The sequence below is a fragment of the Quercus lobata genome, chromosome 11 (assembly GCF_001633185.2).
Source record: "Quercus lobata isolate SW786 chromosome 11, ValleyOak3.0 Primary Assembly, whole genome shotgun sequence".
In the NCBI taxonomy this organism is placed as follows: domain Eukaryota; kingdom Viridiplantae; phylum Streptophyta; class Magnoliopsida; order Fagales; family Fagaceae; genus Quercus; species Quercus lobata.
This window is the reverse complement of record NC_044914.1, coordinates 27,822,572-27,894,660: the sequence shown is the minus strand read 5'-3', so window position 1 is coordinate 27,894,660 and position 72,089 is coordinate 27,822,572. Positions and strand designations below refer to the sequence as shown.

Genomic DNA, 72,089 nt, shown 5'->3' with positions numbered 1-72,089 from the left:
AAAACATAATCTTTACTTTCAGGGCTTATTTATTTGTAGTGATTTGATTTGAGATTTAATAAAATAATTGTTCACAATAAATTTTTATTGGATTTGTGAATTATAACAAATTCATTATTGAATTATATTTTCTTCTTATACCTTATATGTTTGAATATTTTTTTAAAGGTAAATTATTGAAGAGTTGTTTAGGACTATTGATGCCCAAGAAAAGTGACTTTTTGACTCAATGGGAGATGGTCATGTCAATGCTTACCATAAATAGGTAGGATCCGATTATAGTAGTCTGGTTGAAACGACCATTCAAAATATGCAGGAACATGTACAGAGTAAAATGAAAAGCTAAGCGGAATTGCTAAACATCTGATGATCAAAGTTTTATATAGCAAAACATTTTTTTTTTTTTATTATTACGTGGTTAATTATTACATAGTAGACTAAACCACATGAAAATTCCCAATATGTACCCAGGGAGCGTGACAGAGAGACAACCAATTTGTCCCAGGAAATAATTCTCAGTAAAACAAACCAAAACAAAAGGCAAGAGAGGGACATAATATCTTGCTGTAACTAAAAAAGTACCAATAGGTTGCATAAAGCTTTGCGCACTTGGTACAACCTTTTATATATATATTTCTCTCTAAGACTAGGCCCGAGGCGCTGGTGAGCTTGGAGAAGGAGCTGTAGATGGAACGGAGGCTGCCGCATCACAATAGCCACTTAGAATATTGCCTTCCTCAGCTATGAAACCGAGTGAAGTGAGCATGGCAGGCCAGCAGTTATGTGTTATAATTGTAATGGCACGGCAACAGTCAGGACCAATATCAGCCTGGCCATTGAGGAAGAAAACAACAATCTCATTTGAACATGATTTGAGCTCCAATAGCGCATTCCAGCAAGGGACTAAGCCTTCACTGGTATCAAGCCTTGCTGCGAGCCTGTGTCCAGGCTTAATGTACAAGTCCCTTGTTGCTGTCACATTTGTCACTGCCAAGAGACATGCAAGAAAGAAAAACATAAACACATTTCCGCTAGCCATTGGAAAATGATTTGTGTGTATGTGTGTCTATATGAGAGTGGGAGATTGAGAGATATGAAAAAGTTGAGAAGTGGGAATCTATTTATAGAGCAAGTGATGAGGGAGAGGAAAGGATTTTGTGATGTTTAACCATTATATATAGTGGTAATGGGGTTTAATTGTATTAATCAAAAGGAGATAATAGGAGATGTCATGGGTTTCTGTAACTGTCATCTGATCAATCAAGATTTTAGCCTTAGGAAGCCGAAGGAGTACAGATTTATTTTATGGGATGACAAGAGGTGACCCACACTTGTGACAAGCCTGGGCAATTTTTTATTTTTATTTTTATGTTTTAATTTTTATAATCATTCAAGCCTGGGCAATCTGAAACTCAACTTTGTTCTATGTAACTTTCTTTCAAGTTTTTGTATTTTAAAATGTCTAACTCTAAGTAACATTTGATATAACTCTGAGGTTTTCTCTTTTTCTTTTTTTTTTTTTTTTTTTTTTTTTTTTTTTTTTTTTTTTTTTTTTGCTTCAAGATATAACTCTAAGTTATGTTGTATACAATTTAATATTTTTTATTGAATGTGAATTTTAACAAATCTATCAATCACTATTGAATTAGATTATCTTCTTATATTTTACATACTTACAAAAGTTGAAAATGATCTAAAACCAATAATTATGTCAACAATTAAAAATTTAAATTTAAAGTTTTTACATTTAAAAAGTGCACACAGTATTTGTTTTTCAACCTAATAGTAAATAACATCTAATTGAAATGAAACTTTGTATTAATGTTAAGAATATAAAAATCATATAATTCAAATAGGTTTAGTGGTTTATGCTATTTTAGTGGAAGAAATTACGTGAATGCTCTAAAGCCTAAACGAAATTGAGTTTGGCCTCAAAAAGTGATGTGAATTTAATTAATAACTATATGATATGGCACTATCACTTAAGTTGTCATATCAATTTATGGATTTTTTTTATTATAGAAATCAAAGTTATGATTTCCATTTCGTTCTGGCAGAAAATTTTCATTCCAGCCGCTTAACCATAATGGATCACGCCCTTCATTTCATTTTTTTTTTTTCCCTGATTTTCATCTCCAATTGTTTGGCTTGTTTCATTTTTATTTTTATTTTTATTTTTTATTTTTCTAGAAACAAAGCTTGTTTCATTTATTTTCTTTGTTTGTTTATTTCAGTTTTGTGAATCTAGGTGCGTGACTAAAGGTCTGTTTGTATTGCGCGTCCGCGTTTCAGGGCTTTTTTTTTTTTTTTTTAAGTCTAGCGCTTGGTGCATTGTTCATGGGACATAAGCAGTGCACCAAGGCAAATGCATAGTGTTCTCTCTAATGAATAGCAATTAAAAAAAATTATTTTATTGTTTTCAGTTTTCAGCAAAATAAGTTGTATCCAAACGCACACTAAATTTATCATTGAAAAGGATAAAGAAGGGAAAGTGTAGGCTTTTTGTTTTGACTTTTAATTAAGCGCCTCCACAATCCAAAGTCCACACACTACTAAGAAAATGTGAATGAAATTTACTTATTATTATCATTATTATTATTATTAAAAATAAATATATTGGGTTTGAGATTGATATATTAATTGAAATATGGACTAATAATTGTAAAATTCTTAGTGAATTATATGGGTTTTGACCAAAAATATGTAAAAAAAAATATATGTATATAACTAAAAAAGTAAAATAGACATAACCCCGAAATAATAAGTTGAAACAGTACGTAGTATTAACCTATGATGTTCACTCCATGATAATTGTTATTTATAATCAGACCAAGATATTAATCGATTTTTATTATATGCAAAGTTTGAATTTCAGATGTCTTATCCAAAGAAAAATATCCAATTAAACTAACTAGTACCCACTTAATTTATAGAATTTTAGTTGTATATGGCATATACCTCTAGCAATATTTGTTAAAAAATGTCAAAAAAATATTTTTAAAATATATTATTAATAATAAATTAATCATTTATCATTATCCACGTCATATCGTGCGTGTTAATTTCTTTTTTATTCTTTTTTGGTGAAATATAGCGTTAATTTCTTACTCCTTACCTTTCATGTCCCTTGGCTGGCTTAAATACCGCGTATACTACTATTCCAAGTCGGTTGGTTAGAACTTAGAAGTGGACCAGTGGTCATCAAACTCGTAATTGTTCGCTAAACTGGTAGACTCTTTCCAAACCTTTTTTTTTTTTTTTTTTTTTTTTTTTTTGAGAAAGACTCTTTCCAAACTTGGTTGAAAGAGATACCAACAATATTGTTTGACTCTAAAAGTCTTACACAAAACTTCGAGGAACATGTATCCCACGCGTAATATATTAATGAAAATTCCAACTAAATCGTTGCAGTAAAACTATACGAGAGATCATCAAAATCCAACTAAACAGCTGCAGAAATCAAATCCATCATGTCGATTATTGGCATTCAAGGCCAAATTCTTGAGGTCACTGGTAATTGTTTCTATGGCCCTTCAATCCCTTTCTTTTTATAGCTTTAAACTAATGAAGATTACAGCAAAAATGACAACAAAAATTAATACCCCAATCACATCTATCTCCATGTATATATGTCACTCTTGTTCAATGTCGTTTTTGGTTTGGTGCAGTTGTTGGGTGCAACAAGCTCAAAGACACCGAATGGATTTCAAAGCAGGACCCGTATGTGTGCCTCGAATATTCTAGTGCCAAGTATCGCACTAAAACTTGTACTGGTTTGTACCAAATTCTCTGTCGGATCTGAATTCAAACTCAGTTTTTTTTTTTTTTTTTTTTACTTTTTTTTGGTTTTATTTGTAAATAGATGGTGGTAAGAATCCGACATTCAACCACAAATTTAAGTTGGAGTTAATTGAAGGTTATGTAGAGATAAAAATCATGGTTTGGAACGAGAATAAAGTTACTTCACACAAATTCATCGGCAGTGGAAGGTAATTTGCTTTTGTAGTTTTTATGAAATGAAAATGCGTTCTTTTGAGACCCTTTTGGCTTAATTTTAATTGGGTGGTTTTGGTTATTGTTAGAGTTCTATTGCAAAAGGTTCTTTCTCAGGGATTCGACGACGACACCTGGCCTCTGCAGACTACTTCTGGGAGGTAAAAACTGTCCCTTTTAAGTTCTTAATCTGTTTTTAAAATGGAAAAAAGGTATTAAAAAAATATAATTTTTACTGCATAAAGTTACAGGTTGACATGATAATTAATGTAATTGTTACATTTTAATAAAATAATAAATAAATTTTTAAATTTTTTTATTATTAGTAATGCATAAGTTTATAAAAATTATGTGATAAAACTTATAATATTCTTCGTCACTGTTTTAAAAATTATATAGTAAAATCTATAATATCACTTGGAACTTGTCATGGAAGAGTTATGATTTGGTTTAATTTGCAGGTAGCCTTGATATATTCCATTTTCCAAATTATCTAAATGAGGTTTAATTTTATTTGGTACTATAGTAGTTAATCTGCACAGGTTTTGAGAATATTTATTGTAAAACATGTAATTAAATATTTATCTATAAATAAAAAATTCAATTACACAAAAAAAAAAAAAGTCAAATAAGAGATTTTTAAGAAAACATTCAATGCAATAAAATTAGGATTTATTCAAAAAATATCAAGTGTAATTTAATCTAAATCTGGTTACTTTATTCTAATAAAACAGTGAGTACTGATGTAGGTAACATGTAACAAATTGACCAAATTAAATTAGTAATATGCCTGTGTGGTATTAGAATTAATTAAAAATTAAATGCAAATTAAAGAGAAAATTTTACTAACATAATCAAAAGTTTATATATATATATATATATATATATATACAAAATAGAAATTCTACTCTAGCCTAATCTAAATATATGTGTATGTGAAGCTCCCTTCTGGAGGCTTGAACTGCTACCCTTACTCCCTACTCCCTATAAGCATTTATACTTGTAAAGTGATCATTGCACCAAGGGTGTGCGATAGTCTAACATAATCAAAAATTAATAGTTAGTGAACCATTTAAAACTTTAATAGAATTCCCATTGAATAAATTAAGTCTATGCTAGTTTAAAGTAATATAAGAGAAGATTCTTTTAGGAAAAAAAAAAAAAAAAGGTAATAGTGAGAAAAACTGAATTCAACTGCTCATATACGATGCACGAATTAATTGAAAAATATGTGTAAATTAAAGAAAACATTTTTGATATATAATCAAAACTATTTTTATTGGGCTTATTACCAAAGAAAGAAAAGTATGCATACATGCATTATTGGCAAAAATGGCCCATTACCATCAATTTTGGAAATAATTTGCTCAGAAACACTGTTTCCGAACTATATAGCAATCTACCACTTTTTCGGGCCTATAGCGGCGTTTTCCTGAAAAAATTTTTATAAGTCCCATAACAGGTTCAAGGGGCCCTATAGTGGCGTTTTTAAGCCCTATAGTGACGTTTTTGGGCCCTACAGCGGCGTTTTCCTGCAAAATTTTTTTTGTAAGTCCCATAACAGTTTCAAGGGGCCCTATAGTGGCGTTTTTAAGCCCTATAGTGACGTTTTTGGGCCATATAGCGGCGTTTTCCTGCAAAATTTTTTTGTAAGTCCCATAACAGTTTCAAGGGGCCCTATAGTGGCGTTTTTTAAGCCCTATAGTGACGTTTTCGGGCCCTATAGCGGCGTTTTCGAAAAAAGTGGTATTTCCCTAATTATTTCCGAAACAGTGCTCTGTTGCTAAATATTTCAAAAATTAATGCTAATGGGCCATTTTTGCCTGCATTATTTCTTGACGTACTAATGGAGTAAATGGGCCTTTAGCAACCCCAAAAAAAGAGAGTAAATGGGCCAAGTACTAAACCCAATATCACATTCATGAATGTTTGGCGCACACGATACCAAATACGTTCAATTTTTGAAATTCTTGATGGAACTTGGTGTTGATATATAGAGGGAAAGGTATAACATCCTATTTTATTTTTCTGAAATAGGACTTTCACTAAATCTTTCTCACAAACAATAAGTCCCTCATTAAAAAAGATAATAATATTAACAATTTTTTACTTATATTTGATTCATTCAGTACTTATTCTCCCAATTTATCTTTCACTTTGGAGTCGCAACAGTCCTACATTATGAATTTATATGATACTTTTTTTTTTTAAGGGAATTTATATGATACTTGACATGCAATAAGTGTTTATACGTCTCTCATAAAGAAATATCTCTGAAAATAGGTGGACTCACAAGATATTAAGTTGAATAACATTTTTTTTATTATACTTTTTATTATATATATCCCAACTCGAAAACCAAAAAATCACGCACATTTTTCCTTCTCATTGTTTGGCTCGGTTTTTAAAGTTATGGTGAACATATAAGCTTAAATGCAAGGTTGTTAACCTATTTTTCCAAAAACGTCCTTCAAAATAAATCATAAATATGAAATATGCCCCTTTATTTTTATGGAACCCAATCATATATTCTTGTTTTGCGCGCAGAGGGGGGGATAAATCATAAATATGCCCGTTTCATCTGATTGTGAAATATGAATTCCCTAATCATGAGAAACAAATTAGTATTTTCTTAAAACCTACTTGTTCTTTTTTGTAGTTTTGGTGTGCAAGACATAACATTGAGTCTTTTTTCGATTTAGTTAAATTAAGAGTGCGTTTGGATTGGGCGTTTTCTGCCCAATCCTGCGTTTGCGTTTTTTTTTTTTTTTTTCACGCGTTTTGGGTGTTGCGGCTACTGTTCATGCACTGTTCAATGAACAGTAGCCGCAAACTTTGACTTTTCAAATTTTTTTGGACCAATCACAGCACATCGTGTACTGTTCACGGACCCACAAATTTCACTTTTCAGCAACTTTTTCATTAAAAATGGGTCCCACGATACTATTCACACATTTAAAAATTATTTCGCTACAGTGTTTTTCAGTTTTCAGTTTCAGTTTTCAGTTTTCAGCTGTATCCAAACGGACCCTAAGTATTAATTTCATGTCAAATTGTTTAATTTTTCATTTTATCAAAGTTATATTTTTCTCTCATCATTATATCCATTAATTCTTCTTTTTTTGTGTTTTGAATTAGATTAGCAAATAAGATATAAAATCAATTTTGATTGTAAAAGATAATTAAGGATAGCCTCTAACTTTAGAGTCAAGAAAAATTAATGCAAAATTTAATATATAATCAATTATATATAATTGATTATATATTAAATTGATTACATATCTGATGATGTTGCTCCCACTGTAATTCGTGACAGAAATATCTGTTGATTAAATAAAATTCTTGAATTGATTTTCAAAAAAAAAAAAAACTATCTTTTTTCTTTTATTTATAATTTTTTAACACATAAACAGTTGCCAGTTTTATTTTCATGTTTTCTTTTAGTGTTGAATGTTTGTATAATTATTTTTCCTACATGGTGAAAAATTGTTTCATGCTTTGGCCCTCTAAGGAAAAAAAAAATCCTAGCATCATCCAGGAGGGACTAAATAATCTTTGAGCAGTGGAAGGAATTCTGGTTCCTTTCCCTTTTCCAAATTCTGAAATTTGAGCTATGTTTGTGTTAAAAACTTAAAATTGTATGAACTGTGTCCCTATTAATTAGGACGTCAAATTGTAAAATGAAACTTAGATAGGTTGAAGAGAGAATATAGGCAGGCATGATTTCAATCCTAAAAGTTCTTACATTACTTTTAATCTTATTTCCCGAGTTAATAGTGGAAAATACCCATTTTCATGCACCAAAATGTTGCCTATAGATTAACGTAGGCTTTACTCCATTGCAGATACGCAGGAGAAGTGAAACTTGTACTGCATTATTCTAATTCCCTTGTAAGTTAAACTAAGCTACTCTACAGTATTTTGGATTATTATTGAATAGCATGCATGCATGAAACTTGTATCAACTCATTAAGGTTTTTTAATGGGAGCTGAATAAGGTTATTGGATTATTGCAGAAACCTTCAACAACAATAAGCTTTTCTCCATCAGCATTGCCATATGTAACACAATCTATACCTCAAGTCCCTCCGTTCCCTATACCCCCACCAGCACCTGCCGCTACTTATGCAGTTCATTACTCATCTTCATGCCCCTATTCTTCATACCCTAATAGTTCCTATCCCCCCCCCACCTTACCCACCAACTTCAAATTGTCCTCCACAAGCCTCACACTGTTATCATCCCCAACCAAATCGTCCACCACCTCCACAAGCCTCACACTCTTATCCTCCCCCACCATACCCTCCAACATATGCTAACCCTCGACCACCTCCACAAGACTCAGCCTATTATCCTCCAGGTAAATTTGTATTTAATTAGGTGAATGATTCCCACTACTAATATATAATTAGTTGTTCACTTTTACTAAATTTCCCTTTGTTTTTTATCAGGTCCTTATAGTGAGTATCGTTGACCACTATTGTGAAATTCAATTCACGCAAGATTTGAGAAGATCGAAGAGAGAAATCAACATGGAGACTATGAGCCGACTTCAACCACCACCAAACTATGAGTGAACTCAGATGTGTTTACATACAATAGAATAATGAAAGCATATTATTGTTGAAGCAAAAAATGAAACACTTGGTATGGGATAGAGAATTTACTCATGCTCAAGAATGCAATCAAAAAGCATTCTATGTACATACCTTTATGGCTCTTTGATGCAAACACAAATATTCCTTGTTTAAACTTCTAATATTTGAGTTATTCATTGATTGGAGGTTTTATAAAATGATTGTTCACGACTATTTGAATTAGAATCCAATTTAGTAGCGTCTTTATTTATCACTTATAATGTATTAAATAAATATAAATTAATAATTAGGATAAACCATATGTGCATCACATTAATTAAGTTTCTAAATGAAGATATATATCTCATTCTTCCAATTGACCCACATGACATTTAAATAACTTCAAGAGTGATACTTATTGTAATATAGTCATCATGGTACATGACATGTAATTATAAAATTCTTCCACTCAAATAAAAGTTGCAATATATGAATGATGGCAAGAATACCCAGCCAAAAGTACATCCTTCCATGTACTACAATGGGATAAAGATGGATATGCAATAACTATATGATCAAACAGAATGGTATTTTCACCAAGTGGTGCTGAAGGTGTTTGGTTTTGGAGATAAATGCATTTGGTGCTGATTGGTATTTGATTTTTGTTAAATCCTTATTTTTATTGGCTTAATTCCTTTATGTATTTTATTCTCTTATTTTTTTATGTATTTTTGGGCATTATTATATTATGGGTAGAATATACTCGAGCCTAGTTTTTTTGCTAAGCTATACTTGAGCCAAGTTAAAACTTGGTCAAAGCTGCATTTTGTGATCTGCACAAGCCTCAATGCGACCTTTTAGCCCGCAAGTGACACGTGGCAAATATATTGAGTGAGCCGTTAAGAAGGCTGGTCGTGACCTGCCAAGTCTCAACAAGCATGCATACAAAACAGTCTGTTTTTTTCCAATCTACTTTTTCCGCTTTATTAGAGCATTCACATCCAGAAATTCTATCTTATCTTATTTTCTCATCCTAAAAAGTTACTTTATCAATTACACAATACCATATTACAATACATCCAACATCCCAACTTTTATTTTCCTATTCTTCTCATTAAAATAATATATATTATCCAATAAAATATATAACCAAAAAAAAAAATCTCCTCTCTCTAAGTTTCTTTCTCTTCCTTCCTCCCCCATCTCTCTCTCTCTCCACCGTGAGCAAACCCAAACCCCAACCATAGCAAGAACAACCACATGAAAATGGCCACCTTGCCACCACCACGCCACCGACCAGTAACCACCACCACAACCAAACTCACCACCAACAACAACCATTTTAGGACATATGTGATTCATTTGTTAAGAACATATGTCACTATTTTATGTAATTGACTAATCTTTTGACAAAACGCACTTTACTTATAATTGGGTAGATCTAGATGTTTTTAATACTTCAAGAAACAATGTCTCAAGATCAAGTGTTGAAGTCATTCAAGTCTGTCCAAGAAACAAACTAAATAGTGCAAATTCATTAAAACTCGATAGCTGCATCTATTGAAATTAAGAAAGTTGTTTCAGCCCGTGTGCTCAACACCTACTCGATAGCTCCTATCTATCGAGGTTTAAGAAAAACAAATTTTCTGTTCTGTTTTCTTAGGATCCGTGAATGTGTCTTTGGGCCTTCTTTTCTCACAACCCTAAACATATAAAATGATTATTTTAAGGGCCGTCAAAGAGTTCACAAGTTGCACAAGTGTTGAGCAAAGTTTGTTCAAACAAATTGTGACCGGAGACAGAATTTGCCCTAATTCATCGTTCTTGAAGAAGTTGTTGTATATGTGCACCGTAGAGTTTTGTGACCAAGCATCTTCTTGATCTTCATCGTTGGGATGAACTAAAGAACTTTGTAACCAACAAACTTCTCTAATTAGTGATTGAAGTTGCATACTAGGATCCGCGCAATTGGTTAGTCATGTACTTGGGAGCTGTGCATCGAAAGGAGAAATTGTCACTACAGAATAAGTTCAATTGGGTATTAGGATAAGGGTTCAACTGTAGGTTGGTATAAGATACTGAGATTCCTTTACTTGTAATCGCTTGTTGTGATAATAATGGAATTTTATGAGTGGTGACCTGAAAATCACCCGATGGGGTTTTTGCTGTATAGGTTTTCACCATTCGTAAACAAATCACCGTGTCAAATTTATTTTTCGCTGCATACTTAGTTTACTGGTGATTTATTTGTGCAACCATACGTTTGCATGTTAATTAACTTAATTAATTCACTTAACTAAATTAATTGGTTAATTTATCACAAGAGATCAATTCATTTTTGGCCTATCAAACCATAAGAAACAACCACCAAGAGGAAAAGAAACACAAAAAATAGCCAAAAACCACCACCAACAACCACAATCACAAGACACGAACACAACAGCACCGATCCAAACCCACAGCACCGATCCACATACACAGCACCGATCCAAACCCACGCCACCACCTGACCCATGATACACCGATCGGAGCAAACCACACCCACATCAGAGCAAACCTCACCCACATCAGAGCAAACCTATCGAAGCCACATCGAACCCATCGGAGCAAATAGCACGCATCACCATCGGAGCAAACCACATCCACATTAGAGCAAACCCATCGGAGCAAAACATCAAGACGCGGCCTAGGCTTCGCATTGTTGGGTGATGGTGGTCAACGGTGGCCTGAGGGAGAGCATAGGGAAAGGAAGAAATTTGAAAGAGAGAGAGACGTGGGAGACAAAGTTGAGAGAGTGTGAGAGTTGGGAGACAGATGAAAGAGAAAAGGAATAAAATAATATTTTTGTTTTTACAATTGAGCTATAGTGCAATTTTACATGTAGAATCGCACTGTAGTACAATTGCAAATTTTTTTTGCAATAGTCTACATTTACAATTCCGAATGCTAAACTCCTTTGGGCCTGAATGCCAAATTTTCCTTACATTTGACATTTCGAAGGCCCAATGCAAATGCTCTTACATATGCCAAATCTCACATCTTCTGCATGTTTGACGGGGCTAGAGAGTGTGATATGAGTATATACATTGAGAAAGAGTTCATTTAATCCCATCCATCTTTGTAGAGAAATAGAGAACCTTTGTCTAGAGAAAAATCTTCTACCAACCTCTCTTCTCAATTTCTCTCACCATTGCTAAATCATTTAGAGAAATTTTTACACCTTCACCTCCATCGCCATATACTGAGTGTTGTAAGTTTTGTTGAAGGCTTGGAAACCACTAGAGACATTTCAAATCCAAATCAATTTAGTGGCTTTTCGATGGTGGTTCAACGGTAGTGTTTCCAGTCAACTAAATGAAGAAAAGGTTTGGTAAAGCTAGTTGTTAGCTAGAGTTTCGAGAGCTCAAGTACATAGGTTGATATGAACTTGGAGGGTTCACATTCTTTTATGTATCACAATTCACAAGTATTCATACTAGTAGTAATTTCCCAACGGAATGAGTAGGGAGAGGTTTTTCCACCCGGTATTCAGGTTTTCCTCTTCCTAAACACTTCTAGTCTAGCTTGGTTGGGTTTTTTTTTTTTTTTTTCATTTTCATATTGCTCTTTATATGTTTTAGTTTATATATAAATATATATATATATATATATGTTAATGCTAGCAATATGAAATTTGGCTAATCACTCACATTAGACTAATTGGTAGTTTAGGAACGGAAAATTAAAATGAAAAATCATTCAATAACATATCATGAAAGAGGTTCTGATACCACAATGGAATATGAGTATGAAAATGCAACTAGAATACATATAGCACAAACTTATGTTAAGTTTTTTTTTTTTTTTTTGTATATTATTTTATGATCATGTTTTTCCTTTTGGGTTACAAAAGGCTGAAGACTTACAGAGTTAGTGGTTCTAACTATTGAAACAATAATTCCAAAGTCATACAGTAAACTAATGAGAAATATTACATCCACAATATTTTCACAATACTTTCACAACAATTTTTTAGTAGTAGATTATTATAGGTGTGAAAAAAAAAAGTAATTTAAATTGTGGATTCAAATAAGAGCCAATAATAACTTACCACATATGATTTATTATAGACGTAAAACTTCTCAAAACTAATAAATGCATGTAATTATTATTTTAATTATTCTATATATCACACATGCTACCTAGTAGTATTTTATTTTAAATTTGGTTTCTACAAGTGGGAATTTTATTTTGAGTAATGCTAGGCATGGTTTTGAAATTTGGACCGTTCAAGGAATCGTACAAGAGAGAGGTTCAAGATTTTTAAGGTCAAATCAAGATCGAACCAAGATTAAACCGTGATGATATCATAATTTATATAATAATTATTTTAATTATAAATAAATATATTAAATTAGTAAAAATTGAAGATTTAACTAAAATATAAAAATTTATTTTGCAAAAAAAACATTTTTCAACCTAAGATTTATGGTAGATTTATATATACATTAAATTCTAAGTCAATGCAAATTTAAAATCTTTTTCTTTTTATTCCCTCAATTCACCTGTCAACATCATGTCTGGTCTAATCAAAACATCAACTTTACCCATTTTTATTTTCACTTTTCATTTCCCAAAATTTAATCTACACCACACCTTTTAAAACAATCTCTACCACAAGTCAGCCACTTACTCTTTTATTTTATTTAAGTAGCTGCAGCAGTCTATAGGACCAACATTATTTTATTTATAGATACCAAAGTAGGTAAAATAAAAAAGGGTTGCCAACAATGACTTCTTCAACCATTTGCTATTTGCTTTTTCCGTTGTTGTTGAAGATGCACGTACCAGACAGAAGTAGGTAAAAGGGGTTGCGTTTTGGTTTTGATCGGAGAAAGGGTATATAAGAAGATAAATAAATATAAATTAATAATTAGGATAAACCATATGTGCATCACATTAATTAAGTTTCTAAATGAAGATAAATATCTCATTCTTCCAATTGACCCACATGACATTTAAATAACTTGGAAGAGTGAGACTTACTGTAATATAGTCATCATACTACCCATGTCATCTAATTATAAAATTCTTCCCCTCAAATAAAAGTTGCAATATATGAATGATGGCAAGAATACCCAGCCAAAAGTACATTCTTCCATGTACTACAATGGGATAAAGATGGATATGCAATAACTATATGATCAAACAGAATGGTGTTTTCACCGAGTAGTGCTGAAGGTGTTTGGTTTTGGAGATAAATTCATTTGGTGTTGATTGGTATTTGATTTTTGTGAAATCCTTATTTTTATTGGCTTAATTCCTTTATGTATTTTATTCTCTTATTTTTTATGTATTTTTGGGCATTATTATATTATGGGTAGAATGTATTTGAGCCTAGTTAAAACTTGGTCAAAGCTGCATTTTGTGATCTGCACAAGCCTCAATGCGACCTTTTAGCCCGCAAGTGACACGTGGCAAATAGATTGAGATAGCCGTTGAGAAGGCAGGTCATGACCTGCCAAGTCTCAACAAGCATGCAAACAAAACAGTTTGCTTTTTCCCGATCTACTTTTTCAGCTTTATTAGAGTATTAACGTTTGGAAATTTTATCTTATCCTATTTTACCATCCCAAAAAATTACTTTATCAATTACACAATATCATTTTACAATACATCCAACATCCTAATTTTTATTTTTCTATTATTCTCATTAAAATAATATATATTATCTACTAAAATATATAACCAAAAAAAAATAATCTCCTCTCTCTAATTTTCTCTCTCTTCCTTCCTCCCCCATCTCTCTCTCGCCACCGTGAACAAACCCAAACCCCAATCATAGTAAGAACAACCACATGAAAATGGCCACCTTGCCACCACCACGACACTGGCCAATAACCACCACCACAACCAAACTCACCACCAACAACAACCATAAGAAACAACCACCAAGAGGAAAAGAAACACAAAAAACTGCCAAAAACCACCACCAACAACCACAATCACAAGACACGGCCACAACGGCACCAATCCAAACCCACAGCACCGATCCAAACCCACGGCACCGATCCACAACAGCACCGATCCACACACACAACATCGATCCGAACCCAGAAACCCACCAATCTCCATCAAAAAACCCACCAATCTCCACGATCCAAACCCACCGACCATAACCAATCCAAACCCACGCCACCACCTAACCTATGATACACCGATTATAGCAAACCACACACACATCGAAGCAAACCTATCGAAGCCACATCGGAGCAAACAGCACACATCACCATCGGAGCAAACCACACCCACATTGGAGCAAACCCATCAAAGCAAAACATCAAGACACGGCCTGGGCTTGGCGTTGCTGGGCAATGGTGGCCAACGGTGGCCTAAGGGAGAGCAAAGGGAAAGGGAGAAATTTGAAAGAGAGAGAGAGGTGTGGGAGACAAAGTTGAGAGAGTGGGAGAGTTAGGAGACAGATGAGAGAGAAAGGGAATAAAATAATATTTTTGTTTGTACAATTGAGCTACAGTGCGATTCTTCATGTAGAATCGCACTATATCACAATTGCAAATTTTTTTTACAATAGTCTACATTTACAATTCCGAATGCTGAGTTCCTTTGGGCCTAAATGCCAAATTTTCCTTACATTTGACATTTTGAAGGCCCAATGCGAATTCTCTTACATATGCCAATCCTCACATCTTCTGCATGTTTGACGAGGCTAGAGAGTGTGATATGAGTATATACATTGAGAAAGAGTTCATTTAATCCCATCCATCTTTGTAGAGAAATAGAGAACCTTTGTCTAGAGAAAAATCTTCTACCAACCTCTCTTCTCAATTTCTCTCACCATTGCTAAATCATTTAGAGAAATTTTTACACCTTCACCTCCATCATCATACATTGAGTGTTGTGAGTTTTGTTGAAGGCTTGGAAACCACTAGAGACATTTCAAATCCAAATCAATTTAGTGGCTTTCCGATGGTGGTTCAACAGTAGTGTTTCCGGTCAACTAAATGAAGAAAAGGTTTGGTAAAGCCAGTTGTTAGCTAGAACTTCGAGAGCTCAAGTACATAGGTTGATATGAACTTGGAGGATTCACAGTCTTTTATGTATCGCAATTCGCAAGTATTCATACTATTAGGAATTTTCCAATGGAATGAGTAGTGATAATTCCTTGGAAATCAGTAGGTTGAAAGTCTCGAACGTTGATGATCTTAGGGCTTGATCCTGAAAAAACAAATACTAAGTCAGAGGGGACCGGTGGAGATCGGCCAAAAGTCCTCCGATGATAAAGTCAATGGATTTGTGATTCCAAGTAAAAAGGAAGTGTTTTCTGAAAAAAGTGTCTGAATGATCTTTACCTTCTCATTGATGAATGCTTATATAGCATATGTGAAACGGTTATCTGTTTAATAATCGTTCCTATTGTCGAGGAGTCCGGAGGATTCGGAGGTAACTTCCATAACTGCCATGGAAGTTACCTTATTTGGACTTGTGTTCCGTAATGGTTAATGGAGAACTTGGCACATAGTAGTTCAACTCGTCCCTTATGCTCGGTGGAGATCAAAGTCGTCCAGAGTCCAACATGTTCAACCCAATGAACTCGTCCATCCTTTATTAAGGACGGACAAGGTTGTTAGGGATGACTTTTCCTCCTGCATTCACTTTTTCCTAATTTCGTGTAGAGCTCGTCCGTCCAAACCTTTCTAAGGACGGACAAGCTTCTCATGGGACCTCGTCCGTCCAAAGACGGATGAGGTCATCAAGGACGCTTGAGACGATCACTTCATGTGCTTGGTTCGCCCTAGTCGGTCTTTCATTGGACGAGCCATATGGACGAGTTCAGGAGTTGGTGTTTTTTGTAACACCATCAAGTAGGAAGAGGTTTTTCCACCCAATATTCAGATTTTCCTCATCCTAAACACTTCTTAGTGTCTAGCTTGGTTTGGTTTATTTTTTGCATTTTCATATTGCTCTTTATATGTTTTAGTTTATATATATATATATATATATATATATATATATGTATGTGTGTGTGTGTGTGTGTGTGTGTTAATGCTAGCAATATGAAATTTGGCTAATCACTCACATTAGACTAATTGGTAGTTTAGGAACGGAAAATTAAAATGAAAAATCATTCAATAACATATCATGAAAGAGGTTTTGATACCACAATGGAATATGAGTATGAAAATGCAACTAGAATACATATAGGACAAACTTATGTTAATTTTTTTTTTTTTTTTTTTGTGTATATTATTTTATGATCATGTTTTTCCTTTTGGGTCACAAAAGGCTGAAGACTTACAGAGTTAGCGGTACTAATTATTGAAACAATAATTCCAAACTCATACAGTAAACTAATGAGAAATATTACGTCCACAATATTTTCACAATACTTTCACAACAAATTTTCAGTGGTAGATTGTTATAGGTGTGAAAAAAAAGTAATTTAAATTGTGGATTCAAATAAGAGCCAATAATAACTTACCACATATGATTTATTATAGACGTAAAACTTCTCAAAACTAATAAATGTATGTAATTTTTATTTTAATTATTCTATTTATATCACACAGGCTACCTGGTAGTATTTTATTTTAAATTTGGTTCCTACAAGAATTTTATTTTGAGTAATGCTAGGCATAGTTTTGAAATTTGGACCATTCAAAGAACCATACAAGAGAGAGGTTTAAGATTTTTAAGATCAAACCAAGGTCAAACCGAGATTGAACCGTGATGATATCATAATTTATTTAATAATTATTTAAATTATGAATAAATATATTAAATTAGTAAAAATTAAAGATTTAACTAAAATATAAAAATTTATTTTGCAAAAAAAACATTTTTCAACCTAAGATTTATGATAGGTTTATATATACGTTAATTTCTAAGTCAATTTATGATAAATTTATATATACAGTAAATTCTAAGCCAATACGAATTTAAAACTTTTTTCTTTTTATTCTCTCAATTCACCTGTCAAGTCTCATCAAGACATCAACTTTACCCAATTTTATTTTTATTCTCACTTTTCATTTCCCAAAATTTAACCTACACCACACCTTTTTAAAACAATCTCTACCACAAGGCAGCCATTTACTCTTTTATTTTATTTAAGTAGCCGCAGCAGTCTACAGGACCAGCATTATTTTATTTATAGATACCAAAGTAGGTAAAAAAAAAAAGAGGTTGCCAACAATGACTTCTTCAACCATTTGCTATTTGCATTTTCCGTTGTCGTTGAAGATGCACGTACCAGACAGAAGTAGGTAGAAGGGGTTGCGTTTTGGTTTTGATCGGAGAAAGGATATATAAGAAGGCTCCAGTTCATTGATCGATCCAAACAGCCATTTTTATCGTTACCATATATATATTCTCTCGTACACGTTCGCTCACTCCATTGGTAAGGATTTATCAGTTATATAAGCATCTTGTTTAGTTTTTGACGTTCCATGGCAACAACTAGCAATTCTATGAATTTGATCTCTAGCAAAGAAGATTATATGAATTTGATCTCAGTATTGACCAACTTCACTATGTGAACATGTAGTTTTTATTCTTTTTGGCTTTGAAAACTCTTCACTGCTCCACTTTGTTATGTACTTGTGATGATAGGCTTAACTTGATGGATTTGGTTTTTTCCTCAAAAGAACACACTATGGTTCGAATTTTGGTTGCATGATTCCTTCGACTTATGGTTGCAAAAGAACAAAAAAAATGATTTAGTATTGGTGAACTTGGTTTTTTCAGTGAAAAAAAAAAGGATTTTTTTTGTGAAAAAATATGGATTTTTTTTTCTTAATTTTCTTTCCGAATTTATATTTCCAGTCATAATTACATTAAAATAACAGTAATTTTTTCTTCCCATAATTTATTTATTGAGTTAATCATTAATTGTTATATTAATTGAGTTAATTTATACATTAATAAAAGAAATATATTTCTTCCCACCATTTGAATTAGATATTTGCATGTATATTTACTAGAGAAAAATATATGTTATGTAACTAGAATATAATAAATAAATCTATACCATTTAAATTCCCTTTTGCTTCCTTTCTCTCTTACACATCGTAAGATTCAATACATGAAACATATATTTGTGGCAAATACTAGTTATATTTTCATTTTCATTTCAGAATAATGTGAAATTTGGCTATATAAATTCAAATACTATATATTTGACTCAAATATTAATTATTAACTACTTAATTGCATATTATTTGTTAATATATAGATGATTATGTACATACATATATATATATATATATATATTTACATATGAAAAATTAAGAAGTAAAACAATTTTGAAATATATATATTGGCCAAAATATCGATAGATTTTTGGATTTAAATTTAGCTATCCGAAAACTGCAATCAAACCATCCTTTACCTCCATTTTCCATCAATGAGATTAACTATTTTAGCCTAATTAACATTTTGAAATGTATTGAAAAATGCAAAATAAATACATGAATTATCAAGTCATGGTTAAGACTGAAATCCTATCCTTAGCCTTAGAAAATCCTCTGAAATAGCCAAAGTAATCACCATTAAGTTCTTGTTTAGATTATTGATGAATATAAAGCTAGACAAGAAAAAGCTTCGCGCTTGATATGATTAGAAAGCCGTGCCGGGGCTTCAGCTACTTTCATTTTTTAGTCTCATGCGAAATTTTATGACATGAGTGACTGTTTTCTTGGTTGCAGCTGAGGCCAAGTTTGTGTCTATGGCTTCACCCACTCAAACCAAGAGTAACAGGTAATACAAATAGCTTTCAGTTAAAAATTACACTGAGCAGTTTGACAAAATTTGATTAGCATTTTTTAATGCTGGAAGTTGCATAAATATGCTTCTTGCATCAAACTTAGTATATAGTATAAACATATATACCTTGGTGTTTTCTTTACTTACATTTCTTCTTGTGATTCGTGGTCCTTTTAATATATTGTGTATGCTTGAATAATAATTATCATATGTATCATAAATAAGATACAACGATCAAAGTGAATATATTTGTAACATTCTTCCCTTTCTTTTGTTTGAAAAAAAAATATATAAAACACCAGTGGAGTGGAAAAACATGCCGATATCAACTGGGATGAACTTGGATTTGATCTAGTCCCAGCAGATTACATGTATGTCACGAAATGCGGTAAAGAGGAGAATTACATTTGAAAGTTTTCTTTGCCTGGAATTGCTTTCAAAAGAATAATAGTTACTTCCATGTATGGCACAAACCTATTAGCAACTTATTTTTCCATAGTCTTTATTTCGCATATTGTTTTTGTAATTAAATGCAGTAATTATGGTGAAAAGTACGCTGATGTCAACTGGGATGAACTTGGATTTAGCTTAACTCCAACGGATTACATGTTTGAGATGAAATGCTCTCAAGGAGAAGAATTTTCACAAGGAAATCTCATTCCTTATGGGAAAATTGAGCTTAGCCCAGCTGCCACAATCTTAAATATTGGACAGGTCAGTAGCAAATGCAACTTTTACATGAGAGAATTGAAGCATAATAAACATGAACTACAACTCTTTTTGTTTATTAATCAGACGTGAAAAACTTTATCCAACTGACAAATGCATGCATGGTTGTGTGTTTAGGGATTGTTTGAAGGCCTTAAGGCATACAGGAGAGAAGATGGTCATATCGTGCTCTTCAGGCCAGAGCAGAATGCTATGCGCATGAAGATGGGTGCAGAAAGAATGTGCATGATATCACCTTCTGTCGAGCAATTTATTGATGCTGTAAAGCAAACAGTGCTTGCCAACAAGCGTTGGGTATTAATTCATCCCCACTTACTTCAATATCCCCTTGAGTTCCATTTAGTACTGTCTTTTTGAATGAACCAATGTTCTTGTTTTGAATTCAAACATACATATATAGGTGCCACCTCCAGGAAAAGGGTCACTATATATTAGGCCTTTGCTCATGGGAAGTGGATCGTTTCTGGCAGTGGCGCCGTCACCAGAATATACATTCCTAGTGTACACTTCTCCGGTTGGCAATTATTATAAGGTGGGTTGTGCAATCTGAGAAAAACTTTGATCCTAGAAATAGTGACTGCAGGAAATTGTTGTAGGGATGGCTCTAGCAGTTACAATGGAGAATAAAGTAGTCATGGGAAGAAATGGGTTATACTAATGGAACTTAGAAGGTCCTTTATTTGTGCACTTGATTCTCAAAGCAGTATTATTGAGTAACTAATGTTACGCCATACTGATATGCCTAGCAAAATAGTTAGTCCTTTTACCTACACATAAATTTAGAGAGTTTAAAATTGTCATGAATAATGTACACATTTCAATGAGCTTCACTTAATTGAATTTTTTTCTGCTACACATATAGATCTATAATAGTTGAGATTTTCTTCACACGTACTTCGTCTGTATATATATATATAATAGGGCACCGGCACGCCTATAAACTTGATTGTTGAGGATAAGCTCCATCGAGCGACCCCTGGTGGAGCTGGAGGTGTCAAGACTATCGCCAACTATTCACCGGTGAGCTACTCATTTTGTTCTATCTTGAGGTACCCACATCCACTAGATTTCATTGTGTTAGAATTGTTATTTATATTGCCAAGAGAGTTATGTGTGTTCAAGTTATACCTAGTGTAACTTTAAATAATATTACACTATTCAAAATTTTTTTTTTTTTTATTGAATGTAAATTTTGTCAAATCCACCATTAAATTCCATTATTTTCATTTTATATTTTATGCTTGAAAATCAAAACGATCAAAGATAAATAACTATATCATCAACTAAATATTAAAAGTTCAAGTTTTTGTAATTTAAAACTATACATCAAAGATGAGTTTATAGATCAAATTCTAAATAAAGTCTAATCAGTGTGAAATTTGACATACATATTAAAATCATAGAGAACATATAACCTAGTGGTGAGATTTTTTAATTATTTATACAATAAAATATTATTAGTTGGTGTAATATTGTTCAAAGTACAGTAAAAAGTTTTCTTTTGGTACTTACTGGCTAAGCATTGGGGAACAACCTTAAAGATCATAAAGAGTTTGATATAAATGAGAATTTATTACTGTCCTATGTGGTATTAAGAAATAGTAACATTTAATAGTTTTTCAAAAGTTCTTTTAAAAGAGGAAGTTTGCAATCTAACGGTCATATGCCTCTTTCTCCAAAAAAAAAAACGGTCATATGCCAAAAATCAGCAATCAAACGATGAAGTTTTAACTAAAGACTGAAGAGGGCATAAACAGCGTCGTTTGATTAAGTGACTTAAGATGTGTCAATAGACGGACATCGTTTAACACTCACTCATTTTAATGTTCAAAACTACACGATATCGTTTGTTGCAGATATTTTATGACCAGCTTGGGAATCCAAAGCTAAAAGATTAATTTTATAAAGCTCTATAAATCGAGCACTCCTAGATTGTAATTCATAAGTGCTTTCCAATATAATTTCTCACGTATATTTTCATTTCTTTCAAGCTAGAGTTCTCACACTTTTGCTCAAGTTCACCTAAAAGCTTATCATCTTTTGTGTATGATGACACAATTGCAATAATTTATTTGTGTGTTCTTTCTTCTTCGCATGAGCTTATAATACAGAGGAACCAGTTTTTCGTTTCTTTCATATATAGGTTCTCCAAGCACTCACTCAAGCAAAGAGCAAAGGATTCTCCGATGTCTTATTCCTGGATGCAAAGACTGGGCAAAATATTGAGGAGGTTACACTTTGTAACATTTTCATTGTGAAGGTATTAACAATGGTTGTTGTCACGGGCAATACTAATTATTTAAATCAATTTTACTTCCGTAAGCATCAATTAAAGCTTTCTTTTTTTATCTTCAATGAGTAAAAATATATCTTTTTATTGCTGGCAAATGATGAATTTGAGAATTTCGTAAATAGTAGAAGTACCAAGTTGCTAAAAGAAGTAATGCAAATCAGAATTTTTTTTTTTTTTTTTTTTTTTTTTTTTTTTTATATATGCGAGTATCTTCAAGAAGAAAAAGAGAGATGTTTATGTATTATAAATACAAAAAATGGATAGGATTAGATGCTACTCATAACGAAATAAGCATATTGAATACTTTAGTAGCCAATTTCACCCAACTTGAGACATTAGTATGTGCATTCCATCAACAAAGTAAAAGCCATATCATGAGGACAAAGTTTGCCAAACCTTGTCCATATTATAATGTGGTCTATATAGTTGTCAATAATTATAGAGTAAAATAAATTTTCATGAAATTTTTCACAAGTAAAATGTTGTTAATAGTAGATAATTAATAAGACGATATTAAAAGCGAGCTTAGTATTTATTTACTCAAAGACTAGTCTTCTCAACACTCTTATCATCCTATTTCTGTAGGCATCATTTCTATTTACATTGTCCATATGTTGTAGGATAAAATTATTTCAACTCCAGCTACACTTGGAACTATTTTGCCCGGAGTTACGAGAAAAAGTATCATTGACATTGCCCTTGATTTTGGCTTCCAGGTGATAACTCTTCTTCTATAATATGATTCGAATTTGAACTATTCATGGTTTATCAGTTCTAGCCAATATTTGGGTGTCTTGGTTTGACTAATCCTTATTTTGTTCACATCAACAATAATAGAGGAATCATTGGCACAGAGTCAAAAGTGGATTATGATCCAAAACCATTGATAAAACAATCCACTAAACTCACAATTCTAAAGTGTTATATTATATGATATGATATTCCAATTGGGGAGGACATGCCATTCCGCGGGGAAAAATTATGCTGGGATTAATTAGCTACTATTAGTGCCCTCCCCCTCCCCAAAATTTTAAAAATTTCTTTAATTATATGTATAATTATTCAAAACTTTAAAATTTAGCTAAAAAAATAGGAGTCCCCACCCCCCCCCCCCCACCCCCCAAAAGAAAAAATATTTGAGCTAGTGAATGATGCTCTTTAAAAAAAAATAGAATTTGTCAATCAATCTAATAGTTATAATGAAAATTTAGTTTTTTCTTTACTCAATTTCTTTTCTTGTACATGTCTAATATCAAACTAAACACATTTTATATACTCATTGGAGTTTCAAAGATGATAAATTCTCCTAAAACTTATCTCTTGAATCAACAAAAATTATCTCTTAAGGTTATATATGTGTGTTTACATGTGTGTGATGGTTTGTCTTAATTCTTATTTGATATATTAGTACCACAATTTGGCCCCCTCAAACAAAAAACCCTAACTCCTCCCTTGGCTACAATGTTCTCAAAAGCAACATATGCTGCATGAACCATGTTAAAAACTAACATAGATGCTCATGTTATAACTAAGAGTCAGGGCCTTGTTACTTTGCTTTGTTGTAATTTTTATTCCGTTGAATTAGCAATAATTAAACTCTCATCCTAATGCAAATAACTCAAAACAAAACCCCCAAGAAGGAAAAGGAAAAAATGAAGCATAATGTATGAACAGTTAAGACAAAAGACAAGTAGTTGCTCAAAATTTAATTTCCCATGTAAAATGTACCATAGGAGCAAATATTAATTTGGGTAAATTTCACTAAACTACCCTGAGGTTTGGGCTAATACTAACTAGATCCAAGACTTTTAAAAAACAACCTATTTGGTCCTTAATAGACAATTTTATCCTTGAGTCTGTTCAGCATAGTTACTTTATTCTCACATTCTATTCACTCTTCTCTTACTCATCTCAGACCCCTCCCCTCTTCACTCTCTTCTCTCATATTTTCTCTTCTATAGCAAATGTTTATTACATGCTAAGATCTTTGATTTCAATTCACTGTGATCACACTAACATGAGCATGGATATGAGCAAAAATCATACTACACAACTGCACCATGTCATAGACCACAAACATACACTGATACACATATAGCCATATAAATTCTAAAACTTGAAACCCCCAAAAATCATCCCACATTACCAATCATACACAGATTCATATGCATACACGAACAAAATCACCATATTAGAGTCATTTTGAGACAAACCCTAAATCAAAAAATACCCACAAATATGCAAATGACCATACCCAAACCCCCTTTCAAACCCAAATAAAAAATCACCAAATCCTTATATCACATAAGAAAATCCAATCCCTAAAGTGACCAAGACCCAAACCAACAAACAACCAAACCAAAAGAGAAGTAAATAAAATAAGAACAAAAAAAATAAAACAAAGAAAGAGGATAGAGATCGATGGCCACCAATGGTGGTGTCGGAGCTCGTGAGTCTTTGCCAAATGTTCCCTTGAGGTTTGGCACACAAACCCAAACACAAACAAAGACCCAAACCTGGAAACAAAGAACCAAACCCAAAAACAAAGACCCAAACACGTTTGGCATCAGATTAGAGCTGATGGCAAGGAACAATAGCAACAGTGGTGATGCGAAGCTCGAAAATCCCTAGCCAAATGTCTCCATGGCACTGATTTGAAGAGAGAGTGGAAGATGGTAGTGGAAAATCATGGGTTTCAACCATGAAAGAGAGTCTTCAGCTGCCCATGGGTGTGAGTGAGGGAGAGGGAGTTGCTATGGTTGAGAGAGAGAGAGAGAGAGAGGGAGAAGAAGGGTTTGGGTCTGGAATGAAGAGAAGAGAAGCGTTTGGGCTAAAGTAAATGTGCTAAGTCATGGACAAATTTGTTTTTTAAGGATCAAGTTTGTCATTTTTGAAAAGTTTTGGACCTAATTGGTATTAACCCAAATTACCTCAGGTGGAATTTACCCTTTTAATTTCTTAGGACTAATATGATAAAAAAATAAAAATAAAAATTTGTATATCTGATTGTGCCCATACTTTAATTACCAAGCATATCCTTTTCAAAAAAAATAAAATTTACTAAGCATATGAATGTCAATATGAAGCACAAAAATTACAAAAAATGGAGGCTAATTACCATGCATATGAATGTCAATATTATACTACATTGACACTATCAATGGTCCATTGTATCAGGTGGAGGAACGTGTTATTCCAGTAGAGGAGTTGATGGATGCCGATGAAGTTTTCTGCACAGGAACTGCAGTGGTTGTTAACCCTGTTGGTAGTGTAACTTACCAGGGTATAAGGTAGACATGAATGGCTACGTATTTGTTTTTCTAGTGAAATCTTAGATTTGGATGGTGATTTTATTTACAACATTTTAGTTCATGGCACTGTTAACATTGCTACTTGATTATCGAAATGCAGGGTTGAATATAAAACAGGAGTGGAAGCAGTATCCCAGAAATTGTGTGCAATGCTAACAGGAATTCAAACTGGTCGTATTGAGGATAAGATGGGATGGAGGGTCAAGATCGATTGAGCATGTAATCCTTATATAAAATTTAATAATGATGGTGGAGACTTAGCTCTTTATAATATTGAATTTTTCGATTCAAAAAAATATATCATTGAATTTTAGGAGGTTATGAGTTCCTGTTGGTTTGGCATTATTAACCCTTTTTTTTTTTCAATATTTATATTAACACATATGTTACCCCATTTTTCTCACTATAAAACGAGAAATTATTAGGTCCACTAAGAAGACTGTTGACATGGTCCTTTCTGACCTTCTAACCAACAAAATATCGTTATTTATGCAAATATAACATCACCTGGTAATTTTTATTTTTTATTCATTGTATTGATTAAGATGCTCATTCACACATTTGCATAAATGATATTGTCTCATTAGTTGGAAGGACCACGTCAGCAATCATCCTGATGAACCTAATAATTTCTCCTATAAAACAGCAATTTTATCAAGAATATTCCTTATCCAATTCTTTGGGGGAAGATACAAGGATTTTGTTGGTGCATTAATTCTAGTAGCAAAAATATCTATTTGATAATAATTTGAATGAGAAAATGTGGGAGTTTTCAGACTCTGATAATTCTCAGATGTGGAACCAAATAATCTAATGTTTATGTTATTGAAAAGTTAGATAATTCTCAGGCATTCTTTTCCTATTTTTGTATGGATGGTGTCTATTCCTCCATGACTACTATGTCTTAAATCTTCTTTCTATGAATTAATAAACTGATACAATTTTCTTCTTAAAAAAAAAAAAAAATCAGAATTTTTAATGAATTAAAATTGAATTATCTAATATGGGTTGGGTTCAAGTGACACATGGTGTAACTCTAAACGATATTACATCACCCAATAACTTGTTATTGAAATCATATTTTAAAAATCTTATCGTTGGATTATATGTCCCATGTATTATTAACAAGCACGCCAATTTTCACATCAATCAGATATTATTTACCTTTTAATCCATAAACTCATATTTTATGTATTATTTTAAACTATAACAACTTGATTTTAAACAGTTTATTAATGACAAGACTATTGATCTTTAATCACTTAAAATTTTGCAATTATGGAGAATATACGAAGAAAATATAATTTAATAGTAGATTTGTTCAAATTTGCATCTAATTAAAAAAGATTAGATGGTATAACACAGTTTAAAGTTACAACTTGAACTCAACACATCTAATTTATCATATACTATATAATAAAAGTTGGGATTAAAAGTTATGGTTCCGTCAAGTGACTTTACTAAATTGCAGCAATTTTTTCTAAATTGTGGTTGCACTAAGTCTGTTAGAAACCCATGAGTAAAACTAACTCTTAAAAACTGACTTGCAATGGGAGGGTGCTCAAGAGCTTTTAAATACATAGTTAAGCTTACAATTAATCCCTATGAGAAATTGTCACTACAAAACAAGTTCAATTGGGTTTTAGGGTATGGGTTCAACTGTAGGTTGGTATAAGATACTGAGATTCCTTTACTTGTAATCGCTTGTTATGATAATAATGGAATTTTGGGAGTGGTGACCTAAAAATCACCCGGTGGGGTTTTTGCCGTGTAGGTTTTCCCCATTCGTAAACAAATCACCCGTGTCAAATTTATTTTTCGCTGTATACTTAGTTTATTGGTAATTAATTTATTTGTGCAACCACACGTTTGCATGTTAATTAACTTAATTAATTCACTAAACTAAATTAATTAATTAATTTATCACAAGGGGTCAATTCGTTTTTGACCTATCAAACCATAAGAAACAACCACCAAGAGGAAAAGAAACACAAAAAATTGCCAAAAACCACCACCAACAACCACAATCACAAGACATGACCACAACAGCACCGATCCAAACCCACAGCATCGATCCACATACACAGCACCGATCCAAACCCAGAAACCCACCAATCTCCACGATCCAAACCCACCAGCCACAACCGATCCAAACCCACAGCACCACCTGACCCATGATACACCGATCGGAGCAAACCACACCCACATCGGAGCAAACCTATCGAAGCCACATCAAACCCATCAGAGCAAACAGCACGCATCACCATTGGAGCAAACCACATCCACATTGGAGCAAACCCATCGGAGCAAAACATCAAGACACAGCCTAGGCTTGGCATTGCTGGGTGATGGTGGTCAATAGTGGCCTGAGGGAGAGCAAAGGGAAAGGGAGAAATTTGAAAGAGAGAGAGACGTGGGTGACAAAGTTGAGAGAGTGGGAGAGTTAGGAGACAGATAAGAGAGAAAAGGAATAAAATAATATTTTTGTTTTTACAATTGAGCCATAGTGCGATTTTACATGTAGAATTGCACAGTAGCACAATTGCAAATTTTTTTTGCAATAGTCTACATTTACAATTCCGAATGCTGAACTCCTTTAGGCCTGAATGCCAAATTTTCCTTACATTTGACATTTCGAAGGCCCAATACGAATGCTCTTATATATGCCAAACCTCACATCTTCTGCATGTTTGACGGGGCTAGAGAGTGTGATATGAGTATATACATTGAGAAAGAGTTCATTTAATCCCATCCATCTTTGTAGAGAAATAGAGAACCTTTGTCTAGAGAAAAATCTTCTACCAACCTCTCTTTTCAATTTCTCTCACCATTGCTAAATCATTTAGAGAAATTTTTACACCTTCACCTCCATCACCATATACCGAGTGTTGTAAGTTTTGTTGAAGGCTTGGAAACCACTAGAGACATTTCAAATCCAAATCAATTTAGTGGTTTTTCGATGGTGGTTCAACAGTAGTGTTTCCGGTCAACTAAATGAAGAAAAGGTTTGGTAAAGCTAGTTTTTAGCTAGAGTTTTGAGAGTTCAAGTACATAGGTTGATATGAACTTGGAGAGTTCACAGTCTTTTATGTATCACAATTCACAAGTATTCATACTAGTAGTAATTTCCCAACGGAATGAGTAAAGAGAGGTTTTTCCACCCGGTATTCAGGTTTTCCTCTTCCTAAACACTTCTTAGTGTCTAGCTTGGTTTGGTTTTTTTTTTTTTACATTTCCATATTGCTCTTTATATGTTTTTAGTTTATATATATATATATATATATATATATATATTTATATATATTTATTTATTTATTTATATTAATGCTAGCAATATGAAATTTGGCTAATCACTCACATTAGACTAATTGGTAGTTTAGGAACGGAAAATTAAAATGAAAAATCATTCAATAACATATCATGAAAGAGGTTCTAATACCACAATGGAATATGAGTATGAAAATGCAACTAAAATACATATAGCACAAACTTATGTTAAGGTTTTTTTTTTTTTTGTGTATATTATTTTATGATCATATTTTTCCTTTTGGGTTACAAATGGCTGAAGACTTACAGAGTTAGTGGTTCTAACTATTGAAACAATAATTCCAAAGTCATACAGTAAACTAATGAGAAATATTACATCCACAATATTTTTACAATACTTTCACAACAAATTTTTAGTGGTAGATTGTTATAGGTGTGAAAAAAAAAAGTAATTTAAATTGTGGATTCAAATAAGAGCCAATAATAACTTACCACATATGATTTATTATAGACGTAAAACTTCTCAAAACTAATAAATGTATGTAATTTTTATTTTAATTATTCTATATATCACACAAGCTACCTGGTAGTATTTTATTTTAAATTTAGTTCCTACAAGTAAGAATTTTATTTTGAGTAATGCTAGGCATAGTTTTGAAATTTGGACCATTCAAAGAACCATACAAGAGAGAGATTTAAGATTTTTAAGATCAAACTAAAGTCAAACCGAGATTGAACCGTGATGATATCATAATTTATTTAATAATTATTTAAATTATAAATAAATATATTAAATTAGTAAAAATTAAAGATTTAACTAAAATATATAAAAAAAATTTGCAGAAAAAACATTTTTCAACTTAAGATTTATGATAGATTTATATATACGTTAATTTCTAAGTCAAAGCAAATTTAAAATCTTTTTCTTTTTATTCCCTCAATTCACCTGTCAACATCATGTCTGATCTCGTCAAGACATCAACTTTATCCATTTTTATTTTCACTTTTCATTTCCCAAAATTTAATCTACACCACACTTTTTAAAACAATCTCTACCACAAGTCAGCCACTTACTCTTTTATTTTATTTAAGTAGCTGCAGCAGTCTATAGGACCAACATTATTTTATTTATAGATACCAAACTAGGTAAAATAAAAAAGGGTTGCCAACAATGACTTCTTCAACCATTTGCTATTTGCTTTTTCCGTTGTTGTTGAAGATGCACGTACCAGACAGAAGTAGGTAGAAGGGGTTGCGTTTTGGTTTTGATCGGAAAAAGGGTATATAAGAAGGCTCCAGTGTATTTACCGATCCAAACAGCCATTTTTATCGTTACCATATATATATTCTCTCGTACACGTTCGCTCACTCCATTGGTAAGGATTTATCAGTTATATTTGCATCTTGTTTAGTTTTTGACGTTCCATGGCAACAACTAACAATTCTGTGAATTTGATCTCTAGCAAAGAAGATTATATGAATTTTATCTCAGTATTGACCAACTTCACTATGTGAACATGTCGTTTTTATTCTTTTTGGCTTTGAAAACTCTTCACTGCTCCACTTTGTTATGTACTTGTGATGATAGGCTTAACTTGATGGATTTGGTTTTTTCCTCAAAAGAACACACTATGGTTCGAATTTGGGTTGCATGATTCCTTCGACTTATGGTTGCAAAAGAACAAAAAAAATGATTTAGTATTGGTGAACTTGGTTTTTTTAGTGAAAAAAAATGGATTTTTTTTACTAATTTTCTTCCCGAATTTATATTTCCAGTCATAATTACATTAAAATAACAGTAAATTTTTCTTCCCATAATTTACTTATTGAGTTAATCATTAATTGTTATATTAATTGAGTTAATTTATACATTAATGAAAGAAATATATTTCTTCACACCATTTGAATTAAATATTTGTATGTATATTTACTAGAGAAAAATATATGTTATGTAACTAGAATATAATAAATAAATCTATACCATTTAAATTCCCTTTAGCTTCCTTTCTCTCTTACACATCGTAAGATTCAGTACATGAAACATATATTTGTGTCAAATACTTGTTATATTTTCATTTTCATTTCAGAATAATGTGAAATTTGGCTATATAAATACAAATACTATATATTTGACTCAAATATTAATTATTAACTACTTAATTGCATATTATTTGTTAATATATAGATGATTATGTACATACATACATATATATATATATATATATTTACATATGAAAAATTAAGAAGTAAAACAATCTTGAAATATATATATTGGCCAAAATATCGATAGATTTTTGGATTTAAATTTAGCTATCCGAAAACTGCAATCAAACCATCCTTTACCTCCATTTTCCATCAATGAGATTAACTATTTTAGCCTAATTAACATTTTGAAATGTATTGAAAAATGCAAAATAAATACATGAATTATCAAGTCATGTTTAAGACTGAAATCCTATCGTTAGCCTTAGAAGATATTCTGAAATAGCCAAAGTAATCACCATTAAGTTCTTGTTTAGATTATTGATGAATATAAAGCTAGACAAGAAAAAGCTTTGCGCTTGATATGATTAGAAAACCGTGCCGGGGCTTCAGCTACTTTCATTTTTTAGTCTAATGCGAAATTTCATGACATGAGTGACTGTTTTCTTGGTTGCAGCTGAGGCCAAGTTTGCGTCTATGGCTTCACCCACTCAAACCAAGAGTAACAGGTAATACAAATAGCTTTCAGTTAAAAATTACATTGAGCAGTTTGACAAAATTTGATTAGCATTTTTTAATGCTGGAAGTTGCATAAATATGCTTCTTGCATCAAACTTAGTATATAGTATAAACATATATACCTTGGTGTTTTCTTTACTTACATTTCTTCTTGTGATTCGTGGTCCTTTTAATATATTGTGTATGCTTGAATAATAATTATCATATGTATCATATATAAGATACAAGGATCAAAGTGAATATATTTGTAACATTCTTCCCTTTCTTTTGTTTGAAAAAAAATATATATAAAACACTAGTGGAGTTGAAAAACATGCCGATATCAACTGGGATGAACTTGGATTTGATCTAGTCCCAGCAGATTACATGTATGTCACGAAATTCGGTAAAGAGGAGAATTTTACCAACGGAGTCGGAAACATTATTCCCTATGCAAACATTGCAATAAGCCCATTTGCCGGAATCTTAAACTATGGACAGGTGAGATCATCTTTGATTATGCAGAGGAATATCATACCCAATTGTATCATTTGGCCGGTAAACAAATGTACTTTTGGTCACATAAAAATAAAACTCATTTAAATGTACATATTTACACAAAACAAGATTCTCTTTATTTTATTTGAAATGGAGATAATTCATTTCATGATTAAAATTTTATTTTCTACATAAATCTGACACTGAAATATGTGTTATGTCATTTAAAATACTAAATACACTTTTAAATTTGTAATATTTAATCTCTGAATCATCCACTGTCATTTCTTTAGGGATTGCTGGAAAGTCTAAAGGCATACAGGAGAGATGATGGTCGTGTATTGCTCTTTCGACCGGAACAAAATGCTCAACGCTTGCAGATTGGTGCAGAGAGACTTTGCATGCCATCGCCATCTATTGAGCACTTTGTTGAGGCTGTAAAGCAAACAGTCCTGGCCAACAAGCATTGGGTATTAATTCCCTTCTTGTCTTTTATTCCTCTAAATGTCTCAACCACAATTTTTGAACCTTTAGAAGTTAGTATTTCATGAAATATAGGTACCTCCCCCAGGGAAAGGTTCGCTCTATGTTAGGCCATTGCTCATTGGAAGTGGGCCTGTACTGAGTTTCGTAACAGCACCGGAAATCTCATTTCTTATACATGCTTGCCCTGTTGGAAATTATCACAAGGTGGGTTATTAGCTATGCTTATTTTGCCTTAGTTAATAGAGGAAAACTATACTGTACCAATATATACCTAAAACCTCTCTAATAACATTTTGTTGCAAGAAGACACAGTCAAAGAAAAAAATTCTTTTTGTAACGGGTACAGGTGTAATGTCTCTTACAAGAAAATGAGACCATATGAGACTCACCTCAATATAAAAGGCATTACCCATATTCCCATTACACCTAATATCATCAACAAGACTATAAATATATGCTATTGAAAATAAAATATAAAATATAAAATATAAAAAAAAGAGGTCTTTTTTTGCATTTTATATTAGATTGCTATATTAATTAATAAGTAATATGAAAATCATAACATTTAATTTTCTCAATTTCATTCATAACCGATGGCATAGCTGGATGCGATTGGAGTATTTACTTGGATCTACTACTGACACCATTTTTAGTGTACTTTAATCACAATAATAGGCCAAGCCATATCGATAGAAACTGTGAAAAATGTTATCTCTAAGACTTCTTGTAATTAAAACTTATTTTAACAAAAGTGAATATGCTTATTTACGTACAAGATAGCATCATATATAACATAAAGAGAAGGTAACTATCAAGGATTGAAGAATTTTCAAGAGCTAAATTAACGTTAATCAACTATACTAGTTTAACGTATCAACATGTCTTTTATAATACCTATTTTGAGAGGTTGCCTTCACATACTATAATGTTGGGTTTTTTTTTTCTTTCCTCCCTATATAATATAATAGGGTCCCTTAAACTTGCTTGTGGAAGATAAGACCCATCGTGCTACTCCTGGTGGAACTGGGGACATCAAGACCATCACCAACTACTCACCGGTAATCATAACTTCTTTCAGGTTTTTGCTTTAAGAATTCTACTATTCTAGAGCTTCCTGTGCGATTAATGCCTCCGAGTAAGGTTTTTAGTATTTTTATCTATATAGAAAATTTAATATAATTATAATTATACAAATATACATTAAGAATGAGTCAATAAAAAACTTTACCCTTTTTTTTTCTGCATGGGTTCAGGACAGGAGGATCCAGTGCCAACTCTAGGCCTAGGCTTAAGATCCCACTAATTTTTTTTTTAAGTCATAAAATTTAAAATGATAATTAATTTTTAATATATATATATATAAAAGTGGGTTTTACATTCTTTTCCCCCTTCCAAGAAAGCCCCAAAATATTGAGACAATAGAAATTCAACACAAATAAAACCCTAAACTCTTCATAAAAAAAATAAAATAAAATAAAGTAAAGAGTGTGCTGAATATTATTTAATTGATATTTAAAATACGAAACAAATTAAATTAAATTAAATTAAATAAAACAACTAAAATTTATCACCTTAGACATCAAAATGGTTTATCTACTTGCCACGTTATCAAGTAAAGGGCTTCATTATGATTTCTTGACTATACTGATGATCACTTATGCGCAGAAGTGTTCCCTTCCATTATGTAGGTATACAAAGCAATAGCTCAAGCAAAGGCCAGAGGATTCTCTGATGTCCTATTCCTAGACGCGGTGACTAAAAAATATATTGAGGAGGTTTCATCTTGTAATATTTTCATTGTCAAGGTATGATATTTTCGTTGTGATATTTTATCGGAAGCAATATTAAAAATACTACAAATTTTATATCTTATAAAGTTATGAGTCACTTTTTATACACATAATAAAAAAAATATTTAAAATAATTATTTATTATATTGTTGATGAGACACCAACAATTTAGAAGTATAGTTTATTTAACTCAAGAGTCAAGAGAGATGGAGAATACAATAAAACTGAATTTGCTAAATCATGTCAAGCTTAATCACATATTTTAATCACACATTATTTCTCAGAAATGATTGTATTTACATAAATTATGTTGTAGGGCAATGTTATTTCAACCCCAGCAAGTTGTGGAACAATTCTGCCTGGCATCACTCGAAAAAGTATCATTGAGATTGCACTTGGCTTTGGTTATCAGGTGATTATTCTTCTCCTATGATTGATGTACCAAGTCATACATGTTTGTAATGAAAACATTCATTGCATTCAAAAACTATTTTATTATAAGGTATTCACCAAAGTATTAAATTTACATATTTCAAAAATGATTACCATGAACTGATTAAAAATGTGCCAATTTTGTTCAGGTCGAGGAACGTGTCATTCCATTGAAGGATTTGTTTGATGTTGATGAAGTTTTCTGTACTGGAACTGCTGTGGTTGTAAGTCCAGTTTCTAGTATAACCTATGGGGATAAAAGGTAACTATCAAGTATCAATTCAGTTCATTTTCATAAATATTTACAGCAATGTATATGTCTTTTCCTTTATGTGTATATATGAGGACTAGGTCTTATTGGTTTTGGTTACATGGCTATGCATGCAGGGTTGAATACAAGACTGGAGCTGAAACAGTGTCTAAGAAACTTTATGATATGTTAACTGGGATTCAAACAGGCCGTATTGAGGACAAGATGGGATGGACTGTCGAAATTGATTGAGCCTTCCCTCTCATTTGTGGCAAAACCTTGTTTCTATTTTTTTTTTTTTTTTTTAATTTGGACTAGAATGCTGCATTTCTACAGTTTATCAAATTTTATGACTTCAAAGGGATAGTTTTATTTCTTCCATTTTTCTTCTCCTTCTCGTATCATGTGGTGTTGAATTATTGTAGCCTTTTGGTCCTAATAAAAATATAGGCACTACCAAAAAAAAAAAAATTCTTATAGCCGCGTTTTTAAAACACGGCTATAGCTCCTAAAAACGTGGTTATAAGACGATTTGGCCTATAGCCACATTTTCAATTGTGCCTAAAACCCGTAACTATAGGACATACTCTAGACGATTTGGCCAATAGCCGCATTTTTCAAATGCGACTATAGGGGACAGCTATAGCCACGTTTTAAAAACACGGCTATAACCCTTCTTTTTTTTTTTAATTTGCCTATAGCCGCGTTTTAAAAATGCGGCTATAGCCTCTCTTTTTTTTTTTTTAAGGCCAAATGGCAAGTGCATATATAAACACTACTATAAGTTTTACAAACACTACTATAGGAAACCTATCACACACTAAATTCCAGCTTGTTACTTGTTGCATGCAACAAATAACAAGCCAGAATTTTCTCAAATATCAAGCTGGAATTTTCTCAAACCTATCACAATGTTGATTCAATCAATCTTTAAGGAATATGGGAAATTATCAATCTTTAAGAAATATGGAGTTTAATACAGCAACAAAATGGAGGAAAGTTTAGAGTACATTTGACACAAAAAGATGCAGCAAGCATCAACACATGATTTTGAGATACCTCAACTGCAAACATTGGGTATGCACATGACTATCCCTAACCTTCCTATGGCTATCCCGGATGCTTCTAGGGATGCCTTCCCATCTCCAAGCTCTTGTCTACAAGTGAGGCATCGGTTTTGTACCCTTGTTTTACAGGTAAAACACAATGTATGTCCATTATGGTACTGCAAAAATATAAAGGCAACAGTCAACTATTTCAAACCAAGTAGAGAACTAAGAAGAACATAAGTTACTTCATATAAAGAAAACCTTGACTTTTCCAAAATTGAATGCTATGATCAAAATATACAGCAGCTAGAGACGCTCTTAAAAACAAGATTAGTGAAGTTAGACAACTTTTCAGCACTATCAAATGTGATCTTATATAACTTCTATACTTTCAATAGTTTTCTAAGAAATGATAGTCGCTTGGAGCAAACAAATTAAGGATTAATATATGGGAGTGAAGCATTGCATCTTTCAAGTATTGGTGCCTAAATTTGTTTAATATGTTACAATTAAAGTGGGTGTGTTTATATGTTCCTAAACAACTTAGCAAACTCTTTTCTTTTCTCTTTTATCATTTATCATTCTAATCACCTAAGAAGACAAACTCATCAAAAGCACCACAATCTCAAAAGCAATGCAAATTCCATAGAATACCCAATTCATGTTTCTTCCTAAACAACTAAGCATACTCGTCTTTTCTTTTTTTATAATTCTAACCAACTAGGAAGAGTCTATAACTTCACTCGGAAACAAACCCATCAAATGTAATACAAATTCCATAGAATACCCAAGTCATGTATCTCCCTAAACAATTTGGCAAGCATATACTTCACTCAAAAACAAACCCATGAAAAGCATCATACACTCAAAAGCAATATAAATTCCATATCATTCCCAATTCATGTCTCTTCCTAGACAACTCAGCAAGTATAAACTTCACTCATCACTCTTAAACAAGCCCACTCGAAAGCAATACAAATTCCATTGAATAACCAATTCATGTTTTTCCTAAACAACAACAAAAACAACCCTTTTAAAATGCTAATATACCTGCAACTTGTCAAGGTACTGAGGCTGACCATGGCCTCTCTTAATGGTCCTAGTGAGCTCCAAAAGCCTGTTAGCAAGCGTAGACTTGCCATGATCAACAAGAGCAATAATGGAAAATTTCCTATCCAACAAAATCGCACAAATGAAACCAGCAAAAAGTACTAAAATAACAATAAAGAAAAAAAAAACCAAAAATTACGAAACGATATTTATATATTTCAAACTTACTGTGAGAACAATGCATGGCTTCACTGTTTAATCCTCTTAGACTCTTCTATGTTGTTAAAGGATCAATGTAGCTGTCTACATATACAAGAGATTCAACTAAAAAGTTTTGTTCACAAAAAGGTTTGTCAATCTTTGAATGGCATGATTAACATGTCTACATATCAACCTGTCTATAATATCAAAATAATATTCATGTCTAAAATATTCATTCACGAACAGCCAAAAAGTAATACAAAATAATGCCATTCAATATCCACGAGGAGTCCTCATTTAGATGCAGTGTTATCCTGAATATATTAAACACATTGTATTAGTAGCACATAACAATACATTGCAATAAATACACAATTTTCATTAAATTAAATGCAACATTTTTAGTACCTGAGAAGGCAGTAAAGAATGCAGAAGTGGGCTAAATTGGGCTAACATTTCTTTCATGTGCAACATCATTTCTGCCATTTGCTCTTTATGCTTTGCATCTGATTGGGCTAGTGCTTCAGCGAGTCGCTTCTTATGCTACGCATCTGCTTCGGCGAGTTGCTCCTGATGCCTCTCCTTTGAATGGGAAGGTTGGTCCATCACAGATCCAAGCAAAGTTTCCAATTCAGTCATCTGATGGGTCGTTTTGCTTGACGACGATGGAGTCGATATATAGCATAAAAGGTTGGACCCATTTCTTCCTGATGGGAATGGTCCAAAACCCACCCCATGTACACAACCACAGCGTTCTGCACCCATCACTTGAGCAAACACATCATCTTTCGACCATAGGATTCCTTCACCACGCTCCCCTCGTAGTGATCTGCCCCCTTGAGTTAAAATTGATTCATCTTAGCCTGTTTTCACACAAGAACCAAATAACATATTACTTGCTATAAACAATACACGCACAAAATACAAAAGAAATAAGTTACGATATAGGGCTTACAATCTTCTCCCACACTTCAGGATTAATAGCATCTCCATCTTTGGTAAAGTATACTTTTGCAAAAACATCTACATGCTCCACTGCTGCCCCACTTTCTTTTGCCTACATCATATTCAATAGTCTCATTACAATAGTGAAAATTTATGTTGGTTATATGAAACAACAATCGACAACCAAACATAGCAAATGGAATTTAGGATATAACATGCAATATAATGTAAAATAAAATAAAATAAATGTAGATTATTACGTTAAAAAAGACAAGTTTTGTTGTTTTCTTTATGCGAATGCTTAGTATCAAGCAGTTTTCGATCCCAACACTTTTAAAATCCATTACAGTTAGTTGTGACAGTGGCTGAAATAGTCTCTAGCTAGCCCCATCCCAAAGTTCTATATATTGGCTACTACCACAACCCAATTTCCTTCACTCAACTTCCTCACATTTCCTCTCTCTCACTTGTCTTTACTATCAAAGCTTCAATTTTTATTGCAATCAACTTGTCTCTCCTGACTCTTTGCTCCATTTCATTTCTAACTAAAAGGCTCACTTGTGCTAAAACAACACACACAAGCAATGTTACAATTTTACAGAAAATTGAGTGATATCACTCAAAACTCACTACATCCAAACAAACTCTAACACACTTTGTAACGAGATTACAAGTTACAACATTGTTTCCAAAAACAACATTTGCGAAAGCTCTAATGACAACTTTAAAACAACATTTACAAGTTCTTATGGCAAGGCTTCTAGTATTATGTAACTACTAAACAATCACTGTATATTAATAACAAGTCGTTAATCAATGCGATGCACCGTAAACATAAAGTTCAAGAATAAAATATTTATATGTGATACATATATATATATATATATATATTACTAAAAGTTGAAGCGTAGCGTTTAATGCTGCTGCTCTCACGTTGCGCCACATCAGCTGCCACATCATTCTTTTTTTTCTTTTCTTTTTTAAAATATAATTTGTCCTACAATTTTAAAATGATTTTTACAATTTTTGGCTCTATAAATACAGCTCACTACTTATTTATTTACTTCCACTATCACCCTATAATAAATTCAGCCCACTACTTATTTATATACTTCCACTATCACCCTATAATAAATCTGTATAATTAATCCAGCCCACTTCTTATTTATTTAGGGTTTTTTTTTTCAATTTTCTTATAATTTTTTTTAACATTTATTTTTTTAATATTTACACTTCTCCAACCTTTCTCTCTCCCTTACCATTTCATCTCCCCACTACTTTTCCAATCTTTTTCCCTCCCTTACCTTTTCATTTCTCCACTACCCTCTACATTAATATCATTTTTCCTCTATCCCTTCATCTTCCTTTATTTTTGTCTCTTCTTATTCACACCCTCTTACTATAACTTTGTCACTATTTATTCTATTCTATACATAGTTTTCCCTCACAAAAAGAAGGTTCCCTCTCTCTCTCCTTCTCTCTCTCTCTCTCTCTCTCTCTCTCTCTCTCTCTCTCTCTCTAAATTTTTTGGTGGATTTTTTTATTTTTCTTGCATCTCTACTTTAGGTTGATAATTTTTTATATTCTTTAAAACTCTATCTTGGTTTAATGCAATTTAGTTTTGTTTTTTAAATTGTGATTTAGTTTTGTTTTTTAAATTGTTGTTGTTGTTGTTGTTTTTTTTTTTTTTTTTTTTTTTTATTATTCTCTTTGATTGTTAAATGTTATCCTATTGCGTTCTAAAGAATTAAATATAGTATATAAAAATATAATATTATTCTATTACATAGCATGATTTGGATAATTTAGTATTTATTCTGTTACATAACATGATTTTTTATAGTTCTCAATTTAGATGTTAAACTATGAGACTTTACTAATTTTTGTTTATTTTCTAATCCTTTGTAGTGGACAAAGTACTCTTAATAGTTGTATTAGAAGTACTCTATAATGTTATTTATTTAAAGAAAAGTAAAGGTTAGCCAAACGAAAATAATCGGATAGGTGACAAATTTAACTTTTGCAATTTTATTTTTATTATTATTATTTTATAACAATGCATATATAGAAATTTAATTCTTGGATTTTGCTAATAATTTTTTATTTGATAATATGTTTTGGGCGGCTAATATTGGTTCAATTAATCATTGTTAAGTTTTATTAATTTTTTTTAGTTTACGTTTTTTTGGTGTTTTGGATTGTTCCTATATTACATTTATGATTGTTCCTATAATAAATAAAAATATAATTATGAAATACATTACTCATTATTAGATTAGTTTAAATTGTAAAAAAAAAAAAAAAATTAATAAAACCACCATAAAAATAATTATCACGCACAACGCGCGGGTTCGCGGCTAGTTTAAATTAACAAATTAAATTAATTAGATAATTTGTAGGAAAAATCCTATTTAATTTAATTAGATCAAAGTGATCAAACATAATTTTATATACTGATATAAAAAAAGACGGTGAGTTCTAGTTTAAACTAATTTAGTTCAACAATATTTATAATGCTAAACACCCCCCCCCCCCACACACACACACACTCACACACACTCACATATATATATCAGATTAACGATGGTGAGTAAATGGTATGATTTCAGAACCTTCTGAGACAATATCAAGAGAAATCAACAAATGCATGAGAAATTCCGTCAAAAAATATCTATCTCTAAATTTTATTAGAAATTTCTTCTTTCTGAAGTTGCATTTAGAATCAAATAGTTGTTGATTCTCTTGTATGTTCTTACCATATGCATGGACTACCCTAAAAAAAAAAATCTAAATATTCCAAGCAAAACCAAATCATTTCAAAGGTTGCAGATTGAAGAAGTAACTGAATTAAAAATCAGAGGAGAGCAACGTACCTATAATCAACGGCAGTGGGTACGATGAGGGTTCGACGGAAGCACTAGGGAACCTAGCTAGGCGACTAATTAAAGAGGGTGAGGGAGACTAGATAGGGAGAGTGAGACTGATGGAGAGTGGGGAAAAGTGATCGCAGAGCAGAAAGTGAAGGAGAGTGATGGCAGAGAGCGAGGGAGTGTATAGGGAGAGAGTGAACAGGCATTGTGAGACGTTAGGGATTCAAATTGTTAAGGCAAACTCGATTTTCAAGTTACCGAGTTATGCATGTATACACAAGCATTTTTTTATTGGAAAAGGCCACGTCTGCTTTGCCAGCGTGGCACAATGCTTAGAATAACTTGACTATATGAATATCAAGGTTTTTAGTAACTCGCTTATAGAATAATCGAGTTTTATATGAAAAATCGATCCTCATATTATCGAGTTTCAAAACAGGAGCATTTCCCTGAATAGTTTGAGAAATGAGGCAAAATTTTGGAAAGTTTGTGAGAAAGGGGTAAAACCCCATTTTGGCCCTTTGTTGAGGCTGTAAAGCAAACAGTCCTGGCCAACAAGCATTGGGTATTCACTCCCTTCTTGTCTTTTATTCCTCTTAATGTCTCAACCATGCACATTTTTGAATCTTTAGAAGTTTGTGTTTGATGAAATAGGTACCTCCCCCAGGGAAAGGGTCGCTCTATGCTAGGCCATTGCTCATTGGAAGTGGACGTATGCTGGGTTTGGTACAAGCACCAGAATTCTCATTTCTCTTTTTTTTTTTCTTTTTTTTTTTTTGAGAAATCATTTCTCATATTTGTTTACCCTGTTGGTGTTGGAAATTATCATAAGGTGTGTTATTGGATATGCTTATCTGGCCTTAGTTTATAGAGGAAAACTATATATACTAGTTCATCAACAACAACAACAAAAAGACTACTTTACATATATTTTCTTTAAACCTCTCTAAGATTGTTTTGTTGCAAGACAACATCAAGGATAAAATTGTTTATGTAACGGGGATAAATAGGTCTAATGTCTCTCACATGGGGATAGGGATGGGGCTAGATGAGAGCCAACCCAATGTGAGTGGCATTACTCCTATCCCCGTTACATCTAACACCCTCAACAAAACAATAAAGTTACACGGTTAAAAAAACAAGGTTACCTTTTGAATTTTATATTAAATTGTTATATTGATTAAAGAGATTAATGCAAGACAACATTTTTCATAGATTTTTTAATAACCACTGACATAGCCTGATATAATTGGAGCATTTATATGGATTTACAGCTAACACCACTTTTATTTATTATACTTCAATCATCATAGGTCAAGTCATGTCAATAGTTGAGACTTGAGAAAATGGTTGTTTCCTAAATTTGTTATAGTTATGAAAATGTTGTCTCCTAAACTTCTTGTTAATTAAAACTTATTTTAATGAAGATGAATATGTTTAGTGAATCCTGCTTATTTCCTTACAAGATCATAGAATAAAGAGAAGGTAACTATCAAGTATTGAAGATTTTTCAAGAGCTAAATAGTTAATCAACTACTTTAATTAGCACATCAGCATGTCTTTTATAATATCTATGTTAGTATCTTAAAAGGTGTTGCCTTCACATATTGCAATGTTGTTGTTTTTTTTCCTATAAAATAGGGTCCCTTAAACTTGTTGGTGGAAGATAAGACCCATCATGCTATCAAGATTCAAGACCACCACCAAGCACCAACTAGGGCTTATTTGGTAAGTGATTTCTAGTAATATTGTTTAAATTTTGTGAAAATACGTGTAGGTGAAAAAGTGTATGAAAATACGTGTTGTGGTGTTTAAACAACAGTTTTCGTTGTTTAAATCCCATTACCAAACGGGATCTACTCACAGGTAGGCATAACTTCTTTGGGCTTTTGCTTTAACAATTCTAGCGCTGCTTGTGCGATTAATGTTGACCACTAATTTCTTTAGTATATATTGAACTAAAACGAGATGCTATTCCTATTACCCAGTCGTTTTTTCTGTATGGGTTCAACAAGAGGATCCAGTGCCAACTCTAGGCCTAGGTTTAAAGCCCCCACTTGTCGCATAAATTTATAAAGATCCCAAAGCCCCCAATTATAAAAACAAAAGGCTTTCAAAATTGTAATAAAATAAAAATAAAAATAAATAAAAAACTAGTTTTAAAATTTCAAAATAATAATATTAAGCCAATAGAAATCCAACCCAATTAAAACCCTAAACTCTTTTACCAAAAAAAAAAAAAGGTTACAAATATGTAGAATATTATTTAATTGATATTTAAAATGTTTACTAAAAAAAACAATTAAAATTTATCGCTTAGACCTCAAAATGTACTATATTGTGAAGATCATCGGTCTAGGTCTAATTTTATAAGGTCTGCTTGCCACGTTATCATGTCAACAGCTTCATTATGATATTTTGGCTATATTGATCAGTGTTTTTTTTTTTTTTTTTTTTGGGTTACTAGTTGTAAAAAATAAATAAATAAATAAACCAGTAATTACTGGTTGTATAACTATATTCATCAGTGATCACTTATGCAGATTTGTTCCCTTCCATTATGTAGATTTACAAAGCAATAACTCAAGCAAAGGTCAGAGGATTCCCTGATGTCCTATTCCTTGACGCGGTTACTAAAAAAAATATCGAGGAGGTTTCATTTTGTAATATTTTCTTTGTCAAGGTATGATTAATTCTTGTGATGTTTTATAATAATAATAATAATAATAAAAAAATGAGGTTAGAAATGTTACAAATTTTACTATATATATCTTATAATCTAATGGGTCATTTTTTTAATCACATAACCAATTAAAAATATGTAAACTATTTATTTATTATGCTTCACTTTTCATGATTTGATAGCTACAATGGAGATATAGGAATTTTTGGACCCTGAATATCTTCATTAGAAGACTAGGAACGGCAATTGAACTATAGGGCTCTAAATTTATTTATTATGTTGTTGATGTGATACAAATTATATTTATTGTCATTTCTAATTTGTAAATTCTTAAAAATAAGTATGTTCCAGTTAATTTAACTCGTAAAGTCTCTTATCTCTCAAATAAAAGATCTAAAGTTCAATCCCCACATACACCCAAAAAAAAAAAAAAAAAATCTTATTCTGATAATAAAGAGCAATCATTATAGAGTAGACATCATAGATTTGAAATATTATCCAATTCATATTTATTAAAAAAAAAATCTTTAAAGTAAAATTTTAGTAACTTTGGTATTTTACTTTTATCATTTAATCTCCTCCATTTTTCTGACGCTACACATGAGCTATTATACTGATAACAAAAAAGTTTCAGAAACTACATGTACGGACAATTTAGAAGTTTAGTTTATTTATGTAACTCAAGACAGATGGAAAATCACATATTTTAATCACACATTATTTCTCAGAAATTATTGTGTTTACATAAATATGTTGTAGGGTAATGTTATTTCAACCCCAACAACGTGTGGAACAATTCTGCCTGGCATCACTTGAAAAAGCATCATTGAGATTGCACTTGGCTTTGGATATTAGGTGATTATGTACAAATAGTAACTAACCACCTGATGACGTGATTTAATGGTAGGAAATTCTAATGACCCATCACATCTGAGAGTTTGATAGTTGTAAATTCGAGTAATGGCAATCCCCATTATTGTTTGGGTAATCCCAACACCATATAAGAGTATGTAGGGTTTAAGTAGATGGGAGACAATAACCACACGCGTGAACCCCTTTTTTACAGTTAAAAAGAAAAAAAGGTTACTTCGTACATATATATTTGTAATAAAAATATAAATTGCCTTCAGAAGTTTTTTTATTCTAAAGTATTAAATTTACATAATTAAAAAATGATAACCTGATCACCAATGTGAAAATTTTGATCTGGTCGAGGAACGTGTCATCCCGTGGGGGATTTGTTTGATGTTGATGCAGTTTTCTGTACAGGGACTGCTGTGGTTGTAAGTCCCGCTGTTAGTATATCCTACAAGGATAAAAGGTGGTAGTAACTGTCAATTCAGTTCATTTTCATATATATTTATAGGGTAGAGGTAAACCTATAGCAATATGCACTGTTTGGTCTTATTGGTCATGCCTATATATGCAGGATTGAATACAAAACTGGAGCTGAAACAGTGCCTAAGAAACTCTATAATATGTAAACTGGAATTCAAACAGGTCGTATTGAGGACAAGATGGGATGGACTGTCGAGGTTGATTGAGCCTCTTTTCACTCTCATTTACAACACAACTTTGTTTCTTTTTCTTTTTCTTTTTCCCCTTCAATTTGGACTAGAATGTTGCATTGCTAGAGTCCATCAGACTTTGAGATAATTTTCTTCTCTATGTACATTTTTTTTTATTTCCCTCTCGTTTCACATGGTGTTAAACTATTGTACCCTTTTGAACAAAGTACTTAAAACTAAAACCGCAAGATTTACAACTGAACTCTCCTCTTAAGGAACTTGATATTTCCAGTTAATATGGATATCAATAAAATGGGCAATTGAGGATTTTATAATATTTAACTTTGGGTTAATTACCTTCTCATGGGATAAAGGGAATAATACTCAGAATGGGAAAAAATTACAACCACCTTGCTGAAGAGACAACATTGAGATAAAATATATATATACACACACACCAACCTGGAGAGTTTTCTCAACAAAATAAAACCGTGACCAATTAGAAAATCACAAATTCATTAGAAAATCCCAACTGCAAAGCAGAACTGCTCTGAGGATCTAAACTCTCCCTCTCTCTCTCTCTCTCTCTCTCTCTCTCTCTCTCTCTCTGTGTGTGACATTTAATATGCATGTTTGCACTCGGCACAGAGAGAGAGAGAGAGAGAGAGAGAGAGAGAGAGAGAGAAAAAAAAAACACTTTGATCGTCCTAATAGTAAATTAGCAGATCTTGCTGGAATTAGTGATACGAGTAAAAGTTCCTCTCTTGCTACAATTCAAATGCACCATATAAACATGACACCACCAATACACACAACCAGAGCCTGAGAGGAGCGTGTCCATAAAACATATTAAACTCTGAACCTCCCCAACCCTCGACCCAAAAAATAAAAATAAAAAAAGCCTTGCCCCAACCCCACCTTTCCTAAAGATAGGAGGGAGATATTACTTTTACTAAGAATATCATAATCTACTTCTTGGGAATTCTATAATTTAATTATTTGTACAAAAATGGTGCATATCTATGTAACAATTAACCTCAGGATATCAAAGCTAATAACAAATTTCAAGTATCAATCTCTAAACTTAATATTGTTTAGATGCTCTATGAGCAAATCATTCCAAGTATCGGTAATTCCTGGTAAGCACCAGTGCATGCAATCATCATGTTTCTTTCCACCAGATGTGGATGGATGGGCATCTGCTCTAAACTCACTCAAGCGAGTTATGTCCAGAATATGGAAACCAGACCCTTTGAGGGCTTTGTATAGGTGCTCATTCACCAGGCGTGCCTCGACATTTGTTCCATTATTCTTCAATGAGAAAATTTCTTCAACCTGAAAGGTAAACCAAGACTTTCAAACCTTTGTTGTCGTCTTGCAGAACAGAAGCAAAACAACAATAGAAGTATGTAGATAGACTTAACAGACCATGCTTCAATATTTACACATATTAGAAATGGAAGTTCCAAGTGAATCACCTGCTCTGGCAACAAAGGCTGTAGCCGTTGACAAGAACCACCTTGGTCCCAGTCACCTCCCTCAAAATGTCTAGGTGATTGTGTACGAAAGAATTTGATCGCACCTGGTTGCAATCTTTTCTCTACAAACAGTACCTATCATGAATAAACATATACTATAAGAGCAAATAACTACACAAAAACTTAACATATGCAATATATAACATCTGATCATGTTGAACTCACAACCACAACTTATCAAAAAAAAAAAAAAAAAGGCATCTGATCCAGTCAAAATCAGTTCCCATTTTGCTTTTTCTACTTTAATTATGGCATTCTCAGATCAGGTAATCATGTAAAACTATATGACAATGAACTCATGACTGCATTGATATCTCGCATTAGAACCTTTGAATCAGAGAACTCAGACACCCATAGGCATGCAGAGCATGGCCTATCCCCATCTTTCCTACGCAGACAAAATTTTAGGACCAAAAATTGCAGCCATAAAATTTAGTAACGAGCAGGACTTTAACATCAATAATAGCTACAAAAACTAGGAAGAGTAAGCCCGCACTTAATTACAGCAATAGTTACATATGTGCTAGCCTGCGGAAATAAAGTTGGAAGTACAGTTGGACCACTTGTCAAGTGGAAGCATAGATGTTCACAATTACAGAAAGTCAAATAAAGAAAAATTTCAATCCCATACCATGTGTTTTAAAACCATATCCAGGCCAACATGAGGGGGAATTGGAGGTATGATAGGCTCACCCTTCTCAAAGAAAAGCATGGGTAACTTCACAGGGTGAAATTTTGAAGGAGCCCACCACCTATTAACAAGAACCAGAAGGCCAAATCATGATCAGCAGCAATCTCATACCATGATCTTATCTGCAATTTAACATAATGGAATTTTTTTTTTTTTTACTTATAAAAAAAAATGTAATTTAACATAAATATGGGGTGCTAGCATGCTACACGTAACTTTTTATTCAATTAATATTTTGAAAATCCCTCCATTTAATTACAAATTCTTTTTGTTTTTAGCATACACGCCAAATTTCATTGTCATAAGATGTTATTTACTACCTGATCTAAATCTTAGGTTTGCTTATAATTTTAAAGCACAAAGAACTTGAAATTTAATATTTTCATACATAAGATACTTTGTCATTGATCTCTGATCATTTTGATTTCTAAAAGATATTGAAGGTATAAGGAGACAATGTAATTATGTAATCCAATGATGGATTAATCTGAAAACACATCCAATGAAAAGAGTTGTAACATTAGCAAAAGTTACACCAAATGTAACTTAAACCTAAATGATGCGGACAAGAATGAGTTCAAGGAAAAACAAGATTAAATACCTAAAGAATCAAGATTTGTGGTCTAGTATTCACCATTCAGCAGCTTATTTTAAGCTTCAAGGGTGTGATTGCCTTCTCCTACCTAAGTGTGATTGCTTAGGAAAGCCTAGGTGTGATCGCCTAGTGTTTTATTTTTTTTATTTTTTTTCTATTTTATCCCCTGTCTCTACCCCAAACAGCCATCAAGATTCATTCTTTTCTAACCTAAAAATCCTTAAACATCAATCTTTATTAAAAAACCCTTCAAGAACTCATCAAGAGATCTAGAATAGTGCTGAATTCTTAAAGATCCTGCATCACAAAACCTATATATTTTTAAGAATTGGTTCGACAAAAGTTTGAAGTAAGCCATGAGAAGTAGTTAACTGAAGATTTCACATATGGGAAAGGACGACGTTGCCAGCTAAATCTTACCCACAGGGCAGCTATAATTATTGTATTCAAATAATAAGGAAGTCAATTCATCTATTCTCACCAAATATAAGCAATAAAACTTCCCAAGAAACACATTAAAATCTCAAAAAATCATGCAAATTTAAATCAGAGATAGTGTCTATATTTTTGTCACTACTAAAATAAAGTCAATTCATTCAGCAAGATACATGCATTCACACATCATATAAGTCATCAATACTCTATGAGATATTATGGAAAAGAAAATAAATTCACCAGTGTCCTGTATTAAATATTAGAATATCATGGAAGGCTGGAGCCTCTGCCCATGTGCCTTCTGGTACGTCAATGTCAACTCTAAAACCCTCTTTATATCCAAGAGACTCCAACGCACCACCATTAGCATTAGCTGACCACCTACATGGAACAGGAGCAGAGCAAGCCTCAGCTTTATAATTCAAACTGTGGATTGTATTGTACACACAATCAACTAAACAACTAAGAAAAATAACAATTATATACAATGCATGATCTTTATCAGTCATCTACAGTGACTGCATGATCTGTAATTTCAATTTTAGACTGAGCAAAAATAAGTTCACAGAACTTCAAATTGAAGCCATGCACCACATCCATTACAATTCTTAACCACCAAATGATAAAGTCACTAAGCTGCATGACTTATTGTTGCCAAACACATTCCTGTAAAACTCTTCAAAATAATTACCGAGTTAAAACACAATGCCTTTTTTTTTTTTTTTTAATTACTTTTTACTGGCAACCAAATCTTATTAATACATAACTGGATGGTAAAATTCCCTTTAAACTAAACCCAGTAAAAAAATTAAAAAGGTACATTCTATGTAATATTGTGCTCTGAATCAAATTCATGATAAAAAGACAATTCAGGATGCCATAGTCCACATAAAATAGTGCTCAGTCTTGAACACATGATGAACAATTTGGGAAGAACTACTGAAAATTCTTAGTGTCCACTTGCCATGAGCTTTTTTTTGTTTAGATTTTAGCTTATTTTGTTTGTGTACAGAAAAAAGCCAAATCAGTTAAACAAACACTTAGCATTCCCAATAATCTCACATTTCGAATATCTATCAACAAGTCTAGGGTCACAACAAATTTCACAACTATAGATGTGGCGACTTGCTAATGGCGGATGATAAAAGAGGTGTCAGTACTGGGCCCATATGAGAATCAATAATAATCTGCCAACTTAGCAGTTTTGAAAAATGCTGTGTATTATTCTATATAAGTATATATATACATACACACCTCACATTCTGGATTCTCTAGAAAAGCCCTCCATTTCTAGAAAAGGTATACTATGTTTCCAATGCATGTATTCTCTCATTCACAATGTGTGGGAGAGAAGGTTCTTTGTCCAGCAAAATCAAGTAATGAACAAAACAACCATGTTTGGTGGCAGAAGATATAATATGTCATGCACTTAGATACAGCAAAATAATGACCAGATAACGCCTTACCTACCATAACGCGCCAAAAGATTTGTTCGATGATATGCAATGGTAAGATTATAACGAAGAAACGTAAATCCACGATCAGCACCAGCTGGCCGCCACTTCTTCACTTCACTCGACACTCGCTTCAGGGTGCAGAACAGAGAAACAAACATATTTCTATTCAAGGAATCCCCAACAAACCCTGCACTGTTGAACATTCATAAGGTCTACAAAAAATAGCACCATAATTCCATACATAGAATCCATACGCACGCGTGCCTGTATAAATACGCAATCAGTATGCAAAAACATTAATATAAATAATGTATAGCTGCATACCAATGATAATCAGAACAAAAGATGGTTAAGCAAATTACATGAATGGAATTTAAGTTGCAGAAACTGTTCAGCAAAATAACAATGCCAAATCAGACTCGTATGAATTTCATAATTTTGTTTGCCAATTGCACTGATTAACTTTACTAAAGCAATCACACTAATTCACTTTCTCGGCAACCAAACAAAAACTAACTGATTCGTTTGAGAGAAAGAGTACCGATGTTGGTGTCTCTGAACTTGTGAAGAAACGCAAGGGGATCGAACGGCGGGAGATCACAGGTGCGGGGCATCCATCGCCACGTGGTGAGATCGAAACCGTTGGATTTGTTGTTGGAGATGCAATTCCAGCCCTTGAATATCTCCTTGCAAGTAGCGTCGTACCTGGCGGGTTTCGGGTCGGGTATATGGATCCAGGACCCATCGGAGTAGTCGCAGGGAGTGGAGTCGGGGGTCCGGGTTTGGAAGGTGCGGTAGTGGGAGTGGGAGAGGGAAGGAGAGGGAGAGGAGGTTTTCCTGGAGAGAGAGAGGAGGAGGAAGATGGAAGCGAAGCAGAGGAGAGAGAGAAATGGGAAGAGAGGGACTTTCTTTGTGTGCTGCTGCTCTCTGCTGGCCATTGCCTAACGGTGCTGGTTCAGGTTCACATCACTCGGATCCAACTCCAAATAGGTGGCTTTTCTTTTCTTTTCTTTTCTTTTTTTTTACTACAAACTTGCTGATTGAAATTTCATGCAAGTTTAATTTTAAAATTTGATAAAGTCCTTTTATTTCTTAATATATTTCAAATGAGCAATTTTTATTGTTTAAATTTTGAAAAATAGGTTTTATTAGTCACTCCATGTAGTTTCCTCTTTCTTTCTTTTTTGTTTTTTCTTTTTTATAAATGCCTAAACAATACAATTGAGATGACGAGCCCATTTGAATAGGCTTGTTCACAAAGCCTTAACCGCGATTTAGTCAAACATGATTTTATAAACTGTTTGGCTCCATAAAATCAGCATGTTGGTGTTTTTTTAAACCTAGATTTTTCATGTTTTAGAAAACACTACTTCTTTCTGCCCTTTGAGAAATGCATTTTAAGTTACCACTAATTTTTTCTTTTGAAAATCAAAATAGCGCCAACGATAATCTTAATACTATCCTTTCATAAAAATTTTAACAAAAAAACACTGTTTCGGAACTAAATGGGGATCTACCACTTTTTCATAATGTTGTTGTTGCTGTTTTTGTTTCTTCATGAATTGTGGATTTATTTGGGTTTTTGGTTGCTTTTGAGACATGCCCATTTTGGGTTTTGGTTAGAATTATTGTTTTATATTTGTAGACACATAGATATCGCTGGAACTAGAACTCTGTTTTTTTTTTTTTTTTTGTGGGGTTGGGAATAAATAGATAAAGGAGTTTTCTTTATTCTGTTTCTCATTCAAGAATCAGAATTGTGTTTATGTGCTTTTGATAAAAATTCAATTTTTAACATTTATTAGTGATAAAAAGTTTAATGGGTATTCCTTGCGATGTGTCTTGTTGTATGGCCATATAGTAATAAGAAAAATGTGAAAGAAGAGGATATTCACCATTGGCCATATGTGAAACTTCCCAATAAAGCATAGCTTATGTTGATTCAAGGAGATGTAAAAACCTATGTGACGGTTTGCGGGTAGAAGACGCGAGGTTCCTGCCATGTGGAGGTAAGTAAGATACCAAATCCATATCCTAGTTGGTGGTTGAGGGCTTGAGGCAATTATTGATGGTATTAGGAACACGGCGACCAAGTGCAGAGCATACTCCTTCAATTGAGTTCCTAGAGAGGCGAATAGAGCTATGCATGAACTAACTGGGTGGGCATCATGCTCAAAAGCCAAAACTTGAAACATCTATAATACGAAAATTATATTACAACTCACTTATGCGTGATACATGGTAAAAACTAAAATCTACCTAATGGCTTTAACCAATTCATGGTACACAACTCAAATCCATATGTGTGCGGTGGTGTGCCCATTTATGACATTGTCCAATTAATTAATTCAGTTTTAAATATATAGATTTGGTTTTGTTCTTGCTTCTTGGCTTCCAAGCTCTTGAACTTGAAGGCAATTCACCAATTATGTCTAACTTAAAGATGCCAAATAATTATAGAGGAAAGTGTTTTATACGCTAGGCTCACATGTCAGTCTCAAAATGGTCTTATATGTCCAGCTCATACAAGAATTTCTCTTATTATAAACATCACTTAAAGGTTGCCAATTAGTCACCTTAAGTACCAAATTGCCGTGGGTTCCATTTAGCTAAAAAAACCCATCTCCAAAAATGATTATATCTATCAGTAATAATAAATTTTTTGAATCTAACATCCAACTACCAAAAAATAAATAAATAAAACTAAGAGAATCAATAGTTATAAACATTCTTCTTCTTCTTTAAAGATAATAACAAACTAAAATACGTTAATTGATACAAAACCCACCTTGGTATGAGTCCATTGCCAATTCGATCTTCATTTCTCTTAGTATCTATTCTTGGATGATACATTCTTGATTGGGAGGATAGAAAATGTAATTTTTTTGGTTTAAGTAGAAAAGTAAAATGATAGAAAATGTAATTTGTATACATTTACTCTCATACCCCTAGTACATAAAAAATAACTTTTTAATAGCTTATAAAAATTAATTTTTTTAATTACTACAAACTAATACAACTAATAAAACATCTAGAAAAAGAAAAATGAATAATAATAATTTAAAATTTTGTTGCTTGATATAAAAATAAAAAATAAAAAAGAGAGAGAGAGAGAAGAAGAACAAGAAGCAAAATAACATGTTCATTGTAGAATAGTAGGATGCATGTATTGTAAGCATCAAAGTCTTAAAATAATAAATAAAAACCAACCAAGTTAAACTAACATGTGCACATTAGGAGTAGATGAGTCATTTTCCATTTAGCCCCTTGCCACCCCTAATGTGGGCGATTAATTTTGGTGGGCTTAGAGGGAAAGCACCACAGGTCCCACCATTTTTTTCTCCTTTCATCTCTCCAAACAAACACCCACAAAAATCATTTTCTCTCCCATTTTTTCTCCTATCTTTTCCATCCTTCCTAAAATCTCTCCAACCAAACAGGCCCTAAATTAGGTAGATCGATTTTTGGTGGGCTCAAGGAGAAAATATCTTGGGCCCTCCAGTTTTCCCTCCTATCATCTCTCCAACCAAACATTGACAAAATTCATTTTCTATCCCCGTTTTTCTCCTCTATTTTCCATCGCCACTAACATGTGCACAGTAGGAATGGATGAGTCATTTTCCATTAAGCCCCTTGCCATCCCCAATTGGGGGGATTATTTTTGGTGGGCCCAGAGAGAAAGCACCATAGGTCCCACCAGTTTTTTCTCCTTGCATCTTTCCGACCAAACACCCACAAAAATCATTTTCTCTCCCATTTTTTCTCCTATCTTTTCCATCCTCCCTAAAATCTCTCCATCCAAATAGGCCCTAAATTAGGTGGATCGATTTTTGGTGGTTCCGAGGAGAAAACACCTTGGGCCCTCCTATCATCTCTCCAACCAAACACCTACAAAATCAATTTTCTCTCCCCATTTTTCTCCTCTATTTTCCATCATCCCTAATAATAATTTAAAATTTTGCCGCTTGATATATATAATAATAAAAAATTAAAAAAGAAGAAGAAGAAGAAGAAGAAGAAGAGAGAAGAAGCAAAATAATGTGTTCATTGTAGAATAGTACGATGCATGTATTGTAAGCATCAAAGTCTTAAAATAATAAATAAAAGCCAACCAAGTTAAACTAACATGTGCACAGTAAGAGTAGATGAGTCATTTTCCATTTAGCCCATTCCCCCCCCCAAATTGGGGGATTAATTTTTGGTGGGCCCAAAGAGAAAGTACCCTAGGTCCCACCAATTTTTTCTCCTTTCATCTCTTCAACCAAACACCCACTAAAATAATTTTCTCTCCCATTTTTCTCCTATCTTTTCCATCCTCTCTGAAATCTCTCCATCCAAACAGGCCCTAAATTAAGTGGATCGATTTTTGGTGGGCCTAGGGAGAAAACACCTTGGGCCCTCCAATTTTCCCTCATATCATCTCTTCAACCAAACACCTACAAAATCCATTTTCTCTCCCCATTTTTCTCCTCTATTTTCCATCGTCCCTAATAATAATTTAAAATTTTGCCGCTTGATATGTTAAAAAAAAAAAAAAATGAAGAGGAAGAATCAAAATAACGTGTTCATTGTAGAATAGTAGGATGCATGTATTGTAAGCATCACAATAGGAGTAGATGAGTCATTTTCCATTTAGCCCCATGCCACCCCCAATTGGGGGGATTAATTTTTGGTGGACCCAAAGAGAAAGCACCATAGGTCCCACCAGTTTTTTCTCCTTTTATCTCTTCAACCAACACCCACTAAAATCATTTCTCTCCCATTTTTTTTCCTATCTTTTCCGTCCTCCCTAAAATCTCTCCATCCAAACAAGCCCTAAATTAGGTGGATCGATTTTTGGTGGGCCCGAGGAGAAAACAACTTGGGCCCTCCAGTTTTCCTTCCTATCATCTCTCCAACCAAACACCTACAAAATCTATTTTCTCTCCCCATTTTTCTCCTCTATTTTCCATCATCCCTAAAATCCACTAAATCAAACGGACCCTTAGCAAGCAAATTAGCCTATACAACTAACCAATTAACATTTACACCTTTGGATTAACTCATGTGAAGCTACATGGTTATGATCCGCTTATGAAATAGTGGTTTATAACACCCAAAAGTAGTGTTTGATCCACTCATCGCATGTATGAAGAATGCCAATGATTCTGCAATATGAACTTGAGATATTTAGGGTTCAATTCCTACTTTATTGAGAGGGAAGATTTGAGATATTAATTTATAAATGAAGAGAGATTTCAAACCATAGTTGCTTAGGACTCAAATTCGAAGGGGAATGTTAAATTGGGAAACACAGAAGTCAGGGTTGGGTAGAATAGATGTCATGTTATTAAAAGTAGGCCACCGCATAATGGAACAAGAGAGAAAGACCAATGGACTAAGTAGACTCATTTTTAACCTTTATAGGATAGGACCCTTTAATTTCGGGCTCACAAGCTACAACAACCCATTAAACTAGTTGATCGCACAGAGCTGATTTCACATAAATTTGTTTTGTCTTCGACTCTTATCCTATGCAAATCCCTTGTTAAGTAGATCATGAAATCCAAATAAATCTCATGTCCCAAAGAAACGTAGTGACCAATGACCAAAGAAAGAGTCGACCTCAATGTCCTTACAATAAGTTTCAAATATTCTTTGAATGGATTTATTGATCGGGTTTTTTTTATTTTTTTTCTTGTTCGTTTTTCAATGCTTTGCAATCCACCAAATGATTATGTTAACTAGTATTTGTCCTTCCTGTTGGTTCTCGAGAAGGTAAAACAATTCCCATCTACTTGTTTTGACAATTCCCATCTACTTGTTTTGATGTTGAAAAAGAACCCCCAAGAAAAAGTTCTAAGATTTGATACAAAGTCGATGGGAGCTGACTCTTCCACAGTTAAGACACAACGATAGTAATAACTAATAAATAATAGTAGGCCAATCTACGAAAATAAAAATAGATCACTTAAATGTGAAGCTTCTAAAAGCAATCCAATCATGAAATTATTCAGAAAGTCATATCAATGGCAAAAGCCATCATCAAAGAATCATGATAACTGCTGCATTATATCAATCTTTGAATACAAATACAAAAGGGAGTTTGGACTTGCTAGTTAATGCATTTATCATTACAAATATAAGTGGGAGTTTGGACACGCTAGTTTATGCATTTATCATTACAAATACAACAAGCATCTGGGAGCTAAAACCTTAAGTAAATACAAAAATGGTTAAAGTCATAGCATGATTCATCTTCCTCAATAAATACACTGACAAGAATATCTAGCTCTTAAAACGGAAGACAAATGTAGGCTCTGTAATTTCCACAGAATATAAACTTACCCTTCGGGCTCTTAAGATGCTTGCGGGAATAGTATCTTCTGCCAGCTACAAAGTAAAGATATGATACCTAGGTTTGGTTTTCAATGGTGTGATTTGAGGTGGAAAACTTGGCAGGCCGGCTTATACAACCTCTTGGTTGAAGCCTGTTCAAACTTCTTTGAGGCAGCTTCATTCTCTTCTAACCTATTCTGAACAAAATATCTTATCCACCAAGATGAGCTTCGCAATTTGGCCTTCACAAAATGAACATTCTCATGTCATGTTCAACAAGTCAATGCTGCAAGTAAATTTTCTTTAACAGGAACCACAACATAACAACAGTTGCACAACAAAGGCACAAAAAGCAAAGACATCTTTGAAAAGCACTGTTAAAGTAATCAATTCTCAACCATCACTTTCCTGGATATCCTATTCTTAATTCAAAATATATAATTACTTAGTTTTCTGCTGTATATATCTGAGAAAAGCATCTAACTCTTTCGTTTAATAAAATTTAAAAATATTCATCCTTTTACTTAGATCAATTTAACAAACAAATAATAATTAATAATTTTGTCCAAACCATTGAAATTTATTGATAATTTTCATAACCTTGACCTCAATTTTGTTCAATTTAACTTCCAAGAAAACTTTGGGAAAGGAAGGAAACAAGATTCTTCAAACACATGCTGAAATCAATTATTGCAAGAATTCATGGTTCAGTTTATTTACCTTAATTTGTATGCAATCAACCAAAGAGTTTAGTATTTCACAATTATTTATAAAGTCTTTTAATGACAATTTATAAATTTACTTCTCTCAAGTTTTTATTCCATTAAATACAAAATCAGACAATATGGCCACAATGTCTTAGAAAAAAATTGTTTTGCTCAATCATAACCCGTTTGTTTATGTTAAAGCAGCTTATAGTGCACTGACTTGTAGATAAAGAAATGGCATCAGAACATCTCTATAGCTTTTCACAACATTGCTGATAGTTTACTTCACAGGTCTGAAATGCAGAGTTACTATTTTTCTTTCTTCCTTTTTTTTTTTGGGGGGGGGGGGTTGTGGGGGGTGAGGGGGGGATGTTGTTGGCTAGGATACTGCAGCTATATGCCAACCTTAAGTGCATTAATTCACCAATTAATGATTCAGCAAAAAAAAACACATAACAATTATACAGTTTTTCCTTCTTTTATTAGTAGAGGTCAGGCCTTGGTTTGAAGGCAAGTGCCTTCCACCAAAAGCAAAAGGTCATGGGTTTGAGTCTGAGAATCAACCTCTCCTAGCTTTGTGCACTTAGTACAACCTTTTGTTCTTCCTTTACTAGTAAGAGTTACACACACCCAATGTGTTGTGAACCCACAGCCTCACCCTCCATCCATTCTTGTGGAAGGGAGAAGTGTCATTTGAACCATAGCTCTTAGGAAATGAACAGTTTTTCAATTACGTCATCTTTTTCGAATCCAGGCCACATGTTGCCAAATTAAATTGCACAACAATGGCAATAAAGAAGCCAAGAGCTTTGTAGCTCAACTGGAACCTCCTAGTATTTTCAATGGAGTCATCCAAGATTCAAACCCCCCACCCCAACTATTGATGTATCCATACACCAAAAAACAAAAACAAAACAAAACAAAACAAAACAAAACCAATGACTAAAGAACATTTAGAAAAACATAATCACTTACTGGACAGCCAAATTTGGACAACTCCGCACCTTTCGCTCTACGCTGACCTGGATAACCTACACGTGGAACAAATCACCAAAATTTTAGAACTTTAAATCTTTTTGTGGTAAATAAAATTTAAAATAAATGGGGGGAAAATGACTAAGTAAAGATAAATTTTGCACGTCTGTGTCTATTACATTATGTCAAGTCCTTTTGCCATTCAAAAGATGATACAGCCTAGGTCACTGATTATGATGACAGATATCAAGGGGCATATCTCTAGAAGGGTACAATGCTTATTTAATTTGTCCCTAGCAATTAGAATCATTAAGCTAAATGTGAACAGTACTAGGGTAACTCCAAGAAGGGTAAAATACAATTAAACCAGATCCTGAAAGTTGAAAGTAAAGTCAAACTATCACAAAAGTGAGAATTGACAATTACAGTATTTACATAAGGGAGAGGGGATGGTGGTAAAAGCTTGTTCGAGAGAAATTCAAATATAATCAATACAAAAGCTTGAGCCATCCAAACGGTAATGTCATCCAAGAAAAGAACTGAAATTGTTCAGGATACATAGAACAACCCCCCCAAGTCCCCAATTTTTTTGAAGGAAAGAGGGGGGGGTGAGGGGGAGGGGGGGAAGATCATTGTTGTTGCTGCACAGGAATTGCATTCTGGGAAGGGAACATGGCAAAAGAGAAAGAACAAGGGGATATCACATTGTCATTGTTTTATACGGTAGACTTCAGAATAACCATAATTACAAGTGAGTACAGCACCAAAGTTATTGGCCAATTTTTAACGGTAAAGATAGCAAAAGAGAGAACACTTGGGAAGATGACATAATTCCTTGTTCAGACAGTTCACTGAGAGTAAGAATCTGATGACAATCAAACATAGCAGCAAAGTTTTTCAGTAATTTTTCTCTCCTATAGTTCCCAAAGAAACAAGCTAAGTTAGAATATCAGCCATCAATTTGGCAAACCTGGTCTTATTGATCAAATGAAATCAGCTGAATCAGCCCCCATTAGTGTCATCAACTTCTTGTTCATTTTAAGTTTTCAACTAATGAGCACAAAATGTTTCACAACCTGAAAGTGCATAAGCCTTATAAGGAATTACCAGAAAATATAACCACACCATCTGCGGATACCCTCATCAACTCTGGAAGGGTTTTGTTGAGATACTTTGGGGACAGGTATTACAATGCATCTGACACTATAACAACAGAAAATGATTTTGGCCTGTAGGGCAAAGAAAACTTGATATCAGCCACCCGTACAATGCCTTTACGCACAAGACTCCTGCAGCTGGCATCAGTATCATCTAATTCATATGGTTCCACACCCCATGCTTCAGTATCCTCTTCTTTCAACAATTTAGATACCACCAGACAGGTATCAGGGCCCACATGCAACACTTTATGCATGCTGTCACCATAAGCTTTCTTTAGAATAGGAAATGCTCTCTGAACTTCTAATGTACATGAAACACCACCTGCATATTTGCACTCGTAATTTGTTAAGTTAAAAAATAAAAAATCATCTCCCAAAATTTGCATTACTAAAAGTACTAAACAGTCAGACAAATACTGCAGAGATTAGCGATGCTTACAACCAGAGGACAGTGCATGCAAACTACATAAATATAGTAAACAGATAGTTCAATAATCACCTTTTGCGTACTTCTATCCCAACTCGATAAGATTCAGATTTCACTACATATTCATTAGATTGAAAACCCCAAATCAGGGTAAGATGGATGTCAATCAGGATATTAAGAATGATTGGAAAAACCATGTAAGACCTCAAAGATTCTTGAATATAGATTGGGAGGAAGTAAAGGGCATGAGGCCCCACAGTTAGGGAAACTCATCCTCCCTCTCAAAAAGATTCCAATTTTATAGCCCATCACTATTTCACTCCATTCATCCTCCTATTATTATAAACCTTAAGCCTCTAACAAGTCAACCTTTAAAATCATTAGCAATCACGCAAGAGAAAGGAAGAGAGAGATCCAACATCTATAGGCATGTGCAGTACTCCTGTATAATACATACTTCAGAATGAAGGCAACGCTGCCCACAAAACATATTGTGATACTAGGATCCATAAAGACAGGAGTATAAACATCATTTCCCATTCATCGTAGAATTGAAAACTATGTTATCATCCATATGCCTAAGGAAAATCAAACCACCACAAATTTCAGATGGTTTTTAATACCAATCCCATGGATAAACATGTGTGCTAATATTTTAATGAAGGGAGGGAAAACAACTAAGAAATTCAATGGATCCAGTGTACATGAATCAATAAACAATAACCTTCACATACTGCAAAACACTCAACAGTTGCATTCAATATGCAAAATCTTTGAAGAATTGAAAACCTATAACAACAGGAGTACAAGACAATGTCAATAATATTTACCTTCAACTTTACTTACAACTTCTATATCACCGCTTGGTTCACCTGTCATGCAAAATCCATTGAACAAAAGACATGTCATAGAAAGTAAGACTGACCTTGGAAACAAAAAGAAAATGAGATTATCAAACTTAGTTCATGAACCTTCCTTTATTTTTTTTTTAGTTTCTTTTTTCTTTTTTTCTTTAGCTGACCCACAGCCTGCGGTCAGACATCCAACTTACTTAAGCATTCATTGGCTTGATAAGAGTAGAGACAAGGAGAGGTTCATGAAACTTTTTTGTTCCAAGTATTCAAGTGCACAGACTACATACAAACCTGAACCACTATAGAAATAACCAATAACAAGGATTGCGCCCTGAAATTTTCAAATAACAGTTCTATCAATATTTTTCATATAGAAAAGCGGCCAATTTAGGCAACTATATTAAACACAAGCATGTTGGGAATAGACAGTCATTGCAGAGAGGCATGGATAAGAGAGACTTAGGTAGCTATATTTTCTCACTAACAAACAAATAGAATTTGTATTTTGTACATTAATTATTGCTGGAGAATAATTATGCGAAGGAGAAAAATAATAAAGAGGCCATAATGAGAACAAAAGGTACCACAATGACTAGTCCGATAGATAGTAGAGGTGATGAGCGTGATTTGGACTGCACCGCACCCACAAATGGGATGTTTACACCATCCCCAATGCGTCGAGCAGGATTTACTGGCCTCCTTGACATAACTTTATAATGGTACTGAGCCTACAAAACCTAGCATAAGTTGAAAAGAATTTTAAATAACGGTGTTTCCTTTGAAAAAACTTCTTCAGTTTTAGAATTTTTATTAACTCAATAATATAGAGAAATTCCTATAATCTGATCTCAACAATGTTAACCTTCATAACAAATATATCCTTTATACAGGCAAAAACACGGCCTCATGGCACCTGTTATTGAGAAAAAAGAAATTTCTAACCGTATTTCAAATTCTAGAAGGATACACGCTTTGCAAGCATAAGCATATATTATCAGCTAATGGAATTGCTTGGCACAAGTATCAGTCAGGTAACTGATGTTATCATGGACCTTTTCAGAAAAATCAAAACACGGCGACATTAGTATAGCTGCTTCATCAAAACCATAAATTGGCAACAGATTATGCATGTTGTGTGTCTGTGCTTGTTATATACATAATGCCAAGCGCATCCCAAATGGTAAGCATTTTTCTTTTATGATTAGTATGTTTCTTCCTCTACGTTTTTTTCCTTATAAATTTGCACATCTAATAGATCAAGTCATACACATTTTCCAACTCTTTGAACAATACTACCCTACTATTTCTTTGTATAATCTATAAAATTACTTCCAAGTTGTTTGTTGCATATCATTGTTCTTCTTGCGGTATCTAATCTTTTCGTCCAAACACACCAGAATTATAGCTATCTAAGACTACCATTGATGCCTTGAATCATGATGTCACTCATGCCCACTATCTCAAAACCAAAGCAAAACATGCCTAACAAACAAATTCACTCATAATGAAGTAATCACCAAAAAAATGTTGTCATTGACAAAAAAAGCATCCAAAACAACCTTCACATTCACACCAATCCAAATCAAATCTCACTATGCAAAAGCCAACAAATTGCCCATAACAAAGCTACTTAGCACACCCACTTCACTTTTCTCTCTCAAACTTCACTTTTTCACCACACCCATTTCTCTCATTATAACTCTCATCCAAAAAAGATCCAAAATTTCAATACCCATTTAGCAAAAAATGACTACAACAACATAAATGTTGCAGAAATATATGTATATCACAGTGCCAAAGAAACACATCAAAAGCAAGGTATATATTACAAAGTGTGCTAAGCAAGATAAATAATAACAAAGAAAGAAGTTTGAAGAAGAGGGTAACCTGGATTAAGAAGAATACAAAGCTGGGTCTGAGAGATCTCTCAGAGCTCGATCCAGATCTGTGCTTGCTCTTACTGTGTCGGCTTAACAAAAAGAGAGGGAGCTCTGTGAAAATTTTAGATACGTTTATTTCTTTTTAATTATTGGATAAAAAAGTGTCAGATTTTCTTTTTCTTTTTCTTTTTCTGTTCTTTTTCTTTTTTTAATTCTTGGCTTATTTAGTTATTTATGAAAGTTACTTTTATTTCCGTAGGAAAAGAATGAGCGGCAATAGGATTGATAGATAATCGATATTAATTTGAATCTTTTTTTTGCTCTAAAAAAATATAGATTTTTCTTTATCTAAAAAATATTAATTTGATTTTTTTTTCTTTAGAAGGATTAATATGGTAATTTTAAACAATATTTTTTAGAAATATAATATTTTTTAAAAGGTTATATATTCGCGTAACAATTTCAATACAAAATTACATTTTTCATTTTTCAAATTTGGAGAATTCAAGTACCCTATTTTAGTGTTTCAAATTTTCAAATTTGAAAAGTATAGCAATTTAATCTTACCATTATATTTCATTATAATTTTTTTTACATAACTAATAGTGATGTCCAAATTCTATATAGAAAGTTGATGACGTGACTACATTGCTAATATTTTTTTTTTAATTTGAGGGATTAAAATAAAGGACTTTAAAATTGAATGATCAAAATAATGTGTGCCCCCAATTTGAAAAGACAAAAATACAATTTACCCGTATATGTACAACTATCTTGGTGAGTGTAGTCAAATTCATAAATAATCCTTATGCTTATCCTCATTTTGTCTAGTACCTAATCCATCTATATCTATTTGTGTTTTAGGTCAATATTTGTTTTGTTTTGTTAAGAAGCCTTTGGCCCATCTTTCTCTTTTGTTCGAACCTCAAATGACCCATCCTTTGTTTGCCTATGGACCTATCCTTGTTTTGTCAAAATAATAATTTAAAATTTTTTGAGTTTACAAAATGATACAGACACCATGCAAGAGGTATGTTGATATTTAGTGGGTTTGTGATCTAGATCAATCGTGTAATAAACTTGTACGTACACGTTTTACAGCCCAAGCTCAAGATGTATGGGATCTTGACGCAATGAGCCCAGTACAGTAAATTTGTAGAGAGTGGGTCGAAAAACTAGGCCTAATAAATTTGACAACAGTTAGTATGGATTTAAAAGATGATCAAGTAAGAACAAGGAAAATAGAGTTGAATGAATTCACTGTCTGAGAAGGTATTTATTCATACAAATTAATAACAGTTAGGTACAAGTACAATTTTGATTGATATAGTATTCTTTCTCTATTTTTCCGATCCCTTCCTCATGGAGGGTCTCTTACATTATATAGCTCCCTTTTGGACTATTTTGATTCTACACTTGTTGGTCATCTGAGCCCTTATTTGAGTACCTGTCCCATCAGACACCCTCTTTGGCTTTCTGTGAGTTGTGATAGCTAAGACAACACTATTCAGAGGTCTTCTCCACATAAATGCGGCCAGAAAAGTAGCTACAATGCATTCAATGCAGTGGTAGCAGCTTTCCCTTAGATATTTTTGGGTTCCTCTCCTTCTCGTATATTCATGATACACGTCCCTATCACTAAAGCTTCATGGAAGGTCACTCTGATCATTGGGATACATATTTGAGCTGTACTTATCGTATCCGAGAAGATATTCCTCCTCGGACAACTTTCTCATTTGTATCTTACTCATTAAATCTTAAGCCTGAACCGTTCATTATCATTCATTCCTCTTCGGACCTCTCACGCTCTCAGCCAGAGCCCAAAGCCCAATATATAATTTGGGCCCTTAATCCTGCAATAGTCCCTCAAAACTCCAGTTTTTTCCTCTCATCCGAGGAGAAGACTAGGGTTTTGAATTTTTAAGAGTTAATTCTACTTGATCCTTTGATTTACACATGTGGAAGTGCCGTTTTACACTCCCCATAATTGTTACTGACGCTTTGAAGCCCGCAAGGCACCATTAATTGCTCCAGGCAGCGCTTTTTTCCCCAGATCTAACAATGAGATGCATATCCAACAGTTGATCTTTCTCTTGGAATTTTGAGCGGGATAACTCCCACTCATTTTCACCCTTTATAGCCTTGAAAGAAATCATTTTCCCTTTACGAATTTTCAAGTTCTCCAGAAATCTCAAACACTCCAACTCACCAAAATCTCTACACTCCTAAGTTTTCCTAACTCTTTTCCTTAGGAAAATTTTAAAAGATTTTTCCAAAGGTTCAGGATTTAATACACTTATTTGTTTTCGCAAGTATCTATTTCTTCAAACTTTCTCTTTCTCCTCAGCCAAACTCCTCGGCCTTCTTCTTTATTAGAAAACTTTCTCTTTGTCATCTACGTTTGCTTAGATGGGTAGATTCAAGCACTTAGTGGACTCTCTGGCCGATATGAAGGGTTTTAGGGCCAAATATCATATCCCACAGGGAGTGGGCTTACAATATTGTCCCCCAGACCGAATACTTACAGATAGAGAGGAGGGTGAAGTGGTCATTCCAATGATTGCCTTTATAGAGGGAGGAATGACACTTCTCATGGATAGGATAACCATAGACTACTTGCTCAATCATAGGTTATGTCTCCATCAGTACACTCCCAATCTGTTTAGAGTCTTAGGGAGTGTAGATGCCTTGAACAATCAGATGAACTTAGGGCTCACATGGCACGACGTCGTTCACATGTACGAGTGTTATTCCCTTGCCAGCATGGGATATTACCTCAAGTCTTAGTCTAATGTCGTTAGATTAATATCCTATCTTCCTAAGTCCAACAAGGGCTTGAAGGATGATTACTTGATCGTCTCTGGAGAGTGGCATGACGGTCTTCACTGCCCAGTTCAAGCAGGAAAACTAGGTGGGTTACCCTAGGATTAGGTCCTTTAGCAAGGATTTTAGTCTTTTTATATGCTTTTTTTTTTTATAACTTTGCCTCAACATTTCGCCTTCTCGAATAATAATTTTTATTTATATAACCACAATTTTCTCATCGGATGTTTTTGGAGATAAAAACCACGTCACGCCGAGACTCAATCTTGTCAACATACTAGATCTCAACAAATTGCTGAGGTTCGAGATATTCATAAGCGAAGACAGACAGTTACGGGCCGCCCACCTAATTTTGGATTACGAGCCCTTATCTCACATATTTCAGAATGTAGGCTAGGCAATAAGGGCTAGTGATCCTAGGCAAGCACGCATAGACGTCTCTAAGCCGGGATTTTTGGCTCGGAGAGACCTTCTACCTGTTGAGCTGCCCATTCAACGCGTTCTTCAGGAAGTAGCCGCTCTGAGGGAGGAGACAGCTTCTGCACCCTTATCCCTTGAGGTCGAGATCGACCAATTCCACCTTGAGGAGAAAGGTGAAGTGCTAGAAAGGCCGGTAGAGCTCTCGGACTCTGAAGCTGATTTGGATAGATTTTCTATTGCCCACTCTCCAAGGTTAATAACTGCTCAGGTTGATACCGGTTTAGAAGACGAAGGAGAAGGCATGGACTTGAAACCAAGGACCAGCTTAAAGGGTCTACTGGCCAACAAGAACAAGGGGTCATCTTTTAAAGAAGTCCCCAAGACCCAAGTTCCTTCGAGTTTCCCCCCTCCTCCTTTCCCTGTGACCGTGGTGGGATTGCTCCCTAATTCCGATTTGAAAAGAAAAAGAAAAGTACAGGAAGTGGAGGGGGGGGGGGGGGGTGATTCCTCCGAAGGGGGCTAAACAGCTCGAAAATGTTAAAGACAAAAGGGCTCCCTCTATGGAGAGCCGTGAGGAATCTAATGGTGTTGAGGTTCGCCGAGAGGTGCGCACTTGGGCTCCTCAGCAAGAGATGGATGGTGCTCCCATCCCTTGGGATGCCACAATCTAGGAGTCTCAAAGGGCACACGCCACCCACCTCGCCGAGGCCTTAGAGCAGCCTCTTCTTCTCCCCAGAGATATGGAGGGCCTTAGGTGTACCAGACAACTGGACCTCTTTATGTCATTGAAGAGAGATCTTGCAATGGTAAGTCAGTCAATGTCCTTTTTTGTTAAATACTAGGATGCACATTTATTTATATATGTGTATATATTTATGCCCCCTTTGCTACTTTTATGCAGGTTACCCAGCAAGTTTATGTAGCTAAGGAGTGGGTTAGGAATGCCCATGACAAGGTCAAGGCTGAGGCCCACTCCCGTTTTGAGGTTGAAAAGACTTTCAGAGCCCTGAAAGAAGAGCATAAGGAGTTGGGCAAAAAGCTGACCATCGCCAAAGGGAATGTTCGACTGCCCTGACCGGTCTAAAAAACGCTAAGACCCAAGCCGAGGATTAGCACAAGCTGCTTTACACAACGGAAATTGAGTTTGCCACCCAAAAACAACTAGTTTTGGATCTCAGGGCCGAGCTGCAGATGGTGAAGGATGCAACTATAGAGGCCGCTCGAGTGGCCAAAGAGACTACTGAAGCTACGGAGAGAGCCTCCTATGAATGTGGGGTGGAGGATATAGAGATCAGGTTGGCTGAGGAGGTGGCAGGAGTGTGTAGGGATTACTGCACTAAGACCTGGATAGAGGCGCTTAACAGTGCAGAGGTCCCTGCTGACTCTGAGTTGAGGAAAGCTGAGAGCATAATCTTCCCTGAACACATCCGAGAAGTTCCAACGGACCTCCCTTCCACTGCTCTGCCCCTTCCTCCTCTTGAGCAGGTCTCTAGTATCCAAGATCCTACTCTTTGTACTGAAGCCTCCATAGGGGCAGATAAGGGTAAAGAGGTCTTGCTCTCAGCCAAAGATACTCAATCCGAGGATGCCCTTACCATTAAGGATGTAGTCTCCTAGGCTAAAGCAGCTGAGTCTAAGTCCGAGGTTGGGGATGCTAAGTTTAAGGCAGCTGATTCCAAAGAGGGCCCTCAACCAACAGAGAAAAAGTTGTAGGATTTTTCTTTGTTATTATTTATTATTATTTTTTTTTGTGTCATTTTCTTTTCTTGTGGCTTTTGCCTCCACTTGTAATGTATCCTTCTTTTGATTAATGAATGGACTTTTCTTTCCATCTCTCGTGTCTTTACTTTATATGCTTTCAAGCCTACTGTTATTACAAATAAACTTGAGCCGTTGCCACTCTAGCTTTAACAAAAACTAAAAAAAATATTCTGCTACCAGTGTAAGTAATTTGACTAAGTACCAACAATGAAAGCTGAATCTAAAAAGGATTAGCAATAAACTTTGTAAAGTATAAAAAGGGAGAGATATTCTTCACTCTGCTCAACACTTAGATAAATAATTAAGAACATTAACTTACTCAGAGCTACCAATCTGAGGAGTTAGTTATAATATTGGGTCTGTCTTGACAGTTAGTGAGAAACAAATAGATATCATAGAGTGTTAATTTTACCAAAGTATGTGGTCCGGAGAGCTTGACATAACTTAAGTTCTGTTTAACACTTAGAAAAGATGTCATTAAGTATTAATTTGGCCAAAGCATGTGGTCTGAGGAGCCAAGTATGACTTAGGTTCTGTTTAATACTTATAAAAAATGAATAGGTGTCATTGAGTGTTAATTTTATCAAAGTATGTGGTCCGAGGAGCCTGACATAACTTAATTTCTGTTTAACACTTATATAAAGATGTTATAGAGTGTTAATTTCCCCAAAGCATATGGTTCGAGGAGCCAGGCATAATTAAAATTCTATTTAAACACTTATATAAAGATGTCATAGAGTGTTAATTTCCCCAAAGCATCTAGTCCAAGGAGCTAGACATGACTAAGGTTCTGTTTAAACACTTATATAAAGATGTCATAAAGTGTTAGTTTCCCAAAGCATCTAGTCCGAAGAGCCAGACATGACTAAGGTTCTATTTAAAAACTTGGAAAAAATGAATAATAGAAAGTACAATGCCTTTATACAACAAATGAACATATTGACAAAGGAAACTTTTATTAATAATAATACATTTTCAAGTTGTTTACATTCCAAGGGCACGGTATTACATGCTCATCTAAGTCTTCTAGAAAATATGTTTCTATACCAACCACCAAGGTGATGCGATATCGTCCTTCCCAATTGGGCCTTAACTTTCTCCACGCTGGGTTCTTTGCAGTACCTCGAACTTTTCTCAATACCAAGTCACCAGGCACTAATGGCCTCAGTTTTATATTGGCATCATAACCTTACTTGAGTTTGTGTTGGTCGTATGTCAATTGAACTATTGCACTTTCTCTTATTTCTTCAATAAAGTCTAAGCTCTTTTCTAGCAACTCATTGTTACTGCTCAGATTGAATGAGCTGGTCCTTAACATTGGGAAGCCAATTTCTGAAGAAATAACAGCCTCCGCTCCATAAGTTATTGAAAAGGGGGTTTGTCCTGTTGACCTGCGAGGTGTAGTTCTATACGTCTAGAGGACATGTGACAACTCTTCTACCCATTTTCCCTTCACGTCATCCAGCCTTTTCTTAACTCCGTTCACTATGACCTTGTTTACAACCTCGGCTTGTCCATTTCCTTGGGGATAAGTTGAAGTGGAATACCTATTTGTAATTCCAAGATCACAATAGTATCTCCTGAAAGATTTGCTATCGAATTGAAAGTCATTGTCTGAGATGAGGGTACGAAGGACCCCGAATCGTGTGACAATAATTTTCCAAACAAATTTCTTGGCATCCACGTCCCTGATATTTGCCAAAGGTTCAGTTTCAACTCATTTGGTGAAGTAGTCCGTGCCGACCGGCAGATATCTCTTGTTTCCTGCTGCCTTGGGGAAAGGGCCAACAATGTCTAAACCTCATTGAGCAAATGGCCATGGGCTGGATGGGGGTTAAGGACTCCTTCTGGTTGACGTATATTTGGTGCAAATCTTTGGCATTGATCACATTTTCTCACATATTCTTGAGCTTCTTTCTACATATTTGGCCACTAATAGCCCTAAGTGATGGCTCTGTGAGACAAAGATCTGCCTCCTGTATGGCTTCCACAAATCCCTTCATGTAATTCCTCAAGGAATAGCTCTGATGCCTTAGGGTGAATGCAGAGTAGATATGGCCCAGAAAAAAAGCACTTGTACAATTTTTGATCCTCAGATAGCCAAAAACGAGGTGCCTTTCTCCGTACTTTATGAGCTTCTGACTTATCCTCCGGCAAGATGTTCTCTCTCAAGAATAGTACTATGGGATCCATCCAGCTTGGCCCTACTCTGACTTGGTGAACATGGACCATCTTTCCTTTTACCTCCGTGGGTTTGCACAAATCTTCTATAAGGATAACCTGAGGTAAGCTCTTTATCGAGGAGGTTGCAAGTGTGGCTAGGGAATCAGCATGTGTGTTTCCACTTCTAAGGACGTGCAGCAGGCTGAATAATTCAAAATTTGATTGCAAATGCCTAACTTGACTTAAGTACCCTTGCATTCTCTCATCTCTTACTTCTAACTTGCCCTTCACTTGGCCAACAATCGGTCTTGAGTCTGAGAACATCTTTACTGCCTTTCCCCCCATTATTTGAATCATGGGCATTCCTTCCAGCAGAGCTTCATATTTAGCCTCATTATTTATAGCCGAGAAGCCTAGTCTTAGTGACTTTTCAATAGTCATTTGTTCAGGAGAAACCAAAACTAGCCCCACTCCAGAGCCCCTTTGATTTGCTGTACCATCAACATATACCTTCCAAAATAAAAGTTCTTGCAAGGAGATTGTGCTAATTGATTTTCCATCCGTGTTCTGTGTAGCTGCTACTTCTTCTAATGGGGGTTCAGTGAACTCGGCCACCAGGTCCGCGAGGACCTAGCCTTTGACAAAGGTACGAGGCATGTACTTGATGTCAAAAACCCCTAGAACTGTGCCCCATTTAGCAATCCTCCCCGTGTAATCAACACTTCTAAATATAGCCCTGAGTAGAAGCTGAGTCAGGACAACAACTGATCTATTCGAAGCATAGGGAAGGGATCTTTTGGGAAAATCTGTGAAGTCCACACACACTCGCCACTTCCCGTTCTTCTTTTTCATCACCATAGTATTGGCTAGCCATTACGGGTAGAAAACTTCCTTGATAACCCCTACTTGCTTGAGCTTCATCACCTCATCTCTGACAGCATTTGCATGTTCCTTGAATGGGCGCTGAGATGATTGCCTTTTGGGAGTGATGGATGGGTTAACATTTAAATGATGGCAGATGAAGCTTGGGTCCACCCCCAGTGCTTTGTAAGCATTCCATGCAAACACGTCAATATTTTTCCTAAGAAATTCTACTATCTTTTTCCTCTCCTGGGGAGGTAGCTAAGTTCTGATCAAAAAGAACTTCTCTAGGTCATCATCGACCATAACCGTTTCTAAATCTTCACATTTTGTCTCCTCGGTTGGACCATTTATAGGCAATGCCGAAGCCTTTGATTGCTATGAGTCCCCTTCAGCAAAGGCCGAGAACTCAACTTCAGGTTGATGTAAGATGGCAGCCACTAGGCATTGCTTAACTATGAATTGACTCCCCACGATTTCTTCAATGCGACCCATTGACGAATATTTCACCTTCTGGTGTAGAGTGGAAGAGACGGCCTCCAAAACATGAAGCTAGGGTCTGGCTACAATGGCCATGTAGGGAGAATAGGCATCCACCATGATGAAGTTTACTTCCACCACTTCTAAACCAGCTTGCATAAATAGTCTTATCTAACCCTTTGGAATGACTACCTTCCAATCAAAACTCACCAAAGGAGAATTGTGGGCCGTTAAGTTCTCGGGTCTCAAACTCAGCCCTTTGTATAAGTTAGGGTACATAATTTCGACACTACTGCCTTGGTCCACCATCATTCTCTTCACATCATAACCCTCAATCCTTAGTGTGATCACCAAAGCATCATCATGGGGCTATATGGTTCCAATCTTATCTTTATCTGAAAAGCTTAACGCCGGTTGAATATCTACTCTAGCTCTTTTCGGCCCTGAATTGGCGTCCTAGGAAAGTAGCCGAGCTATAAACATCACTTTGGAGGGACAAGAACCGGTCCTCCCTGAAGTGGCAAAGATGACATTAATCGTTCCTAGATGAGGTCTTGAAGAAGCATCTCTCCGGGGTTTCAAACTTGTCTGGCTTCCCTGGCCACTGGAATGATGCAAAAGCTGCTTTAACTTTCCTTCTCGGACCAGCTGGTCTAGGTTGTCCTACAAATTTTGACAGTTCTCTGTAGTGTGTCCCTGGTCCTGATGATATTAGTAATAAAGGCTCTGGTTGCGCCTCATTGGGTTTCCAGCCATTTTGTTTGACCATTTGAAGAACGGCTCATTCTTAATCTTCTCCAGAACCTGATGCACCAGTTCTTAGAACACCGCATTAACCGCCTGAGTATTAGCAGAACTTGACTACCCAATAAAGTCTTTCCAAGGATGGTTGTTATTGTTGTACCGGTCCGACCTGAAATTCCTCCTCTCCTGAGGGATAACCTTAGTTTTTCCTTTTCCTAATTGCTGGTCTTCCTCAACCCTCTTGTACTTATCAATCCGATCCATAAGTTGGCGTACACTGGTGATAGGCTTGCCAGTCAAAAACTTCCTTAAACCGTGCTCGGCTAGGAGGCCGGCCTTGAAGGTGCTGATGGCCACATCATCAAAGTCACCATCAATCTCGTTGAACATTTCCCCGTATCTGTCCG

At 34.1% G+C, this 72,089-nt stretch overlaps 5 protein-coding genes and 2 pseudogenes across 7 annotated transcripts; 4 read left to right on the top strand and 3 right to left on the bottom strand.

Annotated features, from left to right (window-relative positions):
- Window positions 1-646: 646 nt before the first annotated feature.
- LOC115966657 (egg cell-secreted protein 1.4-like) lies at window positions 647-1,039 on the bottom strand. The gene has a single exon (XM_031085845.1). The coding sequence runs from the start codon at window positions 1,037-1,039 to the stop codon at window positions 647-649; it is 393 nt and encodes a 130-aa protein (XP_030941705.1).
- Window positions 1,040-3,421: 2,382 nt separating this feature from the next.
- LOC115969640 (elicitor-responsive protein 1-like) lies at window positions 3,422-8,703 on the top strand. The gene is made up of 7 exons (XM_031089340.1): window positions 3,422-3,513; window positions 3,669-3,773; window positions 3,863-3,989; window positions 4,083-4,154; window positions 7,839-7,884; window positions 8,010-8,353; window positions 8,445-8,703. The coding sequence occupies exons 1-6, from the start codon at window positions 3,471-3,473 to the stop codon at window positions 8,310-8,312; spliced, it is 696 nt and encodes a 231-aa protein (XP_030945200.1). The 5' UTR covers window positions 3,422-3,470; the 3' UTR covers window positions 8,313-8,353; window positions 8,445-8,703.
- A 9,063-nt stretch (window positions 8,704-17,766) lies between these two features.
- On the top strand, window positions 17,767-25,985 carry LOC115969639 (branched-chain amino acid aminotransferase 2, chloroplastic-like). 2 transcript variants are annotated; one of them, XM_031089338.1, is made up of 10 exons: window positions 17,767-17,967; window positions 19,274-19,325; window positions 19,868-20,045; window positions 20,178-20,354; window positions 20,461-20,592; window positions 20,982-21,080; window positions 22,204-22,320; window positions 22,974-23,069; window positions 25,531-25,643; window positions 25,765-25,985. In XM_031089338.1, exons 2-10 carry the CDS (start codon window positions 19,294-19,296, stop codon window positions 25,877-25,879), a joined length of 1,059 nt encoding a protein of 352 aa, XP_030945198.1. In that variant the 5' UTR covers window positions 17,767-17,967; window positions 19,274-19,293; the 3' UTR covers window positions 25,880-25,985. The 2 variants fall into 2 exon arrangements, with proteins under 2 accessions (XP_030945198.1, XP_030945199.1); XM_031089339.1 differs by lacking the exon at window positions 19,274-19,325 and having other exon boundaries at window positions 17,889-17,967.
- A 4,095-nt stretch (window positions 25,986-30,080) lies between these two features.
- On the top strand, window positions 30,081-35,420 carry LOC115968947 (branched-chain-amino-acid aminotransferase 6-like). The gene is made up of 10 exons (XM_031088490.1): window positions 30,081-30,307; window positions 31,591-31,642; window positions 31,952-32,132; window positions 32,423-32,599; window positions 32,688-32,819; window positions 33,584-33,673; window positions 34,304-34,420; window positions 34,722-34,817; window positions 34,987-35,099; window positions 35,225-35,420. The coding sequence occupies exons 2-10, from the start codon at window positions 31,611-31,613 to the stop codon at window positions 35,337-35,339; spliced, it is 1,053 nt and encodes a 350-aa protein (XP_030944350.1). The 5' UTR covers window positions 30,081-30,307; window positions 31,591-31,610; the 3' UTR covers window positions 35,340-35,420.
- Window positions 35,421-40,915: 5,495 nt separating this feature from the next.
- Window positions 40,916-44,740, top strand: LOC115966654 (annotated as a pseudogene).
- Window positions 44,741-45,075: 335 nt separating this feature from the next.
- On the bottom strand, window positions 45,076-51,141 carry LOC115969435 (protein trichome birefringence-like 13). 2 transcript variants are annotated; one of them, XM_031089088.1, is made up of 6 exons: window positions 50,651-51,141; window positions 50,119-50,296; window positions 48,893-49,033; window positions 47,563-47,683; window positions 46,872-47,006; window positions 45,076-45,191 (listed from the first exon to the last, which is right to left on the bottom strand). In XM_031089088.1, exons 1-6 carry the CDS (start codon window positions 51,045-51,047, stop codon window positions 45,108-45,110), a joined length of 1,056 nt encoding a protein of 351 aa, XP_030944948.1. In that variant the 5' UTR covers window positions 51,048-51,141; the 3' UTR covers window positions 45,076-45,107. The 2 variants fall into 2 exon arrangements, with proteins under 2 accessions (XP_030944948.1, XP_030944947.1); XM_031089087.1 differs by lacking the exon at window positions 45,076-45,191 and adding an exon at window positions 46,358-46,728 and having other exon boundaries at window positions 50,651-51,139.
- Window positions 51,142-56,114: 4,973 nt separating this feature from the next.
- On the bottom strand, window positions 56,115-62,572 carry LOC115968907 (annotated as a pseudogene).
- Window positions 62,573-72,089: the final 9,517 nt, after the last annotated feature.

Excerpts from the sequence above, each read along its gene's own strand:
- LOC115969639 (XM_031089338.1), top strand. The coding sequence starts at position 19,294 with ATGGCTTCACCCACTCAAACCAAGAGTAACAG. Across the intron at positions 20,355-20,460 it reads TGCTTGCCAACAAGCGTTGG|GTGCCACCTCCAGGAAAAGG; the intron begins GTATTAATTCAT and ends ATACATATATAG. Across the intron at positions 22,321-22,973 it reads GTAACATTTTCATTGTGAAG|GATAAAATTATTTCAACTCC; the intron begins GTATTAACAATG and ends CATATGTTGTAG.
- LOC115966657 (XM_031085845.1), bottom strand. The coding sequence starts at position 1,039 with ATGGCTAGCGGAAATGTGTTTATGTTTTTCTTTCTTGCATGTCTCTTG.
- LOC115969435 (XM_031089087.1), bottom strand. The coding sequence starts at position 51,047 with ATGGCCAGCAGAGAGCAGCAGCACACAAAGAAAGTCCCTCTCTTCCCA. Across the intron at positions 47,007-47,562 it reads ATATGGTTTTAAAACACATG|GTACTGTTTGTAGAGAAAAG; the intron begins GTATGGGATTGA and ends TATTCATGATAG. Across the intron at positions 46,729-46,871 it reads AGCCTTTGTTGCCAGAGCAG|GTTGAAGAAATTTTCTCATT; the intron begins GTGATTCACTTG and ends TTTACCTTTCAG.
- LOC115968947 (XM_031088490.1), top strand. The coding sequence starts at position 31,611 with ATGGCTTCACCCACTCAAACCAAGAGTAACAG. Across the intron at positions 34,818-34,986 it reads CACTTGGCTTTGGTTATCAG|GTCGAGGAACGTGTCATTCC; the intron begins GTGATTATTCTT and ends AATTTTGTTCAG. Across the intron at positions 35,100-35,224 it reads ATAACCTATGGGGATAAAAG|GGTTGAATACAAGACTGGAG; the intron begins GTAACTATCAAG and ends CTATGCATGCAG.
- LOC115969640 (XM_031089340.1), top strand. The coding sequence starts at position 3,471 with ATGTCGATTATTGGCATTCAAGGCCAAATTCTTGAGGTCACTG. Across the intron at positions 4,155-7,838 it reads CTGCAGACTACTTCTGGGAG|ATACGCAGGAGAAGTGAAAC; the intron begins GTAAAAACTGTC and ends ACTCCATTGCAG. Across the intron at positions 7,885-8,009 it reads TGCATTATTCTAATTCCCTT|AAACCTTCAACAACAATAAG; the intron begins GTAAGTTAAACT and ends GGATTATTGCAG.